Source organism: Sciurus vulgaris (genome assembly GCF_902686455.1).
Source record: "Sciurus vulgaris genome assembly, contig: HiC_scaffold_272_arrow_ctg1, whole genome shotgun sequence".
In the NCBI taxonomy this organism is placed as follows: Eukaryota; Metazoa; Chordata; class Mammalia; order Rodentia; family Sciuridae; genus Sciurus; species Sciurus vulgaris.
This window is the reverse complement of record NW_027632781.1, coordinates 502,413-574,501: the sequence shown is the minus strand read 5'-3', so window position 1 is coordinate 574,501 and position 72,089 is coordinate 502,413. Positions and strand designations below refer to the sequence as shown.

Genomic DNA, 72,089 nt, shown 5'->3' with positions numbered 1-72,089 from the left:
TTGATTATGATAATTGTCCCACAAGTCAATCACCAGCAGCTGGGAGGACCCGGCCCCGAGTCCCTGTCTGCTAGCTCCTGTTCCCGCCACAGCCAGTCCCATGTTTCCAAAAGTCTCTCTCCCCCAGTCTCCCTCCCCAGGTCCCTGATGCTACTGCACACTCACCATTTCCTGGTGCCTAGGACCCAGGTCTGTCCCTAGGGATATTCAGCACTCGCACAGTAGAGCAAAACGTGAGTCCAAAGGATGAGAGTGAGGGCTGGAGCCAAATGGCAAAAATGGCGGACTCAGGCATAAAATACCCACGGCGAGATTATGGAATCCCACCCCTCCTCCCTGGTTGCACACAGGATTGGATAGTTCTCACTAAGTGCTCCTGATTGGACAGGGCTTCAGATCCTACCCCCTAAGTCTGAGTTCAGTGAGTCTTTTTTTTTTTTTTTTTTTTTTGAGTGACAGGGAGTATTATCCAATCCTGGCATTAATAAAGCCAGAATGACAGGTTTGTTGGTTGCAGCTTTTTTTCTTTTTTTCTTTCGAGATCAGGGAATTGCACCTCAGAGCCTCAGGCTGCTGCTGTTTTAAGGCAAGGTTTTCTTCCCGAGGTGGGATCTAGCCCAGCCAGCAGAACATTTGCTTTTAACCTTGCAAATAAGATCATTTCAGTTTATGGTTTATATCCTGTTTATCATTCATGAATGAAAATAATATAATAACAATTACTATAAAATTTCATTTAACTTTTCTGCTTTCTGTTCTTGTTTAGGAGAAAGACTGATCTTTGAACTGGGAAGTAACCCCCTAAAACAACAAGGTCCAAAGGAAACAACAGGGAAGGCACAAGGATAATTAAAATATTTCTAGTATTCACATTAATAACATGTAAAGAAACAGTTGAAATTAATATTAATAACACAACCTAGCATATCCAGAATAAAATACTACTAATGAAGTATATGTGTTTTGAGAACTACACCCTCAAGTTTGACTCTATCATAACCCAGTTAACAGTAGCTATATTCCAGATTTGAGAGCTATGAGTCCCATGATGTCAGGGACTTAAAGGGCCTGGTCTATCTCTTTATATACTAGAGTTGATGGATGGAGTTTTCTACTAATATTTCTCCTCAGACTCCATAAGTAGGAGAAACAATGTCCTGAGTGGGAGCAGGAACCTGCAACCAGGAAGTGTCCAAAAGTAGATCATTCTTTCCCACTTCATTCTGGTCATAAGTTCTTTCCCATTGCAGATATCAGACAGCATAAAACAGAAGATGGGGGAGCCAGGGAGGTTAAAATTACATAGCCTGCAATCTTCCACAGTCTTGACTCTATGGTTTAAATACATTAAATGCAAACTTATTTGGCAATTTGGACTTAGACCTGATGGCCAGACTGTAACATCTGTTTCCTCTGGTGGACAAACTTCCACAACTAATAAGCAGGTGGGCTGGGACTCATGATGAGCTGTGTCTGACTCCAAAGCCAAAATACCTCCACCATATCAGAAGGCTTTTGCAATTTCTTGTTCTCATCAAAAAAGCAGGATTTGTGATATACATATATAAAATTCAGTCCTATATATTATATAACTCAGCAGAACATTCTCATATATCTGTGTCATCTTGGGCCTTCCATTCCAGGAGCCAGGGAATCTTGCTTCCGTTTATATCTAGGGGAAACACCAACTAGAATTTAACTCAACACCCCTTTACATATCAAAATATAGGTTGACATTATTAATCAGGATTTGTTAATTATAGAACAGGTTGATCTAGAGGAATGTAAAGGAACACAAAGCCCTATGATTTCAAAACAAAGAGGGACATGGGCTATAGAGGCATGCAGCAGAATTTTTTTTTTTTTTTATTGAAAGTATACATCAAAAGGAAGGCCAAGACTGGAGAGATATATAATTATTGGCAGTACCATAAAACATTAGAGAATTGAAATCTGGATTTCAGACCAGGAGAAATTGACATATTGTATTTGGGCTTGTGGATGACATGAGTGCCCATGATGAAATTTTAAGATTTAAGTTTCTGAAAGAAAATTAATAAGGTGTCAGATAATGGTTAAGCAGTATCTACACAATAACTTCAAAGTGTTTTGTCAGCCATGGAAACACAGCACCTACTTAAATCAAAAGTTCCCATGAAGACATTATCCAACTGAGTCCTCTGAAAACATACAATAGTAGAAATGAGAAAACACAGGTTTCTAGGTATGAAATGGCTTCTCAGCAGCATGTGTCTTTACTGAGAACTGCACAGGGAAGAACTGTATCAAATTCATTCTAAGCATCTCAAAGTCTGGTTTGGTCCTGATATAGAGGACTTCCATCTACAAAAATATTATTTTTCTCCAATTTAAAGAGAGAACCTAGAGAAGACATCCCAGGAGGTCCCATTGACTTGAGAGAATAATGTTATCCTATTTTCACTTTAAGGGAACTCTTTAGAATCAGAGCTATGTCAACCCAGGTTCCTCATTGGGGCAAATACTTGGAGACTACAGGGAACAAGAAAGTGCAACACAGGGCCCAAAATGTGAGTATGACTTAGGGAAGAAAAGAATCTAAATGGCTGGTAAATCAACTGAAAGGCAACTCAAGCTTTTCAGTTGGGAAACTGCAAAAAAAAAAAAAAAAATGGAACAGAGATTTTGTTTGCCACATGGACAAGAGATTAATGAAGAAAAGTAATTTTTAAATGCCAACACCCAGATAATCCTGGATGCAGAGAAGTAGCTACAACCAGACATTCTGTGGCAATGTAACTTCAGCAACCCTTCTGTGATGTAATCTGACTGTAGCTATTAAAATGTTACATGTGCGTATCCCTTCACTCAGTACTCCCTTTCCCAGGAGTCTGTCTTCACCAGAAGACTAGTTTGTTATTAGCTGAATTGTGCCTCTCCCCAAATCTCATATATTAATGTTCCAAATACCTAGTGTCTCAGACTGTGATTCTACTTAAATATGTTTCCTAAAGATATGATTAATTTAATCCAGTTAATTGGTGTAATGTATAATCCAATTCACTTTATCTCCTTTAAAAAGCAGCAATAAAGACACAATTAGCATAGACAAATGTAATGCAAACAGGGAGACAAAAAATGGCAATATAGATGTCAAAGAGTGGACCTCAAAGGAAATCATTCCAGCAAGCACTTTGATATACAGATTCTGGAATTAGCACGAATAAATTTATGTTTAACCCCATCTGTGGCATTCTTGTAATGGTCCAATGATACTGATGCAGTTTATTAGGACACATATACACTGTTCCTGCATCATGGAAGAATGAAGAAACAATTGAATCACATCATATTCCACAAGCATTGAAAGACTGAACTACTGCAAGAAATGACATTACTTACTGTAATATTTTAAACGCATGTGAGAACACTCTCCTTACCTGATGGGACTATAGAGTTTTTTTTTTTTTTTTTTGTGGTATGGTAGTCATGTAAAATATGTACACTACTTTTACCTCATTTGTTTGTGTAACCCTCACTCATGTTTAGGCCAATACATTCCTGATGAAAGTGTTAGTGTTTAAGTCTTGTAAAAGAACTAGAAGTACAGCAGAGATGACTGGTATATGGGTTACCTCTGTCAGGTAGCACCAGAAAAGAAATATTCAGTACCCAGTAATCATTGAAAACAATGTGAAATTATTTTCTCTGTTAGTTCTACAAGTATGTAATCTGAAGATTTATACCTACTAGGTTGCCGGGGGTGGGTAATACAGTCTAGATTTCTTTAGGGATGGGAATGTAGGTCATTCAAGTGGTAAATACCTGGAACAGGGTTTATGGGAGTCCCCATACTTGGGTATTTGTCCTGTACCTATCTTGACCATCTCCAATTCCTGCCTGTGGAGACTCTTCTCCAGAAATCTCATCTAACTTTAGACCAGAGATATCATTGTTGGTTGTGTGGTGCACTTGTTCTTTCCCCAAGGAGACAGAATTAAGAAGTAGCTCCACAATGATCTGCATGGGGCTCTAAAAAGAGATTGTCATTCATGCTGGAAAATAATTAACTCTGGCCATCCTGGCTGACTCCATAGGGGACACTTCCATTGAAAATATTTATACCCAGGTATAGGTTAATATATGCATAGGCCATATACTGGTGACACTTGTTTACAGAATAAATACTTTGGATACATATTTGAGTAGAAAAATCTAGTATCCAGTACTTAAATATCCACCCTACTCATCATTTTCAGTAGTACAAACATGAAAGTTCTGCCACAGTTTCAACATGGAATAATCTACTCCTATTACTATAGGTTTCATAATTTCCCCCCTCACACACACAGAGACAGGGAAGGTCAAAGAACATCTCAGATATGATCCCAGATGAGAACTTGCCTTGATTGGTCATCTCTAGGTTCCTCTCTTTTACCTTTGGGTGCCTCCTGATAAGTGGCTATAAGGGTCTGGTGTGAGGGCTAAGTCAACATATGAAAATACTCCCATGCTGGATCTTTTTGTGCCTAGAACCTTAGAAGCTTGGATACATCAGGAATAAATCCTGCTCTGTTATACATCTTCCTTCACATGAGCTAAACAAGGGACTGTCCCTAGAATGCGGGTGCCTGGTTACCAGAGTTCTAAGTTCTGTTGGGTTGCAATGCTAAGAAATTGTCACTTCTTCAATGTTTAAATACCTGGACCTCTTTCCATAATAAAACCTCACCAAAGTGTCCTTTGGGGTGCTGCTTCATCTTCTTCTAATTAATCCAAAATCATACAGACAGGAATGGCCTTTCAGTCCCTTGGGAATTTGTCAATGTGTTGCTCTACTTTGGTGGAAGCTCACAGCAGGCCTCGAGAAGACTTGGACTTGAATGATTACATTAGAACCTTAATTTTCCTCAAACTGAGATCAAGCTATATTTTGAGCCTGTATTCTGGCTGGAGATAGAAAACCATGATCATTACTGAAGGGGCCTGTCAAGAGAGCTCAAAACAATGTAAACCAAGCTTTGTGCCTGGGCTTGGTGAGAAATATCTGCAGTGGCCACATGATGGCAGCCTTGCACAAACCTAGGTCAACCTGGGTGCTTTCCCTGGTTCCAGCCCAGTCACTGGATCCCAGGCAGTGGGCGCTCACCTGCCTTCCTGCAAAACTGTCAAAGGCCCTGTCCAGGTGTGTATCCTTAATTGCAGCAAAACACTCTGTTCTTCTCAAGGGGAAAACAACAGCATCACAAACTGCTCACCCCAGTCTACTTGCCTTCATGCAGAACTGATCTGTTTCAAAAGGAATCTATGTGTGCTATCTTGCTCCCCAAGTTTCAATTATGCAAAAAGTCACATAAAACAAAGACATTATTAATAGGGTCTCAAGGGTCTCTAATAAAAAAAAAAATTGGCTTTCATTGTGAGGCCAGGAAAGCTGATTGCAGATTTTCCTAATTTTGTAAATAAATGGATAGACATGCCAATAAATAAATAAATGAAAACTCTACCTAATCCACTAAAATGTGTCCTAGAAAAATGTGGGAAGCCTTGATATTCCCTGCTCCCTGAGATCCCTCCCTTGGATGAATGGAGATGAGGATGGAGTTCTCTCTGTTCCTCTGTTTAGCACCCTGAATATCTATCTACCTTCCTCTCAGTCCCTGACACCTTTGGCAGCCTCTACTGCAGTAGAGATTCAGTTATATCGTCATGTACCTAAACACATTTCATCATCAGGCTGATTATAGCCATTTGGTTCCATGTTTCTTTTCAGTAATTATGAGTTTTGCTTGTCAATAACAGCATCCAAGGTATTTTGGTGAAGAGTTTTGCTCCATTTACAAAATGGGAAAAATATTTCTCTTGAAGAATTGACTGAGAAACTTCAGGCACATTCCCAGGATTCCATGGATGCCAAGTAACAGTTGTTTAAAATGGATGTGGGATGAGAAGGGAGAAGGTAGTCAGGGGCAGGACAGAAAATGCAATATATTGGGATTGGGAGCCCTACCTTCCCCCATGAAGTGTAGCCTAATATGATCCAGGCCTGGTCCTTGGGTTTTGGTGAGGGGGATGGGCCAATTCCCTAGCTAAGGCCAATTCCCTAAAGGCAATTTCCCCCTAGTGAAGTCAAGCTTAGACTGGTAACAAATATGCTGAAGATCATCACAGCCATGGCATACCACATGTGTCTGGTAGTCACAACTTGAGGTCAGTACACACTTGTCTTATGCAGTCATCCCTTTCAGACACATTGGGCCAGGTGCTGTGCTGAAGACTGGCACAGACTCTTAGCCAAGGAAGACATGGCCCAATCTCTCCTAGGATTTTCTGGCCAGTGCAAGTAGAAGCACCAACAAGAAGCAATGAAAGTAAGGAGACCAGAGCTCTAATTTTATCTTAGTGTTAATAAACAGTACATCAATATGTGGCCTTAAACAGTATTTATGAAGGAACTCTCTGGTTGGGTCCTGCTGAGGTGGGCTGGGCAGGCAGTAAGGAGAGAGACAAAGAAAGAGACATAGGGAACTATAGCAGTGACTGGCAGCATGGTCCAATGACCTTGAGTTCCATTGCAATGCTAGAGGAGCAAGAAGCAAAGGGTTCACTTGTGAATATTCATCCTGGATTGTAAACTTGAAGAGGTCAGGGCCAGGGCTCAATGCCCAAGCAGCATTGAAACATTCAGTTCCATTTGAATGTCGATTTCAAGTCTAAATATTTGGGGGAAAAAAAACCTTACAATGACTTGAATTCTGCAAAATTCAGTGCCATTCTTCTTGCATGGCACCTCTCATGAGTCTCTGAGTGGGGACAGGGAATATAATTGGATCATATCTTTCTATATTTCTACACACTGTCCCACAAGTTCACTAGTACCACCACACTTGTATATACTTCAGACATTTTGCTCAAGAAACACAGCATCAGATAGCACAATAGTAATCTCATCATACATGCAATCACTGTTTTACATTTGAACATTACCTGAGTCACTTAAACCATCCATACTTTTAGGCCATTATTCATAAGTCTGCTTGAAAGCTTGTAGAACAGCCATATGCAGCCATATTGTTCCTTTTCAATGTTTGGGTTCCTTCTAATTTTTAGCTATAACAAAAATAAACTGGAAAATATAAAGACTTTACCCAAAAGAGTAAAACAAAAGAGTGATGGTAGAGGAAGTATTTTTCATTGGGGAAGGATTTCTGTTCTCTCACATTGTTATCCCACAAGACCAGCCTTCCTTGGAATCCTGTTTCCTTAGCACAAGCTCTGCCCTTGAATTGTTTGGACCTCTTTCTCCTTAGCCTCCTTGTGTCTCTCATGCCTACTCAGCTCTCCTCATGGTGTAGTTGTGCTGAATCTGGGAAGCTGAGAAGTAGCACCCCCCTGGTCATCTCATTCACTTGAAGAAGTACCAGAGATGGCCAGACTGAAACTCAGTTGAGGAACAGAACTGAGCAGCAGACAGCAGAGCGCCTGTGAGAGAAAAGGGCTCAGGCCACTGCCCTGCCTCCTCTAAGACACAGTGACTCCATATTGCTTTCTGAAAATGATGAAACTTAATCCATCTGCAGAATCTGGTTTGAGGTTCCCAATCAGCAGGATGGGAAGTTTCGAAGCCTTCAGGATGAGATCTGGTGAGGTAGAGCTTTTTAGATGATTTGTATTTCTATAGAATCATTAGTCTATCAGGTCATGTGTTTTATCTCCCAGGTGAGAGAATGTCATTGTGACTACATGGATATATGACAGAAACTAGATTATTCCAGATGAGAAGTCTGTCCTTGGAACTATGAACTTAACGTAATTTGGGTTGGAAACTTGTGCTAGGAGTCAGGGGACACTGATCCAGATGTTGTACAAGATAAGGAGACAAGGGCCTTCAGAACTGGCTTCCTCCTCTGTATAGTAAGCAGCTTCTCCCTTATGCTCTCAAAGGCCCTCCTTCCTTTTGGAGTTGGTGGCTCTTCTGTCTTCACATGGAGACTGGGCTCTGGCAGACATTTTAACAGCAGCTGGACAGAAGGATAGTGGGCCAAGATGTGACTGTGCTCAGTCTAGAACTGCCTGGCTTCCTGGGGACACTGTGAAAACATGGTTTCTTCTTCAGAGAGCACTTAAACAGTAATAAGCACAGAAGCAGTAAATTATGAGTTATGATATGACTGAGTTGTTAGGCAAAAAGGTGCTAGAAGGCACCACAGCCTCTGAATATCATATGTCTGCAAGGGTTTGTGGTCAGAAACTAAGGATGCAGTTGTCACAACAAGGAGCCTGGCAATGAGGCCACTTTTGGGGTAGAAAATCCTGGCCACCTCATTGTGAGGAGCTGTAACTTTCCTCCCCTTGCTCTTAGAGTGCAAGGGACACTGCAAGCATGCTTTGAAAGTTATTTGTGGCAGAGGAGCACAGAGGTCATGTGTTTTCTGGTGTGACCTGCTAGATGTAATTCTCCAAACTGAGCCTGAAGATCCTTCCTCAGATATGGGGTGATTTTAAATGGTGAACAGATGGTGAGTATTTTATTGAGTATTTCTATGGGATTTTGAAATTAATTTTTATTTGAGGCAAGTAGTACTCATTTTATTGACAATTGCTATTGACAGTTGTGATTTTAAATATATTTTTGTAAGTATAACAGGAAAGGTGAATTAAGAACAATAAATAAACAAAAATAATATAAGTTCAAAAATTGCAAAGTTGACATGGAAATAAATATGTATGGAAACCTCTAGAAGACATGAGTAGGCAGGAATCTTCTCAAACTCAGCCACAAACTGACTGGTACAGGGTCTTTGTGAGGTGCTGTCAGGGACACTTCATCCTTCCTGCTTCCCCTTTTCCTTCCCTAGATCTGTAATAATCTTCTTCTACCTGAGGGAGACTAGCAATGATCTGGGAGGTCAAGATTGATTCAAAACATACTTTGGGGTTGGAGGGCTGGTGGTAGCGGCTCGGGGAGGTGCTCGCTCTGTCGGTCTCGCTCTCACTCGCTTCCCCCGGCTCCCTTCGGTGCCCCCCCCCCCCCCCCGTCGCCTGCGTGCCGGAGTGTGTGGAGGGAGGGGGCGGGCGTCGGGGGGGTGGGGGGAGGCGCTCCGGTGCCCGGGAACCCGCGGAGGGAGGCGGAGCCGGCGAGGGACTCCGGGACGCCATGGACGTCGAGAGGCTGCAGGAGGCGCTGAAAGACTTCGAGAAGCGGGGGAAGAAGGAAGCGTGCCCGGTGCTGGACCAGTTCCTTTGTCACGTCGCCAAGACCGGGGAGACAATGATTCAATGGTCTCAATTTAAAGGCTATTTTATTTTCAAACTGGAGAAAGTGATGGATGATTTCAGAACTTCAGCTCCTGAACCAAGAGGGCCTCCCAATCCTAATGTGGAATATATTCCCTTTGATGAAATGAAGGAAAGAATTCTGAAAATTGTCACTGGATTTAATGGTATCCCTTTTACTATTCAGCGACTATGTGAATTGCTAACAGATCCAAGGAGAAACTATACAGGAACAGACAAATTTCTCAGAGGAGTAGAAAAGAACGTAATGGTTGTTAGCTGTGTTTATCCTTCTTCAGAAAAAAACAATTCCAATAGTTTAAATCGAATGAATGGTGTTATGTTCCCTGGAAATTCACCAAGCTACACTGATAGGTCTAATATAAATGGGCCTGGAACACCCAGGCCTCTGAATCGACCAAAGGTGTCTTTATCAGCCCCCTTGACAACCAACGGTTTGCCTGAGAGCACTGACAGCAAAGAGTCAAACTCGCCACATAATGAAGAGAAAAACCACAGTGACTCCCCAGCATCTGAATCAGAGGTTTCTTCAGTGAGTCCTGTAAAAACCAAACATTCAGAGGAAGATGCTGTGGAGGCTGAAGGGCACGAGGCAAAAAGACTCAGGTTTGACAAAGAAGGCGAGGTCAGAGAGACGGCCAGTCAGACCACGTCCAGTGAAACCGCATCAGTCATGGGGGAGGAAGCGGAAGCACCATCGTCATCTCAGGACAAAGACAAGGGAAATAGTTGTGCCCAGCAGCACTGCACAGAAGAGGAGGAGGAAGAGGATGAGGAGGAAGAAGAAGAATCTTTTATGACATCAAGAGAAATGATCCCAGAAAGAAAAAATCAAGAAAAAGAATCTGATGATGCCTTAACTGTGAATGAAGAGACTTCTGAGGAAAGTAATCAGATGGAGGAGTCCGATCTGTCTCGAGCTGAGAAAGAGCTACATTCTGAAGGCAGCGAAAACATGGACCCTGTCAGTCGTGGTTCTGACTGCCAGCAGACGGCAGAGTCGGTGGGGTCCCCTTCCAGTAAGACTGGAGAGATTCTCTCGGAATCATCCATGGAAAATGACGACGACGCCACGGAAGGCCCAGATGAACCAATGGAGCAAGACTGACTTCTTCAAAGCATTTAGACGCAGTATTTTACATGCAGTTCTGGCTTTACACTGTATAAAACTTTTGTGTAATAAAGTGGACCTTTAGTTTTACAAGAGAAAGAGAAGCAGGTTGTTAAAGTGAAGTACTTTAAGAAGTGCTTTAAGTGTGAATCCTGAAAGTTCTACGTGTAAGAACTGTGAATAGCAGCTCCTCTGGGTTCTGCTTACTGCTTTTTTTTTTTTTTTTTTTTTTTGGGCGTCTGGTCAAATCAGTGGTTTATGTATAGATTTTTTGTTTTTTTTAAATTTAGAATTAAAGTTTTAAACTGGAACATAATAATTATAATTTTGAGAACCTTTCAAGATTATCACCTTTAGTTTATACATCTGCAAGAAAGCTTTACGTCTTGTCTCTTTCTGACAGCTGTAGTGGTTTTCACATTTTGGTCATAGTGTCAACATTTTCACATGTGAATAATAGGGTTTCATGCTGGTTTCCAGGTTTTATCGGTTGACTATGTACAATGGAACTTTAAGTCATATATACATACATATATATAAATATATATATATATTATTCTAAGGGGGGAAATGTTATATTTTTCTGTTTCTATAAGAGATGAATACAGTGGATAATTTTCTATTGGTGATGATTGAGTTCACCTCTTTCACGAGACATTTTCTTTCTCTTCCGAGTAATTCACATAAAATCTGGCCCTGTGAAACCCTGGAAATCTTAAGTCTGTTGTAATACCAGGTTAAACACATTCCAAGACATCTGTTCAAACTAAAATTCTTTTGTATACTTCAGAGGTGCCTGATAAAAAGACTTCATTATTTATGAGAAAATGTGCTTTATCTTGGAAATTGTGTTCACACATCAGCTTACTGTTTTCTTGAGCGAATGCTTATGAAGCTGACATGAGACCATCTCAGAAGAACCAGGCAGGTTCCTTAACCTCTTGCTTGCTTTTCTGACATTGTGAATATTGCACATTTCTTTCTAAGTTATTCTAGAGTATGCAATTGTCAATGGTATAAAACACCACTGTACTGGAAGAATTAATATATTACTTTAGTAATGTACCTGAGCTAAAATGACTGAAGCTTTAGGGGGTGCATAGAAACCACCATAATTTGTATGACATTTTGAAGTGAATTAAATATTTTTGAACATGCTTCTTCGACAGCCAGTGTTATATTTTTCAGATCAACACAAAGCACAATGATTACTCTCAACTCAATATTTTCAAATTCACATATTTAAAGTCATGCAAGCTGCAACTTCCCTGTCAAAATTACTGGCTGCCAAATTTATACCTGTTTCTTCAGCTGTACCTTTTGATATTTAGAATTTTTAAATTTCTGTAAAGTAGATTTTGTAGAGTGTAATGTGTTCACTGCCTTTGTGAAGCGGTATATAATTGTATAATTTCTGTGTGTAAACCGAATGCTTGGGCTTTCAATACAGTATTCATATGAAGCAATAAATATTCATGTTATGAAATACTCGAGTACATTTTTATCAAAATACAAAAGAATCCCTTTTTTTAGTTTCAGATACCTGAAGTACACAGATGAACTTATAAAAACATGCAGTTTCTGACACTGTATCATATGCTTTGGGTGATTTGGAGGGAAACCACAAGTTTTGCATTTTGACTACTTAAATTGCTATGACTAAAAAAAATACCCAAATGATTTGACGCCGTGTATGTTTTAAAGGGTATATACTACTGACTGACTTGACAGGTTCACAAGCAGCTCGATGATATATTTATGAATATGTCTAATACTTTAAAAATAAAGACCGAATATTGATTTACTGTAACAAGAGGGGGGGAATCAAACATTGTAAATTTAAAAAATTTTTTGCGACGATGTTAAAATGAAGCAATTTAAATGTGACTTTCATTTGTAGTGACCTGTTTATTTTGTTGAGGGATATTTTGCCAATGAGAACAGATTTTAAACATTTTAAGTTTAGAAATTTAGGAATTTTCTTTAGAATATTTATGAAATTATTGTCAATAAACCTATTCTTTAATCTCCTGAAAAAAAAAAAAAAAAAAAAAAACATACTTTGGAGAATGGATTTGGCTTCATATTCTGGCTCTACCACTTTCAAGGCCAGTGGCCTTGGAAAGATTTAATCCCTCTGAGCCCTGATCTCCTCATCAATGAAGTGGTGATGTCCTGGTCTCTGAGTTCTTGAACAGTGCTATGAGCTGAAAAAGACAGAGACTTCCCAGCTTTATGGAGTACACAGTTGTTCCCCTGCAAATCAGAGGGGAGTCTGCCCAGAGGATGTTATCTCTCTATAGTGTTTGTTTTCTCTTCTTCCAGAAGTAGCTCCTGATTTTATCTGGTATCTCCCCCTGCATTTCACCCCATATGGGGTGAGTAGGGCAGGGGACGAGGCCTAAGAAGTCACAGCATGGAAGCCCCCTGAACAAGGAGGAACTTAGTCTCCCAAATTGGCTTGAGTTGGCCCAGACAGATTAAGAGGCCCACAAATGACTGGTAGAAAGCAAGCATGGAAAGCTTATTGTCATCTTTTGTCTACAGGGGAGACCATAAAATGGAATGGGAACTGAGAGAGAAAAAGACATTGGATCACTGACACCTGCTGTGCCCACATTCAGAACTACCCGCAGGGTTTTTACTGGTAAAGGAACACAATCCCCCCCCACACACACACATACACAATACCTTTGCCTATGTGAGAGTTGGTTTTCTGTCACTTGAAACCAAGAGTATTGACAGACCTATTGTTTTTCTCAATTCCCTTTTGTAGTAATGGAGGGAAAAGAAAATGATAGCAGGGAACAACAGAAGATTAAATCTCCAAAACAATCAAATAACCCAATTAATAAATGTGCGAATAAACTAAACAGACGCTTCTCAAAAGAAGAAATACAAATGACCAAGAAATATATGAAGAAAAATTGTTTAACATCTTTACCAATTAGGGAAAGGAAAATCAAAACTACATGGAGATTTTATCTCACACAATTCAGAATTACAGTCATCAAAAATAAAAACAATAAATGTTGCAAAGGATGTGAAGAAAAAGAAAAACTTTCATACAGTTGGGAGGAATGTAAGTTAATGCAACCACTATGGAAATGAATATGGATGCTCCTCAAAAGACTGGATGTGAAACCACCATATGACCCAGCTGTACCGCTCTTCACTATTTATCCTGAAGAACTGATAATTTTCAGTGCTAAATGCAAAAAATTGGTTTCTATAACAACAGAAATAAAATTCATTTATTAATATTATATTCCATGAAATTTCTGTAAGGTCTAGCAATAAAGTTTGCAAGCCTGGAAGATTCTATCTAGTTTTAATTAGTCTACTAAAATAATTATTTTAAGTATACCTCTGACTTTTGATGAAAACTCTCATTTTCATTTGTTTTTCCAACAAAATTGAAAAATAAGATATCTGAAATGTTGTCAATTTTGCCCTCAGCTCAATTCTTTGTGATTTTCAATATTCCAAGTCTGAGCATGAGAATGCACAGAAATATTGTATACAAAACTCTGGTTTTAGATTACTTAGATCACTTGAAACAGTGTGAAATATACAAAAGTAACATAATTGAAAACTGAAGGATTATAAGAAATGTTTATGATATGCTTTGAACAATATCTGTTTAAATTTATTTCAAAATTCTTAACAAATTGTCATCATTTTGATTGTTGTCCTGATCTCAAGAGCTGTCAAATCAAGTAGTGGTGGCACACAACTATAATCTCAGTACCTCAGGAGGCAGAAGCAGGAGGACTATCAGTTTGAGATCAACCTCAGCATATTAGTAAGGCCCTAAGCAACTTAGAGAGACAATGTCTCAAAATAAAATATAAAAAGGACTAGAGATGTGGCTTGATGGTTAAGCACTTCTGGGTTCAATCCCTGGTACCAGAAAAAAAAAAAAAAACCAAAAAAAAAAACCTTCTAAAGATAGTATCCCATGTTTTAATTGCTTCATATCTGTTAATTACACTGAATCAAATTTATGTATCAAGAAAATTGTTAGCTAAAAAATTGAAATAAGGTGAGTTGCAACCTATTTATCAACTATTTCTTGAAATAAGTGCTATGAAATTTGATCACAGTGAAAAACAAAAAGAAATAGTAAAATTGTTTAGCAATGTAGTATTTTGTGAATTAGTCAGTGAAGATCTTAAGAATCACAATGGGTTAATTTCATTTTATTTATTTATGATTCCTGAGGAAATTCTGTTCACAGGATAGTTATTCCTAATTATTGATCAACTAAGATGTCATGATTGAATTAAAAATCATTTTCTACAGAGCCAACATAGTATTAAGTAGTAAAGAGAACAGGGAATTCAATAACTGAATGTGAAAAACAAATTTATAGGTAAAATTTAATGTCAATTTTTATTTCTTTAAAAAAACAGCTTGGTGAGACAGTTTAGTATCAATTGAAAAAGAAAAGAGAAAAAATGTACTTTCTTCTCCTGACTATGCCATTAGCTACTTAATTTAATATGAGAAAAAAGCAATTCAAAAAGTGAAATCCTCAAGTAGAGCATTTAACTGTATTTTCAGGTGTTATGTTCCATTTCCTTCACTGCCACTATATGGCAGAGAAGGCAGCCAAGTTGGCAATAAACAGACCAGAAACAAACAGACTACCAGCTACCTTGGGAGTGGATGACAGATCCTTACTCAATAAAGAATATGATGCTATAAAAAAATACAATACTAAGATTAAGAAATAGCCCATATACATAAGTCAGCTGAATGAAAGCTAGTCAGATCAAAAAGCCAGAGAAATTACTCTGAAGAATGTAATGTCAACTCTGCCTCCTAAACCAGCTGGGCTAGACACATAAAACAATGTGGATGTATCACCCTGATGCTCTTGCAGGAACTCAGTCCTTCACAGGCCTCATAGTTCTTAAAGGACCATGATTTGGCACACCCACTTCACTTCAAGTAAAACCATTCCTACCCTGGGAAAAAGGGCATGGACTTACCATAGATAGATATTTTGAATTCTTAGGTCAAATGGGAAATAGAAGTAGTCCAAGGAGGCTCTTAGAATTTACACATTTTTCTGTTCCCTCACAGTTGGCCAAGGTCACAGAAATCATATATTATGTACATACACACACCACACCCTGCATGGAAGTCCCTGTGAATCCCCAGTGACAGTCCTCAGGATAATATTAAGTGAACCATGCATTGTATTCACCACCCTTGTCCCCACACTGTGACTAGCCCCCAGGGATCATCCTTCTGGAACCATCCCCAGACAGGTACAGTATTTCTTTGGCATCTTAGCCCACACTTACCATCCTCAACCAAATACCATCTGCATCTAAACCTCAGTCTATCCCCACTGAAACACAATCACAATAAAAATCAACCTGTTAGTGATGTAAATAAATTTTGTTGCCAATATTTAATTTACTCTGGAGTATGAACAACAATAATATTCCTATCACATTTTTATATGTCACAAATCATAACACCTAATTAATCCCATAGCAGGATGGATATGAGAGGTCAGTAAAGTCAACAATAAGCCAAGAAAATTTAAAATAGATAATATAACATTTGTTAGAGAAGAGGTGGGATCAAGGAAGAGAAACATAAACAATGGATTGGACAAAAAGGACAGCAAAGGTAAGGAAAAGGGGTCGCAGAACAAGTAAAAGGTAAAAATACTTTCTACATATTTTATTTTAGTTGAGGAAGGAAAAACACAAGAGGTTCATTTGATCTAATAAGATAAACACAATAAGGACTATGAGTTTTAAAATAAGACACTATGATAACCCCTTTATATACATTATCTCTTATAATTCTTACAAAAACCTTCTGAAAATGATTAACTTTGTTTAACAAGTGGGCACCTGAAACACAGACAAGTTACACAGGTTGGCCAAGGTCACCAAAATCATAATGGCAGCGCCAGGATTTGAATGCAGCTCTAAAGTTCATGATACTTTCATGTTTCAATGCCAACGCATTTTAAAGATGACTTTAAAACTTATCTTTTATGTATACCAGCTTTAAAAAGTTACATTCTCATGTGCTTATATGTGAATTAATCTCTCAGATACATTCAGTGAAAAAGGACAAGTACACCAGGGCCAGCCTGCAAAGTAATAGTATGTTACTGCATGTACAGAGTCAAAGGATTGGGGAGAAAGATATATGTGGCTACATATGCATAAAATATCACAGAATGAAAGTTTTTGAAACAGGAACAGAGAGTGTCCCAAGCAGAAGGAACTATGGGACTGAAGATAAGAAAAGCACACATTTTCAGTACTACTTTGGTTTGATAAGAATTTTACCTACTTGAGTAATTTTCAGGAGTAAGTACTACTTAAAAAATGACATAATTGCAAAAACCCAAATTCTGTCATGAAAGGATACCCCAGCCTCCTTGTTTCCCAAGTTAAATAAAGAGCATTAAGAACAACAGAGTCAAGAGGTTTAAAGATGGCAGACTAGAGGGTGGCTGCATTTCATGTTGCTCCAGGACTCAGGATTCAAAAGAGGAGATATTGAGAGACTTGGGGCCAACTCAAAGCCGCCAGGTGAGTCTCTCCCGTTGGGAAGGCATCCCAGATGTGGCAGTAGTCCCAGAACGCAGGGAACTTTGTGAATTAGGGTTGCCCAAGGAGACACCTCTCCCCCCACTGGAGCAGTGAACTCAGACAACTGGGAGCATCGTAAAGGAGGCCACTCAGTACAGCACTTGGACTCAGAGCAACCACTAGGGCTCTGGGTGGCTGCCCAGAGGAGGAGCTGCACGGCAAGCTGTTTGGACTCAGAGCAACCACTCCTGAACACAGGGGGCTGCCCGGAGGAGGAGGAGGAGTGCAGCAGGTCGCTTGGACTTGGAGTGACTGCACCAGAGCTACAGGCGGTTGCCAGAGGAGGAGCTGCACAGCGAGCAGTTTGGACTCAGAGTGACTGCCCCTGAACACTGGGGCCTGCCTGGAGGAGGAGGAGGAGGAACATGGCAGGTTGTGTGGACTCAGAGTGACTGCATAAGAGCTACAGGTGGTTGCCAGAGGAGGAGGTGAGTGGTGAGTTGTTTGGACTCAAAGTGACCGCTCCTGAACACCGGAGTCTGACCCTTAGACACAGAGTGATGGCTCCTGAACACCTAGGGGGCTGCCCAGAGGAGGAGGTGGGGCGCGGCGGGTCACTTGGACTCGGAGTGACTGCCCAGGGCTACAGGCAGGTGGCGGGAAGAGGACGCGCACAGTGAGTTGCTTGGACTCCTAGTGACCGCACCAGAACACCGGGCGGCTGCCCAGAGGAAGGTGCATGTGGCAGGTCGCTGGGACTTGGAGCGACTGTACAGGGCTCCAGGTGGCTGCTCAGAGGAGGGGTCGCATAGCCAGGCAATTAGGTGCAGAGCAGGGTCCCAGGACCTAGGAGGCTTCTTGGTGGAAGAGCCACACAGAGACACGCTTAGGGGCGGAGTGAAGGTTCCAGGACTGTGGGCAGATTCTCTGAGGAGAGGCAGCCTAAGGAGACTCGTCTGCAAAGGGTGAGGCTCCCAGGCCCAGGAGGTAGGTCCAGGTCCCTGGGAACGTAGCAGAGGAAGGCAGCCCAGCCCAGGTGGTAGTTGTAGATTGAGGGGAACCTCTAGGAGGGGAACTTACCAGCGAGACCTCACCACCAGGTGAGTCTTCCCTGCCAGGTGAGGTTTTCCCACAATGATGGTAAAACCAGAGACACAGGCCCAAACAGGCCTAGCCACAGCCCACAGCCTAGTTCCCCTTTGGATGACCATTGGTCAACAAGTGGAGGCACTTATGCCCACTAGCAGGGAATATACCCCACCTGAAGGCCACCACCCCTAGAGAGGCAGCTTCCCTGTGGAGTACCGCATTATCAACTTCCTCCAAGACTTCAGGCTACTGAAGGCTAAGAGGTGATATACTAGAAATCTTCAGGGACATTATAAGTCAATAGAGGAATTATGCAATATCTTAGCAGTCCACTGATACCTGAACAATATGAGAAAACAAGGGAAGAAAATGCCCCAAACAAATCTAGATGTTACATCAAGAAAACCCAATGACAGCATGGCAGAAGAAATGACAGAAAGGGAGTTCAGAATGTACATAATTAAAATGATCACGGAAGCAAACGATGAGATGAAAGAGCAAATGCAGGCATTGAATGATGAGATGAAAGAGCAAAGGCAGGCCTTGAATGATCGCACCAATCAACAGTTAAAAGAGCAAATACAGGAAGCAAAAGATCATTTCAATAAAGAGTTAGAGATATTGAAAAAAAAACAAACAGAAATCCATGAAATGAAGAAAACAATAAACCAAATTAAGAACTCCATAGAAAGCATAACCAATAGGATAGAACACTTGGAAGACAGAACCTCAGATATTGAAGACAAAATATTTAATCTTGAAAACAAAGTTGACCAAACAGAGAAGATGTTAAGAAATCATGAACAGAATCTCAAAGAACTATGGGATATTATGAAAAGGCCAAATTTAAGAATTATTGGGATTTAGGATTCATTTCATGCAGCGCATTCAATAAAAGAAGTAAAACTCAACAAATAAACGACCTAACACTACAGCTCAAAGCCCTAGAAAAAGAAGAACAGACCAACACCAAAAGTAGTAGAAGACAGGAAATAGTTAAACTCAGAGTTGAAATCAACGAAATTGAAACAAAAGAAACAATACAAAAAATTGACAAAATAAATAGTTGGTTCTTCGAAAAAATAAACAAAACTGATAAACATTTAGCCACATAAACAAAGAAAAGACGAGAGAAAACCCAAATCACTAAAATTCGGAATGAACAAGGAAATACCACAACAGACACGATTGAAATACAAAACATAATTAGAAGCTATTTTGAAAATCTATACTCCAACAAAACAGAAAACCTCGAAGACATCAACAGGTTTCTAGAGACACATGAATTGCCTAAACTGAATGAGGAGGACATACACAATTTAAATAGACCAATTTCAAGTAATGAAATAGAAGAAGTCATCAAAAGCCTACCAACAAAGAAAAGTTCAGGACCAGATGGGTTCTCAGCTGAGTTCTACAAAACCTTGAAAGAAGAGCTCATTCCAATACTTCTCAAAGTATTCCATGAAATAGAAGAGGAGGGAACCCTCCCAAACTCATTCTATGAAGCCAATATCACACTGATACCTAAACCAGACAGAGCACATTAAGGAAAGACAATTTCAGACCAATATCCTTAATGAACATTGACACAAAAATTCTCAACAAAATTTTAGCAAATCGCATACAAAAACATATTAAAAAGATAATGCACCACAATCAAGTGGGTTTCATCCCAGGGATGCAAGGTTGGTTCAACATTCGGAAATCAATAAATGTAATTCAACATATCAACAGACTTAAAGTCAAGAATCATATGATTATTTCAATAGATGCAGAAAAAGCATTTGATAAAATACAGCATCCCTTCATGCTCAAAACGCTAGAAAAAACTGGGATCATGGGAACATTCCTTAACATTGTAAAGGCCATCTATGCTAAGCCCATGGCTCATATTCTAAATGGTGAAAAACTGAAAGCATTCCCCCTAAAAACTGGAACAAGTTAGGGATGCCCTCTTTCACCACTTCTATTCTATATCATCCCTGAAACTCTAGCCAGAGCAATTAGACAAACCAAAAAAATTAAAGGAATACAAATAGGAAAAGAAGAACTCAAACTATCCCTATTTGCTGATGATATGATTATATACTTAGAGAAACCAGGAAATTCCACCAGAAAACTTTTAGAACTCATAAGTGAATTCAGTAAAGTAGTGTGATATAAGATCAATGCACATAAATCTAATGCATTTTTATACATAAGTGATGAATCTTTGGAAAGAATAATTAGGAAAACTACCCCATTCACAATAGCCTCAAGAAAAATAAAATACTTGGGAATCAATCTCACAAAAGAGGTGATAGACCGCTACAATGAGATCTACAGAACACTAAAGAAAGAAATTAAAGAAAACCTTAGAAGATGGAAAGATCTCCCATGTTCTTTGATAGGAAGAATTAATATTGTCAAAATGGCCATACTACTAAAAGTGCTATACAGATTCAATGCAATTCCAATTAAAATCCAATTATTACCTTACAGAAATAGAGCAAGCAATTATAAAATTCATCTGGAAGAATAAGAAACCCAGAATAGCTAAAGCAATCCTTAGCAGGAAGAGAGAATCAGGGGGTATCACAATACCAGACCTTCAACTCTACTACACAAAAATAGTAACAAAAACAGCTTGGTATTGGTACCAAAATAGAAAGGTAGATCAATGGTACAGAATAGAGGACATGGACACAAACACAAATAAATACAATTATCTCATACTAGACAAAGGGGCCAAAAATATGCAATGGAGAAAAGATAGCCTCTTCAACAAATGGTGCTGCGAGAATTGGAAATCCATATGCAACAGAATGAAACTAAACCCATATCTCTCACCATGCACGAAACTAAACTCACAAATGGATTAAGGACCTCAGAATCGGACCGGAGACCCTGCAGATTATAGAAGAAAAAGTAGGTCCGGATCTTCAACATGTCGTCTTAGGACCAGACTTCCTTAACAGGACTCCCATAGCACAAGAAATAAAAGCTAGAATCAACCACTGGGATAGATTCAAACTAAAAAGCTTTCTCTCAGCCAAGGAAACTATCAGCAATGCGAAGAAAGAGCCTACAGAGTAGGAGAAAATCTTTGCCAATCATACTTCAGATAGAACACTAATCTCCAGAATCTGTAAATAACTAAAAAAACTCTACACTAAGAATGCAAATAATCCAATCAACAAATGGGCTAAAGAAATGAATAGACACTTCACAGAAGAAGATCTACAAGCAATTAACAAACATATGGAAAAATGTTCAACATCTCTAGTAATAAGAGAAATGCAAATCAAAACCACCCTAAGATTCCATCTCACCCCAATTAGAATGGCGATTATCAAGAATAGAAGCAACAACAGGTGTTGGTGAGGATGTGGGGAGAAAGGTACACTCATACATTGCTGGTGGGGCTGCAAATTAGTGCAGCCACTCTGAAAAGCAGTGTGGAGTTTCCTTAGAAAACTTGGAATGGAACCACCATTTGACCCAGCTATCCCACTCCTTGGCCTATACCCAAAGGACTTAAAATCAGCATACTACAGAGATACAGCCACATCAATGTTCATAGCTGCTCAATTCACAATGGCCAGATTGTGAAACCAATCTAGATGTCCTTCAATTGATGAATGGATAAAGAAACTGTGGTGTATATATATACAATGGAATATTACTCAGCCATAAAGAATGATAAAATTATGGCATTTGCAGGCAAATGGATGAAATTGGAGAATATCATGCTAAGTGAGATAAGCCAATCTCAAAAAGCCAAAGGACAAATAATATCACTAATAAGTGGAGGATGACACATAATGGGGGGGAGGGACGGGTTAGTGTTAGGGTTAGAGTTAGGGTTAGGGAGGGGGGCAAGTATGGAGGAAGGAAGTACTGTATAGAGGGTAAAGAGGGGTGGGAGGGGTGGGGGGAAGGGAAAAAATAACAGAATGAATCAAACAACATTACTCTATGTAAATTTATGATTACACAAATGGTATGCCTTTACGCCATGTACAAACAGAGAAACAACATGTATCCCATTTGTTTACAATAAAAAAAAAAAAAGAAAGAGACACACACACACACAAAGAAAAAGAATGATAAAATTATGGCATTGGCTGGCAAATGAATGAAATTGGAGAATATCATGCTAAATGAGATAAGCCAATCTCAAAAAACCAAACGACAAATGATATCGCTAATAAGTGGATGATGACAACTAATGGGGGGTGGGAGGGGTTAGTGTTAGGGTTAGAGTTAGGGTTAGGGAGGGGGGCAAGAATGGAGGAAGGAAGGACTGTATAGAGGGAAAAGAGGGGTGGGAGGAGTGGGGGGAAGGGAAGAAATAACAGAATGAATCAAACAACATTACCCTATGTAAATTTATAATTACACAAATGGTATGCCTTACGCTATGTACAGAGAAACAACATGTATCCCATTTGTTTACAATAAAAAAGAACAACAGAGTCATGCCTATTTTAATTGATAATCATTTTTTGATATTTTCACCTGCAAATGTGACTATTATGGCTACACTTATAACCTAAATATGAATCAAATGTACAGTCATGCATGGAATGAAAAAATCCAGCTCCTGTGAACACAAAAGGAGACTGCAAAAACCCTAGTGGAGATAGGGGAAAACAAAACAGCTCCATTATTATAACAAAAAAAAGAAGAAAAGAAAAAAAGAAAAACCACCTATACATAAGTGTTGATAAAAGCTTTATCTGTAATAGTCAAAATGTGGAAACAACTTGCATACTCTTAGTGAATGAACAGTTCAAAAAACTATGGTACATAAACTCCATGGTATACTGCTCAATAAAAAGGAATCAACTATTTATATACAACAACAAACTGAATGAATCACCAAAGAATAACATTTTTTAAATCAGTAAAGCTTCCATGGTATATTTCTATTTGTAAATCATTCTTGAAATGATAAATTCATAAAAATGGAAAATTGTTAATTAGTGGCCAGGAGTAGTGGGGAGGGCAGCAGGAGAAAATAGGTGTGGCTCAGAGGTCAACATGAGAGTTCCTTCTGATGGAAATTGTCTATATCTGAGTTAGATCATCTTTAATGTCACAATGTGACACCCAGGGGGCTCTATATATAGTGGTCAGAGGATGTCTCTCTCTTTTTTAACACAACTACATATAAATCTACAGATGCCCACAAATAAAATTACTTTAATTGAATAAATAAAACTTTAAATGTCTGAATCACACTCAAGTGTTATACAAGTGATTTTCATCCTAAAATTACCCACATTTTCCTTAGAAGGCTGGTAAAACAAGCTTGAAAAGTGAAAATACGTATACAAAAATCACCAAAGGTACTTTCTAGATGGTTCATAAAAATGTCTTTTAGGAAGAAAACTGGTTGTACATCCAAATAATTCTTAGTAAATATTGTTTTCTTCAAATTAATTATACATTTCAATACTACCAGGATGTTCTTTTAAGGAGCAAATGGCAGGAATCCTATTGGGCAGTGCTGCCCATGCTTAGGGAAGTTCTACACTTCAGTTCACAATCCCACATTCCAATCATTCTTAGACAAACTGTTGCTGACACTCCCAGAAGTATCTTAATCATCAGCATCTCTTAATCCAATCAACTTGGCAATTCAAATTAACAATTAAAAGTCCACCCCTTGTCAAATTGATATCCAGACTTGATTGTTTATATCATACTTAATTTCCAAATCCACACAATAACAGTTCATAATTCCACCTAACATAATAATCCTTCATACAACTGAAAACATACTAGTTCTTTCCCCAGAAAAGAAAAAAAAAAAAAATGAAAAGCATTATTGATGTTAATTCAATCAATAGTACATTACATAATGAATAATAGGAGAGTAACGAACATTTTCTCTGAATGCCTGTGTAAGTATACACAAACATATTCTTAAGGGAATGGGGAAGAAATATTCACAGCAACTACAACAATTATTTCTGTAACTGGTCACATGGTCATAGTTGGTATTTATGACAACATTTTTCTACACATTTTGTATTCCCTCAAGCACCTCAGCAGATCTTGGCTCTTTCCATGGAGGTGTGTCCACACCTTCATTCCTGAAGGGTCTTAGGCACTTGTTGCCTTGCCTGCATTGGGTTGTTGTAGTTTCCCACTGACCTTAATAACAGGACAGGGTAATACCAAGAGACACCCCAAGGGATCTCCTGCACTCCAGGACTATGCTTCCTTACCTCCATTGTGGAGTGACAGTTCTATGTCACCCTTGGTAATCTGGGTCAATCACCCCCACCAGCACCATAGCTCCCTTCATAGCCTGTTGACTCAGAGGCATGAGGAACCCAAAGTGACCAAGGGAAAGTTTTTAACTTCCAATTTAATGAAATCATTGTTATGTCTCCTGACTGAAACATTCCTCTTTCTGGAACTAAGACGTCTAGACCTGCAGAGCATAAGGTTATAGGGACAAGAAGGAAAGTCTTTCCTACTGGGTTACTAGGGGTAATGACAAGTAGTGTAACATGCCTGTTTTCACCCCCTGATTCCTGGACCCATGAATTCTAGTGATAGGAGAGATACTGATTCAGAGTATAGACAGCCTTCTGAAGAACCTTGCCCCAGCCCTGCAAGGTATTACCACCTAACTGGTGCTGTAATTGCACCTTCAAAAGTTCATTCCATTGTTCTATCAAACAAGCTGCATCAGGGTGGTGGGGAACATGGTAAGCCAAGTGAATTCCAAGAGCCTGAGTTCATTGTCTCACGTCTTTGGTTGTTTAGTTCCTTGGTCCAAAGCAATGCTGTGTGGAATACCATAATGATAGATAGATAAGGCATTCTCTAAGTTCATGGAAGGTTGTTTTGATTGAAGCACTATGGACAGGGAAGGCAAATTCATAACCAGAATAAGAATCTATTTCAGTAGGGTCAAACCACTGTCATTTCTATCATGAAAGAGGTCCAATATAATCAACCTGCAACCAGGATGCTGGTTGATATCCCTAGGGAATGATGTCATAACGAGAGCTAAGCATTGTCCTCTGCTACTGGCAAAGTGGGCACTCAGAAGTAGCTGTAGCCAAATTAGGCTTGGTGAGTGAAAGTCCATTTCACTGAGCCCATGCGTAACTGCCATCCCTGCAACCATGAAAACTTTGTTCCTGAGTCCATTGGGAAATGACAGGGGTGGCTGGGGACAGAGGTTGATTATTATCCACAGATCAGGTAATCCCATCTACCTGATTATTAAAATCTTCCTCTGCTGACCATTTTGTGGGTATTTACATGATACACAAATATCTTCACATCCTTTGCTCATTCACAGTTTTATCCACATACCTCTTCCCCAAATGTCCTTGTCACCAATTTTCATATTATGTTCTTCCCCAGTTCCCTGACCAGCTAGCCAAATCATTGGCTACAGCCCATGAGTCAGTGTACAGCTGCACATTTAGCCACTTTTATCTTCCAAGCTAAATGCAAAACTAGATGCCCTGCCCAAAATTTTGTCCACTGTGAAGGCCTCCCTTCACTAATGTCCTTCTGGGTTATTTCAGAAATGAGCAACAGTGCTGCAGCTGTCCACTTCCAAGTCATACCTGTGTATCATGCAGAACCACTCATGAACCAGGTCCTAGTCTTCTCCTCTTCTGCACCCTTCAAATCCTTGATGGTGACACTGATCTATGCAATCCCTCCAGGAATACAGTATTGCTTTTGAGTCACTATTTTCTCAGGTTTAGGCAACTCCAGAGGCTTCCATTTGACTTTTCCCACCATAATAGCAATCACTTCACAGGTTAGGAATCCAATGTGGGAGTTTTGCCAAGTGCTAAGTATATCTATTCCAATTATACTTTCAGAGATTGGGGAAATAACTCCAGGATGATTTTGGAGGATAACTGGACCCACTGTGAGTCAGACCTTGACCAAAACTCCATTGATCCCCTGACCTGATTAAGCCCCTACTTTTAGTGGAGGACTACAATAACATTTTTGGTGAATATCCACATAGTGCTATTCTTTCTTGCCATCTTACTGATGTAAAAGCATAGGGCTAATAAACTTCCTGACACTGCTAAAAAATAAAAAAAAAAAAGAAAAAAGAAAAGATCAACCATAGCATGGCCCATGTCTTAAACAACCAGTAACAGATATGGAAAAACAAAACAAAACAAAATAAAAAACAAGTGAAAGAGAATGAGTAAACCAGAGAAACATTGAAACAGATAGACCTTCATATACAAATTTCTTCTACTTACTTTACCTTTGACAGACCAACTCCAACTGCAAGATCGTATAATGATCCAGAAAGATTTTCAAAAGCCAGATCATTATATTAAAACATTATCTTAGACAGGCTTACACCTGTATATGGCCCTTTAACTTACTTTACCTCTGACAGGCCAACTCCATTTGCAAGACTGTTCAAAAAAGAGACAGAGACAACTAGAGAGGAACTTGAAAACAATGGATGACAGGCAAAAACCTTTAAATTTCCCAGGATTTTTCCCAAGAGACTATTTATAGGACCAATGCAATATTGGTCATGTCATAAAAGGAGCAGTAAGGGATCCAAACAAAACAAAACACAGACAACAAGAGAAAATTCCAAAACCCAAGGCCAACAAACAGTCGCGAACCTAGGACAGATCAGATAGGTTAACTATGTTTTCTATGCCATTGGTATCATAGATGTCCCCATAATGTGGTGTGATGAGCTGACAGAACTGGCTCCATGAGAATGTTATAGGCTAGACTATAAGGGAAATAACTAAACAGATTCCATTTTGCTCTGAGACTCCATGTTATGTAGGAAATAATCTTCTCTCATGGGAACACCCCACCTCTGTACCCATCATCAGTTACTTAGTGTGACATGGTTAACAATACAGAATGATAATTTCTACGTAAAGAAAAATTGCTCTCTTTTGATTCCTATTGCTTCTAAACAATGTACCATGTTAACAGTGATTGTGTGGATGTTAGTAGCCATTCTTTAGTTTGTACCTAGGCAAAGGTCATTTTGACCCACTTTCCCCTCTGTTGATGGTCTCATGATGTTCATGTGTAATTTTGAATCATAGCAATAGACACTTATGATTAATGTAATTTTTGGTATAAGAACCCCTACAACCCTGTTGGGGCTGTTCTCCCAGTAGCCATTTTTAGGGGCATTGTGTGAGACAGTCAGTCAGCCGGCTTAATAAAGACTCTCAAATTTGAAGATACCAGGAATATTGGGAACACTGATCGAGATTCTACATCAGCCCACTGTCTGGGGGCCACCCCTGTGCAGCAAATACATGCGCCCCTACAACTTGTAAAAAACTGGTGACCTGGATTATACATCAGAGGGCACAGTGCAGTAGGGGCTAAGTGCCACTGAGAGAACTTCTTTTCTAGCTCTGTCTCAGATAGTTCCTGTTCTTCAGAGTCACATCCCTGTTCTGAGTCTGAACATCTGCTTTCTCTTTCAGAAGCTCGACTTGATTGTTCTCCTTTTACAGTTTCTAATATCTCTTCCCCTTCTCTTAGCTGTTCTTGAAATTTTGGTTCCCTGGAAGTCAGACAGAAATGAACTAATGTCCATATAGGCAAAGTACCAAGAGGGAGAGGCGTTAAGAGAGCCTTCCATGCGAATCCATGAAATTTAAACAGAAACCAAACAAGAAAAAGTAACAAAAATATTAACACAACTAACACCTTACACACATTCATTTACTACAGGATGTCCTTTGCTGTCTCTTGGGACAGACTTTTGTTAAGTTCCCTCACTAGGGGTGCCTTCCATTAGTACCTTAAGGCCACTGTTTCCTCAAATAGGGAAACCTGCTAGTTGACTGCTAGTTGACTGTGCTAGTGAAAAATTTTCTCCTTTATTACTTACCTGAGTGCTCATCATTCCCCGTACGGGCCACCAAATATCACCGTCCAGAGGGACGTAAAGACACGTACACCTCAGATTGTCATGAAGCAGCTTCTTCTTTATTCGGATACCAACAACAACAACCCCCCAAAAAGCAGTCTCACCCTCAATATATAAGCAGTCTCATGCATAAGCGATTTCGATCAGATATGTCCACCCAATCCTGTTAAAGGTCAAGCAATCACGAGTTCAAGCATACATGTAGCCAATTGTAACATCTTCCTGTTTTTCTCCAGGCATACCAAGCATGCCCTTTGGCTCCATGCCAGTCCACAGGAAACAGTATAATGACAATTACTATGAAATTTTACTTTATGTTTATGCTCTTGGCTCTTATGAAGAGTCTGATTGAACTCTGAACTGGGAAGCACTGCCCCAAAAGCAGTAATGTTGAATGATAATACTATGTGAAGCACAAGGGTAATTTAAATTTTTCTAGCATTCATAAGAAAAAATAAATAAATAAAAAATAAATTCCTGAAGATCCAGGAGGTGGGACCCTTGTCTTCAGATCTATCCAAAACTTTGATTCTATTATTTAACTACATTAAAGGAAAATTATTTTGTAATTTGGCCTGAGACCCAATGAACAGACTATGATATTTTTTCTCCTATGATTGAAACCCATAATGAATAATCAGTTGTGCTTAGAATCAAGAAGAATTGTATCTAATTTGAAAGCCCAAATACCTCCACACCACATGACTATTACAACTATTCTTACTCTTTTAGGACTTGTTTATTAGCAATTGTTCAAAAAGCAGGAATTTTATGATATACACACACACATATATTATACATATAATATAGATACATGCAAATAATTTACATATAATACAGATATTATATAATATACAAGTATATATATTATGCTATGTATTTATATTTTAGATATCTAACATATTGCACATGTCTATTACATACATATATTATATACATATATATATATATATTGTGTCTGCAAAATGCTAGGGCAGCCCCAGGGCAGGAACATGACTTTGAGAAAAAGTACAGAAGAAGTGTAATACACAGTTGAGGGGAATGGTACAGCTGGAAAAGATGGAAGTCAACCTCAAGGTCAGCAGGGAAGCCCAGAGTTGATGACAAAAGAGTTACTCTTGGCACTGCATTTTCTCACTCTGTTTTTCTTTGCATTTGGAGATATTATTTTCCTTCAAGAAATTATATGAGTGCTGAATAAATATCTTCTGATGTCACTGAGGAGCCACAGTGAGTATTTAAAAACTGGCTTTCCTGTTTCATTGTAGGTCCAGCCACTGTACTTTTGAAGCATTTTCATAGTGATTTGCTTAAGCTTTTAGTTTATATTTTAATATTAGTTATAATTAATTGTACATGACAGTGGAATTCATTTTGATGTATATTTGATAGCCATGCTGTGTATAATTGGGTGTAGGTGTGGTGTTATCTTTTCCATGGTTCTGTGGAAATTTTTGATTGGGTTTTCAAGGGTATGCATCACCAAGAAAACCTGTTTGAAAAAGATCACATTTAAAACTGGAAATCAGAGATATTAGGTATGTAACATCTTTGTGGTGCATATAACCATTGAAAAGAAATAAAATGTATCTATTTTTCATGGTCAATAATTTCTCTAACAGCTTTTGTATTTCTTTAAAATTTTCTTTAAAATTTTCTGTTTTTTAAGTTCAGGTTTTGCCCATACCGGGTCTTCATTTTTGCAACTTAGCAGAGATTTATTTTTTTCAGTCTCTGAAGATGAGGAGCAGCATGTATTTTGAGAGTTATCATTCAGGACTGACTTTCCAATTCTATACTTGTGTAAATGGAGATGTTGGGTGCTGGTGGTGGAAGGAAAGTCTATCCTCATAGGTTATGTGTCAAACAAGCAAAATCAGTATACATGTAATCTGATGTCCACTGCAAGAAACAATAGAGAGCCATGAATTTGCAAAGGCATTCATTTGCTTTGCAAGTTATCATCAGTGATTATCTTTGCTTACCAAATAATCTCTCAACTTCTTCTTCCTGGTTTGGTATTTAGTTTGATGTTCAGAGGTCTACTGGTATTTTTTTGCAGACCATTAGCAAGGAAAACATTTTGTTAGTGTCTTTTTACTGAACTTCTGTTTTTAATTCCAACAACTTTCTGCAGTGTGCTACAGAAAAGTCCAGAACTCTTCTGTTTTTCAATACTCAGCTTTGATCTTTTGTACAATTCTGATCTTGCAGCCTGATGCATGTGTGTAGATGCTATTATGCACTGGAAAACTGCTTCTCACATCACTCTCAGGCACTTGTTTCATCCGTCACATTCATTTTCTTGGAGCATCTTTGTGCCAGGGTCTGTGAGACTAGCATGTAGTCTGCATCCTCCAGGGTCTTCTGTAAAGACCCTGGGCATTGTCACAGAGGGCCTCATGTCTGAGAGGCACCAGTTTGGTCAAGAGGATTAATCTTTATGTCAAGCAGATTTTCCAGATATTTATGCATCTTAAGGTAAGTCAGAGGGCCCCTTGGAAACTCAGGCCAAGAGAATTGCTGGGGGCAGTCTAATTGCAGGGCAGCAGAAAATGTGTTGGGTCCTGGCAGGTGGACTCTGCACAGAAGAGCTATGCTTGCTGGTGAGCTGCCTCCTGGCCTCCATCACACATGCTCAGTGACTCACTCCATTCCCTCCTCACTAGGGAGCTTATCAGCCACCGACCTCCACCTAGAAGTCCACCATCACAGGTTCCAACTCTCACCTGTTTGGGCATTATAGGAAAGGAGGAGCACCCTGTCAGAATTTGTGTGATGTTTTCAAACTCAATCATCACCTAAGCCACTGAGTTACACTGGAGGCACCCAGCCCTATATCCAAAGCTGTCAACAACCATCATCACTGTGTGGCTGTGAGGGTGCTAGGCCTCTGACTGAGCAATATAGTGTGTGAGCCCAGGCTCTGAGGAGCTGTGTGCAATGTCATTGCCACTGGGTCCAGTGCCATGCTGGGTGATCCTTGAGCAATTGGACACACTTCTGTGGCTTCCCTGGCCATTAGACTTGGTGGGTTTCCACAGACTGAAGCAGAACAGGAGTCACCAGGCAGCCAGCTTTCCTGGTGTGACTGAACAAGGTCATCACCACAAAGCAGGCCTGGAGGGTAGTGCAGGCTGTCAGGCTGCAGTGGGACCCATGCCCAGTAAGGAGCAGGACCTCTCATAGTCCAGATAGGGTGTGCCCCCAGCACACCCTGGCTCCCCTTCCAGTGGGTGAAAAAGTTAGAATTGCATTTCCTAAAAACCACAGGCCCCTGGGTCAGCCTACCTCAGTCTTCCCTCCTCACATCACAGCTAAGCCTGTACTTGCCTTGAATCTTTGTGAGGGCAGGCCAGGAACAGAGGTGTCTCTGGTTGTCATGGAACCGTGATGCCATGCTGTTGTCATACTGCCTTTTTGTGACATCTCCAGGGATCTGCAGACCAGCCATGATGTCAGAGCACACAGTTATCTGGTCCCATGGCTTCCAAGGCCCAGACACAGGCCCTGGGGAGAGGAACCAAGTGCACGCTCCTGATGGAGCCTGGAATCTCCATGCCTTGCAGTCCCAACTTGCTGGATTCAGCCTGTTATACCTGAAATATGTAGTTGTCTTATGATTTGCTGTCATTTCACAGAAGCATTGTTAACAAAGTTAGGCATTTCTTTGAGAAGGAGCAAAACAATTATAACAAGATTTTGGATGGAAATGAATGATGGAATGCTCAATGGAAGTAACTTTGTGGAAGCTAGTCTTAATGCAATGATTGCTGAGAGGAGTGCAGTAAACTGGACCTCAAGAAGTTACTAAATTGGGTGAGGTTTCTCTTTCATCTGCTAGCACAAATTTTGCCTAGGGTCACATATCCTTTGAGCCATCAAAATTTCCCTTTGTGTACTGGAAATTACAGACAGCGTCTGCCTAAGTTTCTTAGGCCCTCCCAAATTTAGGGAGGCTGGCTTGGTACTGGAGAACCTGCTGCTTCAGCCACCCCAGTCCCTGACCTGACAGGTGAGATCCAGCACCTTCTCTTGGCCTTTCATTTTGGCCAGCTATCCACTGGTTATTATTTGGAAAGAGAGGGTCCAAGAGGAGGAGGCACAGTAGGACAAAAATGAATTGACTGTGGTCAGAAAGGCTTGGGGTTCAGGCTATGATTATACCAACAGTCTCTTTCAATAATAACGACCTGAGCATAAAATGTGTTTCAGATGCCCCTGTCAATTCCCTGTCCCAGGTCAACATGGATCAATGAGGAAAATTACCTATTATGAACTGACCTGCTATAAACATAAGTCGCTATATCACTGTAGTATGCTTATTTTAAATCATTTGGGTATAGACCAAGGAGTGGGATAACTGGGTCAAATGGTGTTTCATTTCCACATTTTTAAAGATATCTCCATCCTGCTTTCTAGAGTGGTTGCACCAATTGCGCTCCCACCAGCAATGCATGAATGAAACTTTTTTCCCACTTTCACCAATATTTGTTCTTACTTGTATTCTCGATAATTGCCATTTGACTGGAGTGAGATAGACTCTCAGTGCACTTTTGATTTGCATTTCACTAATTACTGGAGGTGTTGAACACATTTTCATATATTTTGACCATTTTTTTGTGTGTTCGGTTTTTGAGTTCTTATTATATCCTGGAGATTAATGTCCTAGCTGAAGTGTCAGTGGCAAAAATTGACTCCCATTCTGTAGGTTCTCTGTTAATGTTCTTGATTGTTTCCTTTGCTTTTTAGTTTGATACCATCACACTTATTGATTCTTGATTTTATTTGATTTTTATGAGACTTATTGAGGAAGTTGTTTCCTGAGTAAACATGCTGGTGAGTTGAGTCTAATTTTTCTTCTAGTAGAAGTGTAGGGTCTGGGATGTGAGGTCTCTGGTCTAATGTTCATGTTCTTGATTCATTTTGAGTTGCATTTTGTGCAGGGTGAGAAATAGAGTTTCAGTTTCATTCTACTACATATGGATTTCCAGTTTTCCAAGTACCATTTGTTAAATAGATTATCCTTTCTCCAATGTATGTTTATGGTGCTTCTGTCTAGTATGAGATAACTGTATTTATGGAAATATGTCTCTGTGTCTTCTACTCTGCTCCATTGGTCTTCATGTCTATTTTTGTACCAATACTATGCTATTTTTATTACTATAGTTCTTTAGTATAATTTAAGTTCTGCCTCATGCTTCACTTTTCTTGCTAAAGATTGCTTTGGCTATTCTGGACCTCCCATTTTTCCAAATGAATTTTATGAGTGCCTTTTTCTATTTCTATGAAGAATGTCATTGAAGTTTTAATACAAATTTCAATAAATATGTATAACACTTGGTAGAATGGCCAATTGAACCATACTAATTCTGATTATTCAAAAAATGAGAGATCTTTCCATCCTTTAAGGTCTCCTTCAATATCTTCCTTTAGTGTTCTTTAGTTTTTATTATAGATGTTTTCACCTCTTTTGTTAGATTGATTTTGAAGTATTTTAATATTTGAGGCTATTTGTGGGATAGTATGTTAATGTTTGAGGCTATTTTATGGGATAGTTTTCCTGATTTATTTTCAGCTGTTTTATCATTAATGTCTAGGAATCCCACTGATTTATGGGCATTAATTTTGTATTCTGCTACTTTGCTGAATAATAGAAGTTTCCTGGTGGAGATTTTTTGGGTCTTCTAAATGCAGAAAAATGTCTTCCATAAACAGGGATAGTTTGAGCTCTTCTTTTTTTATTCTTATCCTTTTAATTTCTTCCTACTGTCTAATTACTCTGGCTAGAGGTATCAAGGATAATGTTGAATAGTAATGGTGAAAGAGGACATCCCTGTTTTGTTCCAATTTTTAGAAGGAATATTTTCAATTTTTCTCTCTTTTGGATGATGTTGGCCTTGGGTTTAGCATATATAGCTTTTACAACATTGAAGTATGCTTCACTTTCCCTAGTTTTTCTAGTTTTTGAGCATAATTTGATGCTGTATTTTGGCAAAGTCTCTTTATGCATCTGCTGAGAGAATCATGTGATTCTGGTCTTTCAGTCTATTGAAGTGATGAGTTACATTTATTGAATTCTGTGTGTTGAATCAGCCTTGCATCCCTTGAATGAAACCCACTTGATCATAGTGCACTATTTTTAATAGGTGTTTCATCTGTTGTGCCAGGATTTTATTAAGATTATTTGTATTTATGTTCATCAGGGATGTTGGTCTGAAGTTTTCTTGATGTGTCTTTGTCTAGTTTTAGTATCAAAATCATACTAATTTCATAGATGGAGCTCAGTAGGGTTCTCTCCTTTTCTCTTTCAAGAAATAGTTTGAAAAATTGATGTAAGTTCTCTTTGAAGGTCTTGTATACCTAGACTAAGAAGTCATGTGTTTCTGGGCTTTTCTTTGTCGGTAGGCTTTGGAAGTCATCTTCAATTTCATTGCTTGAAATTGATCTGCTTAAATTTCCTTTGATCCCCTGACTTAAGTTGGGTAGGTCATATGTCTCTAGAAATGTGTCAATATCTTTATGATTTTCTATTTTATTGGATTATAGATTTTCAAAGTAATTTCTAATTATCATTTTTATTTCAGTGGTATTCATCAGGCTATTTCATTTTTCATCACCAATTACAGTAATTTGAGATTTCTCTTTCTCTTCATTAGCCTGGTTAAGAGTGTCTCAATTTTATTTATTTTTTTAAAGAACCAAATTCTGTTTCATTAATTTTTTGAAAAATTTTTTTTCAATTTTATTAATTTAGCTCTGACTTTAATTATTTTCTGCCTTCTGCTACTTTTGGTGTTGATTTTTTTTTTCCCCCTATGGCTTTGACATGCAAAGTTAGGGTAACCTGAAAATTAAATTTCTCTTTTTACCTTCTGCTCAGAAAATTCATACCAAGTTCTGTTCCTCTGATTCTCCTCTCTTCCTTCCTATCTGCCTTTTCTCTATCGTTTTATTATTTTGTATCTTATTGAATTGTGCCTAATCACAGTTACCCTCTGTCACTCTGTCATCTCCCCTATGACCACTTCTTAAGAACTGACCCTTGCATTTTCTAAGAGATTACTTTTAAAATGCAAATCTGGTCATGTAACTTGGTCATTCTTAATGAACCTAATTATTTACATGTAATGGTTTGGGAAATTGCAGTGTTCAAGTGAAGGCAGACAGAGGTCATACTTAGACTTGTGGGAAGGATATCTGGGGATGCTTGTAAACATGCTTTTAATCTATATATAATTAAAATAATAGGAGAATGAAATTGTTGGGTTTTGATATTAGGTCAAATGTAAAAGTGTAATTGCTTCATAATCAGTGTCTCCTCTACTTCATTGCTTGCTCCTCAGCTGAGGGTTATTCACTGGCCATGGTGGGTGCTGCAGCTCCACTAATAAGGAACACTGCATGTTTGTTGTTGGACATATGATGCTGCCTCAGTCATGGGAAAATAATATTCATTTCGATGACCTCATTATCTCTGCTTTCCAAAGTGAGGTGCACCCTCATACTACAAACCAGAACTACATTTTCCCTGGTGCCAGAGGGAATTGTGTGAGCTGAGGGCCAGCTGGGAAGACTCCAGAGAGTGGGAGGTGGGCTGGAACAAGGCCACCTGGTTGTTTCTCACCCTTCAGACACAACACACACAACTCACACCACATACAACAGGAACAACATACAACTGACACCACACACAGCATGAATAATGCAAAACTCAGACCATTCATACTACATATAGATGACATGCCACATGCATACCACACAAATAACAGCATATACTGCATACAAGAAAAACAGACATTGCACATACTACCCACATACAATACACCACACACCACTTGCATACCACACACACTACACATGTAATATATCACATACAACATAAATAATACAAACACATCCACCATGCACACAACTATGCAATACATCATACATACTTCATGTGTATACATGCAATGCATCACAAACACACTATGCACATCACATATGACAAATAACACAAAAGTCACACCACTTATACTATACATACACAACATACTGTCCACCAAATATGTAGAACACATTCTACACAAATGACATGCCACACACGCACCGAATATGACACAAAAACACACGATACACCATACACACTACACATATGCAGCACACTACATGCAAACTATGCACTACACATATACCACATGCATACACACAAAGCACACTACAAATATATAGTACACCATGTACATACTACACACACAACACACATAACACCACATTTGCATAATACATACCATATATGACAAAAACATACATGCCATACACACACGAAACACACATCACCACATACGTACCACACATCACACACAACACATAGCACATACTATGTACACATCATACCCATGCACACATAAGCACACAACACACATACGTACCACAAAATGTACACAGCATACACATTTTTCACACGCCACATTCATGCATGTCACACAGAGCACATACCACAGACATGCTCACTGCTCATACTCAGCACACACACACACACACACACACACACACACACACACACATACCTGTGAAGCAACCACAGGCAGCTCTCTCAAGGTGGTGTGCTTTCATTATCACCATGCCTACTAAACTGCAGGAGCAGCTGCCTCTGTTCATTTTCCTGTGTCTTCCTTCATGGGCTAGGAAATGAGATCCATGCTAGAGTCGTGGCTGTGAGCCCTGCAGGCCATCAGGTTGTGACCCTGCACACCAAGCACATAAGGAGTTCTGGTCCAGCAGGAGCGGCCCCACCCTGAGAACTGCACCAGGATACTGTGTGAAGGGTAGGTCAGGGACAGAGACATGGCAGGGAAAGCAGAGGAGACTCAGAAAAGGACAAGGTGAGGAAAAGCCAGGGGGTAGGTGGTGGGGACCACGGTGGACCAAGCAGAGAAGCCTCCCATTAGACACAGATGGACTCACTGGCTTGTCCCTGCCTCACTGCAGTGTCAGGAGGGTCCCCACAGGAGACGGACACAAAGCAGGAAGCTCAGTGTAAAGAATTATGAATGATAGGAGGAATAACTGGCTCACCTCCCAATATCCCACCACCATGGCAGACCTGACAGTAGAGATCTAAATACCTGAGGAAGTAATTAAGGTTCAGTGCAATCATGGGGGCAGGGTTCTGATGCAGCAGGATTACTGTCTGTTGAAGGAGAGACACAGAAGCCACATTGAGTACACCTAGAGCTGGTGGCCACCTGCAGGCCAACCAGGAGGCGTGGGGTCAAACCTGCCTTGCCAGAAGACCCTGGACTTCTCAGCCTCTAGGATGGTGGGAAAGCATTTCTGATGCTCATGCCACCCAGTCTGTGGCATTTAGTTATAACAGCCCAAATAGGCTACTAGACTGCACGCATCAGTTCTCTTACCCTGAGTCAGAGAGCGTGGGAGGCAGGATGGGAGAGGGGAAGTGAGGGAGGCTGAGATCCAACTGGAGACTTGGAGTAGGACTTATGCCCTGAAGTTGGTCCTGCAGTGATGCACAGGAGTTGGGCCCTTCCACCACTGCACCTCCAGGCCTGACCACAGGGGCTAAGGGCATTTCTAGATTCTTCCAGTGCACAAGGACAGCGTGAGGAGGGTGAGTCAAGTCTTTAATAACTCAGTGTACAGACCAGGTGGGCAAGGGCCACGTTGGAGTGGGTGACAGGGTCAGGAGAGCTGTATTTGGTATGTGGTAGATAATTCAAAACTCCTGTAAAACCTGGGTGAGGAGAGGGAGAATGTAAGGAGACACTGAGTCTCGACTGGCCAGGTGTGGCCATGAGATTCCAACCTTTAGAATTTGACCTCTGTCTCTCTTACTGCAGAGAATGGCAGGCCAGGTGAGCCTGGAGCATGTGCCAATGAGTAGAATCAGGAGAGCTCAGGCTCACAGAGAACACCTATGCCTTTCAGAAATCTGTGTCCAGTGGGATGGGGATATTCTGCAGCTGGTGAGAACTGAGAGCCATTGTGTACTTAAAATTTTCCATTCTCATAAGACCCACTTACACTAATTTATGAATATCACCAGCATGTCCTTGCCCATGGTGCTGGGGTGAAAAGTGCCTGCCCCTCTGGTCCAGTGGGGCTTGGGCTCCAGGACCTGGCTATAGAAAGTCCTGCATGACAACAGCCTGCAGGAGAACCATGGTCCCAGGGTCTGGCAGTGTCAAGCAGTCCTCATGAACAACTAGCTCTTTCTCTAACCTCAGGGAGAAGGGAAGACCAACCTGACACATGTCACCTGTGCATGAACAGGATGCCCAGGGATTCTTGAACTCCAGGTGTCTGCATTCATTGTAGACAGGGGCAAAGGGCCCCAGGCTGCACAAGAAGAGGGAAGCCAAAGGAGGCTGCCACCATCAACCCAGAAAGCCTGAGGCCACTCTGTCCACTCCCCAACATCCTTGTTCTGAGCCTCACTTTCTGTCCTCAGAGAAGGACGGTCACTACAGCCTGTGAGTCCCACCCAGTCATTTGCTTCTGTGTGCAATGATGAACAACATCAGTGTTCATAACATCTGGACACCCTCTGAAACCTAAAGCATATTCTTCCAAAGGAGACAGCATCTCAAGAGATAAGGGCTGTGGAGCCATCCTTTGTCCCTGGAGACCATATCTTCATAAACATTCTGGATTTCTCCCAAATAAAGAATAATTTCCTTCTTGTTCTGATTTCCATGACTGTCTCACCAGGCTGCCCATGGTGATCTCTCCATGTCCATTGCCCATCTCCCCATCCAAGAAACTCAAAGGCATTCTCGAAGGCAAAGCCATTGCAGACATTTAAAGACAATCAGAGTGCAAGGATGCAGTGGGCACTCAATAGAGCTTGACTGACCAATGGCTGAGTGGGCAGAGGTGTGGTTGGATGAATAAGTTAATGGAAAAAGTGCCTCTTCTGCCATGAGAGAGAACAGACAAAAAGATGCCTTCTGTGTACTAGGAAGTGAGTTCTCACCAAACACTAAACCTGCCCTTGCCTTGAACTTGGGCTTTCACCTCCAGAACTGTGAGAAATTAGTTTTTTTGTTTATAAGCCACCAGTCTCGGTGTGTTGTTGTGGCATTCTGGAAGGAGCAAGATGTTCATGCTTGGCCTCTTCCTTCCTCCGTGGCTTCCACTTCAAGTCACCTAGGAATCCCCAGAAGGGTCAGACTCCCTATACCAAGCATGTCCTCATGCACCAGTGGCCAAGGGTCTCATTCTGGACACTAGAGATGAGCATGCTAAGGATCCAGTTGTACCCATTGGGAACTGAACTCTATTCATGTTCTGCCAAAGACTCCAGATCAGGCACATCCACAGCTATGGAAACCCACCAGCACCATGCTGAGAGGAGCAAAACTTGTAAGTGGACACCTGGAGATGCCCTGTGTTGCACCAGGTACCCAGCCTTTCGCTGTGGCCTCCTTGGTACAACTATGCTAAAAATGGTATGGGCTCATGGCCAAAGCTGAAAATTTGGAGCAATCAGCCTCTTTCTGAGCATTCTTGTCTTGTTTTTGCCATTCTGGGGATTGAACCCTGGGATGCTCTATCAATAAGCTAAATCCCCACCCCTTTTTATTTTTGATATTGAGACAGTGTCTACCTAAGTTGTCCAAGGTAGACTGGAATCTAGGATCCTCCTGCTTTCACATCCTGAGTATTGGGGACTACAGGCATCCACCACTGCACTTGGGTTACTATACACTGTTAAGTAAGAAGTAGAAAGTAGACATGAAAGTCATGTCCTGTGACCCATGGTCATTAGCACAATTAACCACAGGCTTTTTGACTGCACCAGGGTCTAGAAACCAGCCTGGTCCTAGTGAAATGGATTTGGGATCAGAATAAATAGCCAGGAAAGGCATTCATTGGTCACATAGCTAGGGAACTGGCGATTTTTCACTGACACTTCAGGATCTACATGAAATTCAAATTCTCATCATAGTGTGGCACACAACACAACCAACATTTTGAACCACGACCCACAGAGTGGGATCATGGGGGAGAAGTATTCACGTCATAGGGCCCTGCAAAAGAGAATGAAAAGATGGGCTTCAAAAACTTTTTCTGTGAAAGGTTGACAAGAAGAAAGCCCTGTGTGGCTTACTGAAGCCAGCCCTTTCAATCACACCACTGCCACCTCCGTATATGCCTGCTGCCCACCACACAGTGTGTTGCTGTGCCAACATATATTCTGTCATCCAAGCAGATTTAATGTTATCACCATGAAGACTTTCTCTTTGCCTTTCCTTGTGAAATTGTTAAAAGGAAGATTCTGACCTACGTAGGAAAATATTTTAATGAGTTCATTCCAGAAGTAACTATGGGAATTCAGATGTTCCCATTCTGCTGCTTCTGGAGGTGGTGACTAACGTCTAATGAAGACTTCTCTTTGCCCCAGAAACGCTGTGACTGGCACCCATTCCAAATCTCACATGGAAGGGCCCAAGTGCATAAGCATATGAAAAGCTCACAGAAACATAGTTGTGAAAGTAAGAAAACCCACAAAATTGGGCCTCATTCCTCATACTCCATACACATAACTATATCCTCCTTCAATCAGCATCCCACTCTGTGACCACAACTCTGGGAGTTGGAGAAGCATGCCCCTGGGAAATGCAGGCCAGTGTCCTGTGCATGGTGATACAGCAATAACAAAGTGGAAAAGACCTGCTAAGAGACAAGGACCAGCTGGGGCATGAGCACATAGAGGAATAAGACACCTCAGCACTGACAACCTAGTCAGAGAGCTTGTGAGTGAAGCATTGGAAGAACAAAGGAATGTCCAATTAAAGCTAGGCCAAGTTTTAAGTACACCTGTGTGATCCTATGCCAGTTTCCATGCACATACCTTTATCTATTCATTTGACTATGTTGCTTGGTAAGCATGCTGTCTTGATCTCTACAATAGCCTCCTATGAGGTGAAGAAGCGATATTAAGGGCAAGTAGGCTGAGATTCATGGGGGAAGTGTTGCCAACATCACTGAGCTAAGAAGCAGCAAATTAAATCTTCCTCCCTGACTGGGCGCCATCCTGTCAGCCACTCTGTCCATTATCCCTGTTCTTTCTGGGGCCTCTTGAACTAAATATTTTCAATATTAAAATGAAATTTGAAACCTCCCAAATGCACTTTAAAGGTTGAGTAAGCACGTGTATATGCTTTCCATGTGCACATCTTTTATATACATTTTAATGCACAGAATTCGTGTCATCAAAGTCCACTTGGGCACAATGAAAACACTGGCCTGAAACCCAGACACCTGTGTCTGCCTTACCTGTTAGCTGGAGTCCTACAGCATGAGGGATAGGATGGAAGAAGCTGAGGCTCCAAGGACCCTCCTGAATACATTCCTGGGGTGCCCAGGGTCTGTCAAAGTCCCTCCCAGACAATGACCTTATGGACTAATGGTAGTTTTGTCCTGGGCCAGGGTCTCTCCCCAGCTCTACTGATGTATGGGTCTGATACTCTGTGTCATGGGGTGCTCCTGAGCAACATGGGGTGTGAAACAGCACTTTTGGCCTCAAACCCTGATGTCAGTCCATGCTCTGCCGAAGTTATAACAACCAAATTGTCTGTAGACATTGCCACCTGTCTCCTGGGAGACAAAGCAGCAGTTTGAGGTGGATAAGCCTCACATTTTTAGTCACTGCCCACAGGTGGACACTTCTCCCTGTGGCTCTGGAATGCACTGCTGTGAAGAAAAATGCAGACAATGCCCAGAGAATACAGACAGAGCATGATGCCTGAATATGGATGGTGCATGCCCCAGACATACTGAAAAACACTTTGCAGGGACTGAGCCACAGCCCGATGAAGCAAGACCATCTTCATCTGACTCCACAGCAAGGAAATTAAGGTTTAGCAAAGTGAAGCCTTCCCCTTCCCCCAGGGAAGTAGGCAATGGTGACTTTGGGCTATACCTCTGACTGCCCTGACTGTGGCAGTCCCAAGCCTTACAGAAGGTGAACCTCTACCAGACAGCTGGGCTGCTGCCTTCTGGAGACCAAAGAAGCCTCCAGGTGCAGTGACAATAACTCACTGCTCTGACAGAGATGAACAACATGTCCAAGGGGTCTCATCCCTGGTTCCTGGGATGAGCACTCATGGGAGACCTCACGGGACCTAGAGCTCTGGAACAGACAAGAACAGGTTCCTTGGTACCCAAGGAGTTTCACATCCAGCATTCTCAGTGCCTCAATTTCCTTCTTCACTTGAGAAAGCCCAGGGTGGGATCATAGCAAGTAACTTACACATGGATCTAGATGGAAAGCATTTGACACTGACTCCCAAGAACAAGCCACAATGAGGACCTCTGATGCTTCATCCAACAAGGAGGAAATGGTGAGTGTGGAGACTTTTCCTCTTTCGAGGCAGGTGGTGGCTCCAGCAAGCAATACCCAGGTAACCAAGACAACCAAGACAGCTTTCCTCCCAGCTCTGAGGTCCACCCATACCTTTGATTCCAGAGGTAATCAGTGGCTGAGGTGGTAATAGCTTTCTTGCCACCTCCCAAAACTGGTGTTTTTAAAGACCTGGCCACCAAAAAGGATGAACCTATGACAGAATTCCTGACCCTCTGGTCTCTGGATCCTCAGGAGGCCAGAGTTTTTCTGCCTAGGCTCCTCCAACTAGATCTGCACCTGGCACAACTCCTTCCACTGCCTCCAAGTCCACATCTGGGGTATAATGTAAGTCTTGTTCCATCTTGGAGGATGAACTTTCTCCCTGCTGTATCTTCTGCATCCCCTCACCTGCATCTCCAGTCTCTGAAATTCAAAGAAATGCTTTGGAGTACAAATAACCTGGGATCCATCAGCAAGTCTTGGAGTCCCAGACAGGATGGAAAAGGGAATTTCTAGAAGGATCAGGGATTACCTAGTCACTGGGGCATCCCAGGATGGAGCCTGCACCCTGGAGATGATAGACCACAGAGAAGTTTCAAGGGCCTGAGGCAACAGAGACTGTGTTCTTTGGCCCCGTGGGGAGATGGAAGCTTCCCCGAAAGCAAAAGTGACAGGCTGCTGAAGCCAGGTGCTTTCCAGGCTTTACCCTCTGTTGTGAGTGATCTGTGCCATTAATACAGAGGCACATGCTTGTGTCTTTCTGGGATGTCATAACTTGGTGTGTAACAATAAATTCACAAGCTACACCAATTTCCTTCACTTTAATCACTGAGTACTAAGGGTTCACAAGGGGTCGTGATGCAACAATCACATGTTCTTTTATTCTTTTCAATCTTAATTACTAATAACACTCAAGGCACACACCACACATTACACAAAGATAGAGAAGTCACAAAATGACTGAGGAAGTGTTAATAGTGACCACAGAGTTTAAAGAGTTTACAATGAGATCAAAGTGGGAGCAGCTACAAATGCAGGTTGCTCAGGGGCACAGAGCAAAGGAGCCCATGGCACGGGGTCAAGGTCAGAGTCCTGATGGCAGGCAGCTTCACAAGGATGGGTTAAGCTGGAAGTGTGAACTAGGTGAAGTCCCACAGCCCCTCAATAGTTTACCTGTTGACCTCCTGATTTCCTGGTCCGTTGACCCCTGATGCATTCATTGGGGAGTCTGATAAGATGGTGGGTCAGTGTGCAACTCTCTGCCACTGTCTCAGGAGCCTCTCCTGGTGTTCAGGTGAGGGGGCTGCATGGTTAGGTGGTGCAGTGTCTGGTAAGCTCACCGTCCTGGTTTCCTAGATGTGGGTCTGATAAACCCATGTGTCCATGTGCATCTGATAAGAAATTCACAGGTAGTGATTTTTATGAACATGATTAATTTATCCATTGATTTGTGCCTTATGCTTGTGCTGCACAGCAGGGGTTATTCTTTTCTTTCTTATTTCTCAGTGTGTGGTACTCAGGGTTGAATCCAGTAGATCTTTATCTTCTATTTTGAGACAGGAGCTCACTAAGTTGCCCAGTCACAGAACCCGTGATCCTTCCACCTCAGGCTCCCATGTGGCTGGGGTACAGACATGCACCACTGTGCCATTGGGGTCACTCCTCCTGGTCAGTTTTGCATGCCCACCATCTGATCATCCATGTGCAGACAAGGCATTGAGTTGTTCTGCTCAGCACTTGCACTCAGAAACAGGTAGCTCAAGGCACTCTGCCCCCGCTTTACAAAATGGGGTAGTTCAGGGCTGGGCATGCTGTTGTGCACAGTCTGGAGGGGCTTGGCTGGCAGTCTGCTCTCCACACCCTCCCATCACTCTCTGCACCTCAGTCTGGGAGTAAGCAACTGAGTGGTCACCCTGGGCTACAGAGTTGTAAGATAGGAGTCTATAATCCCTTTTGTCAGGGGACAGCAGGAGTCACCAAAGTAGGGTGACACAGGTGACCTCTGGACGAGGACCCCCCACCTACCCCCAGCACTGTGCATCTGCCTACTGCATACCTGAACTCCTAGGCAAAGGAGGGTTTGGCCCAGAGTGGGAGGGGTCTGTATATTGAACTTAATAAGTTTAGCATGTTTGTTCCATCTCTGGCACAACTAAGCATGTGGACTGTGATTTATACCTGCCTCCTCCCTTCCTCACCTACATTCACTGCTTGGGGAGTTTTCTGTTTGCACTTGAACTCTAGAAGCCTCAGAGCAATCAGAGATCCATTTTCAAGGTCAGAACATGTACTGGGTCATGATTTCCTCAACTTCACCATTCCCTTCCCTTATTTTTCCCTTGTCTTGTGTTTTAGCATAGCGTTCTATTATCTCAGCATTCATGTGATGTTGTCCCACTATTATGCTGTTTGGACCAAGGCAGGAGTGCACACACCTGTGGGCTCGGGTGTGTCAGCCAAATTGGAGCCAGGGAGCCACTGCCCTGGCCTCAGAACTCAGGCTGTGCAGCCTGGGCAGGAATTAGGTTTCTTCCTTCAGGTGGTGCTATCTGCAGCCCCAGGGACCCCTTGGCTGAGTGTGGGTGAGAACAAGTGCACAGCCACTAGCCCTGGCTCTCAAGAGGACCCTCCTTGGTGCTGGCCCACAGACAACTTCACCCATGCTGGGGTGGGAAGGGCCCTTCTCTGACCCCCACCTGGAAGCCAGGTCAGAAGAAGCCTGAAGTTCCTGTGGCTCTATATGGAGTTCAGCCATTCTGAGAGTTCTCTTCTGAACAACAGTGACCAGCTCCATGCTGATCAGCCACTCCTTGATGCTGTGCTCAGGGTAGAAAGACCGGCAGTAGGTTTCATTGTTGGAAGTAGATGTGACGGTCTTCAGGTAGTAGGTGTTGGGTACAGAAACACAGAAGGCTAGCAGCCACACCAGGACACACAGGATGTGGTGCACCATCTTCTTCTGTGGCTGGAGGTGCTGGTGAAGTAGGTGATGGAGAGGTAGCGGTCCACGCTCATGCAGGTGAGGAAGAAGATGCTGCCAAAGAGGTTGATGGAGAAGATGAGGTGTGTGACCTTGCAGGTGAGCTCACCCATGGGCCACTGGTTGTGCTGCACCAGGCTGACCACCCAGACTGGGATGGTGAGGACCACCCACAGGTCCGCAATGGCAAGGTTCAAGATGTAGCAGTGGGCGGCGAAGCCTGTGGTCTTGGCCTGGATGTTCACCCAGACCACCACAGAGTTGGCGATCATGCTGATAATGAAGATGAAAATGTAGATGAAGGACAGCACATAGAGCAGGATGCTCTTGTGGGGCATGACGGGGCACTGCACTGTGTCCACCAGGATGCAGTCACTGCTGTTACATGGCCAGCTGAAGTCAGAGAGGTTCCCTGGCTCCATGTAGTCGAAGAGATTCAGATCCATGGTGGGCAGGAGCAAGAATGACCTACAGTGATCCAGAGACATGTCAGAAACACTCAGTAGGGAAACTCAACTTCCAGTCAGAACACTTTTCCAGGATCCTGATAAGGCCCAGTTGTTTTGCCTAAGTTTCTGAGGTGTCCTCACAAAGAAAGTAGAAAAGAAAGCAAACCCATGAGAATGGTGTCACACAAAATAAACACCCAGAGACTCATCCACACAGTGCCCAAAGACAGAAATTGCATTTGTTTTCTATCTTTTCATGACTATGTTCTCAAGATACCCTCAGCCTGAGTGTGCCCAGGGTATGAAATCAACATGGTACAGGGCCAAAGAAAAATCAGGCTGCTGAGCCTGGTCACAGCAGTGTTGATGGCCTGCCCCTTCTCAGCAGGGGACAGGAGCTATTTTATCTAGGTCCCCCAAGAATGGCAGGGTTGGTCTGCCACTGGCATGCTGAATTACAAGTATCCTGCTCTGGAGTCTAGATGAAAGCATTTCAAACCCTCAACCCAATTTGCATCTATAGCATGACTTAGCACTTATTACCTTTCTCCAAAACTCACGTGCAAACCTACATCTTTGGTCCCTTAGTGTCAGCCATGAGGACACTTAGAGGTTGGTCAGCATGTGTACAATGTCCTGCAGCCCAAACACACCACAAAACCACAGACTCAGGTGGCTGAGAAATTTCACCTGAGAGCACCATCCAGTCACCTCAGGACCTGACCTGCACCTAGTTTTCCATTCTTTAATTTGTTCAAATGCTGCATGAGTGTGTGCCAAGACCTGAAGCACAGAGGTCACCTCCTGCAGTCTTTCTGAAGAGCTGATATCTACCAGCTTCTCCCTGCTAACCCAGCTCCATGGTCAGCACTTCAAAGCCAGTGAGGGCTTGGTCACAGGTAGCCCCACATCTGGAATGACTCTTCACAGATATGGTGAGAGCTTCCAGGAGTTGTCCTCTAGTGTCTGTCTCTTGACAGCACTGAAGTTCCACCAAGCTGTGGTTCTGGGTTGGTGTCACCCCACAAAAACCTCACTGCATGCTGAGAAAAGTGAAAGACAGGGACACCAGCCCTGACTCCTCCCCTCCAGGTAGGCAAAAGTTCTGTCACCTGCGTCAGGTGCTGGCTGGTCAAGAGTCAGGCTAACCTGCCAGGCTATTCAGAGTGAGTCCAGGTTATACACAGGAACTCCCACAGGAGCCAGGACAAGAGTCAGTGGGTGCCAGGTGGACTTGCCAACTGACTGAGAAACCAAGGTAGGGACATTCCCAGGTTGGAATTCTGACTCCTCCACCCAATAGTGTCCAACTTAAGACTCACTGGTTACCCTGCCTGCATCTGCTACCCTAAGACAGCAGCACCCACCTCAGCATTACCTTAGGGACAAGGCCTAGCCCAGAGTCTGTCAGTAGCAGATGATCAATGAGCCATCACCCACCATTGGCTATGGGGAAGCAATTGGCTTCTTTCTCCCCTTTAAAAGAAAGACAAAACCTCACCTGGTTCTTCTCATTTTACAAACTAGCTCTTACTGACTGCATAATAAAATCCCCACAGAGGGTCCAAGAGTCCAGAGAGAACATGCAGCTGGACAGGGCATCTATAGGAAGGCATGAACAGAGTCCCTGAGGACAGATGACTCTTGCTGCCTGCCAGAAGCACCTCCACAGTCTCAAAATGCTCAAAAGGCCACCCCCTCTTGAATTCCAAACCACATGAGACTGTCACAGGCCTGGGTGCCTCCTGTATGGGATGTGGGTGGTCACACACTCCTCTCCAGGTGGCCTAACTTGGCCTCAGTGTTCTCCATGCCAATGAAAGGTCTGGGCATCCAGGGCAGCCACATGCCCTCTGCTCCTCCATGGTGTGGGTCACCGGCCCTGTAACCAGGAAGGAACCCACAGCCCAGTGACCCCCAGTATGTGGAAGCTGACAGGAAGGCACAGGGGGGCACCCAGAGGGCAAGATGGAGTTAGCACAAACAAACTCAAATCAGGAGGCATTGACCTGTCCTAAGACACAGCTTCAAGGACCCCAAAAGGATGTGGGCCTAACAGGGCTGTAGAGGGTGCTTTTCACAAGACAGGCTCCTGGTCTTTCAGAGTGGACTCAGGGCATCCAACCAGCTCCACACTACCTTGAAGCCACTCCTGCCACATCCCTTGGCCACTGAGTGCCCCATGCTGACCCTCACTCTGCACATGTGCCTCCAGATGGACTTGCTTCTGCTCTTCTGCATGGCTCCAATGCACAACCCCTAAAGCAGTTGTCCTGTGTCTTTCTTCCCACTTCCTTAAAATGGAACACCTTTGCAGTATAGCTTAGTTAAAGGCATTTTAACCCCCAAATTTCATCTGTCCTCATAGTCACTGGAAGCAGAGGAGTCTGATGGAAGACAGTCCAGAGCCCCACAACCATGGGGACCCAAGAGTGCTCTGCTGGCAGTGATTTCAGCCCATTCTCTGCCCCTACAGGCACAGCCTGGGGCCTTGGCAGGGACATCCTTAAGTTCTAGAGCAAAAAAGAAAGGAAGGACCCTGAGCCTTTCTCAGCCTGAACTTGGGTCTGAACCCAGCCTGTCACTCTCTCACACCTGGGAAATACTTCTCTGGCCTGGGCCTCCCCTGCCCTCCAGGACACCACACAAGGTAGCCCTGGTGCAATTCAGTGAGAACAGCCCCAGACAGGGGCAGGGACACAGAGGAGAGGAGGCTCCTCCTGGGGCTGACGGGGTGTCCTTTCAGGCCCCTCCAGTCTCCTCCAAATTAACTCTGAGTCTCATCTCCTGCACCTGGCAGCTGCCAACCCCCATTTTCCTCCAGGTCAGAGCAGTGATAGGCAATGGGAAGAATTCAGGGACCCTGATCTAGCCCTTTGGCTCCTGCCTCTACCTTCTGGGCCTGGAGTTTCACTGAATTTCTGGGAAAAGCATGCCACCCCCAGGCACACCCTTCTCTCCCCTCAGAGGGTTGGGGTGGCACGGGTGGGAGATCTGGTATAGGGACACAGCTGTCACTGCTCAAGGCTGAAGCAAGGAGCAGGCGGAGAGGCTCCTGCTGGTCCCTGAGCACAGATCACCCATCACCAACCACCAAAAACTGGCCACCAATCACTGGTCTGAGGAGCAGCAACACAAATCTAGACTGTCACTGAAGCCAGAGACCCACACCCTGGCCACCCACCCTCTCCTGGGGTCTGAGTGGGCCTCTCTGCCCCACTGCAGTTGACTTCAGCTCAGAGAGAAAGGCCACCAAGTGGCATGGAGTAATCAGATTCTCCACAGATTTAAGTGCGGAATTAAAGGAAATAAAAAGCCAAAAAGCACCACACAATAGCTCAGCCTAGAAGCAAAGGAGGGTTGTTTCCAAAAAAGATCCTGGCAGACAGAAGGTCCCCTTGTCCTTGACCTGCCCAGTCACAGGGACCAGCATCTGCAACGACCACCTGTGGTTGCCTAGAGTGGACGGGATGCTCACATCCAGTGCCAACCCCTGCTGGTCTGTTCTCCATGGGAGCAGCGAGCTTGCAGTTACCTGCTTAGATCTCAGCAGGAGCCACATCTGCTAGGAACAGAAGCTTGGGAGGCAAAAGTCACCTTCACTCAGGGTCCCTCATTTCCCACAGCCTGGGACAAAGCTCCCAGTGAAACCTGAGCATGGAGGCAGGAGGAAGAGGGGACCCTAGTTAAATCCTGGAGTGCCCTGCACAGGAGCCTCCACTCCCTCCCACAAACCCAAGGAATTGCTTGGTCCTACACAGGAAGAGCCATTGCAGCCCACACAGATACACAGACCACCTCGCTCCTCGACAAAGACTTTATGCGGGGTTTTCAAGATGGTGGCCTAGAGGGTGGCTGCATTTCATGTTGCTCCAGGACTCAGGATTCAAAAGAGGAGGTATTGAGACACTTGGGACCAACTCAAAGCAACCGGGTGACTCTCACCCATTGGGAAGGCATCCCGGATGGGACGGTGGTCCCGGAACGCAGGCAACTTTGTGAAGTAGAGCTGCCGGCGAGACACCCCTCCCCCCGCTGGAGCAGTGAACGCGGACAACTGGGAGCGCCATAAAGGAGGCCGCTTGGCACAGCGCTGGGACTCGGAGCAACCACTGGGGCTCCGGCGGCTGCCCAGGGGAGGAGTGGCGAGGAGAGCCCAGGGGAGGTGTGGACTCAGAACACCGGGGCCTGCCCTGAGGAGGAGGAGGAGGAACGTGGCCACTTGGATTTGGAGTGACTGCACCAGAGCTACAGGCGGTTGCCAGAGGAGAAGCTGCGCGGCGAGCTATTTGGACTCTAAGCGACCGCTTCTGAACACCGGGGCCTGCCCTGAGGACGAGGAGGAGGAAGAGGAGCGCGGCCGCTTGGATTCGGGGTGACTACACCAGAGCTACAGGCGGTTGCCAGAGGAGGGGATGCGTGGCGAGCTGTTTGAACTCAGACCACTTCTGAACCCCGGGGCCTGCCCGGAGGAGTAGTAGGAGGAGGAGGAGGAGCGCAGCGGGTCGTTTGGACTTGCAGTGACTGCATTAGCGCTCCAGGCGGCTGCTCAGAGGAGAAGGCGAGTGGTGAGTTGTTTGGACTTAAAGTGACAGCGCCTGAACACAGGGGGGCTGCCTGGAGGATAAGCGTGATGGGTCACTTGGTCTTGAGTGGCCGCACCAGAGCTCCGGGCGGTTGCCCAGAGGACCCGTGCAGCGGGTCACGTGGATTCAGAGCCACTCAGAGCGACCGCTCCTGAACACCCGGGGGGTTATCTGGAGAAGGAGGAGGAACGGGGAGGGTCACTTTGACTTGGAGTGAGTGATTGCCCAGGGCTACGGGTGGTTGGTGGGAGGAGGAGGCACGAAGTGAGTTTCTTGGACTCCTAGTGACCACACCAGAATACTGGGCAGCTGTCTGGAGGAAGAGGCCTGTGGCAGGTCTCTGGGACTCAGAGCGATTGTTCGGGGCCCCAGGTGGCTGCTCAGAGGAGGGGCCACATAGCCAGGCGATTAGGTGCAGAGCAGGGTCCCAGGATCTAGGAGGCTTCTGGGTGGAAGAGCCGCACAGAGACAGGCTTAGGGCAGAGCGAAGGTTCCAGGCCTGCGGGCAGATTCTCTGAGGAGGGGCAGCCTAAGGAGATTCATCTGCGAAGGGTGAGGCTCCCAGGCCCAGGAGGCAGGGCCGGGCCCCTGGGAACTTTGCAGAGGAAGGCAGCCCAGCCCAGGCGGTAGCTGTAAATTGAGGGGAACCTCTAGGAGGGAACTGACCAGCGAGACCTCCCCACCGGGTGAGTCTTCCCTGCCGGGTGAGGTTTCCCCACAAGGACGGTAAAACCAGAGACTCAGGCCCAAACAGACCTTGCCTCAGCCCACAGCCTAGGTCCCTTTGGATGACCATTGGTCAACAAGTGGAGGCACCTCTGCCCACTAGCAGGGATTATACCGCACCTGAAGGACACCACTCGTAGAGAGGCAGCTTCTTTGTGGAACACTGCATTATCAACTTCCTCCAAGACTTCAGCCTACTGAAGGCTAAGGGGGGATATATATAGAAATCTTCAGGGACATTGTAAGTCAATAGAGGAAATCTGCAATATCTCAGGGGTCCACTGATACCGGAACAATATGAGAAAACAAGGAAAGAAAATGCTGCAAACAAATCTAGATGTTACATCAATAAAACCCAATGACAGCATGGCAGAAGAAATGACAGAAAAGGAGTTCAGAATGTACATAATTAAAATGATCAGAGAAGCAAACGATGAGATGGAAGAGCAAATGCACGCACTGAATGATTGCACCAATTGACAGTTAAAAGAACAAATACAGGAAGCAAAAGATCATTTCAATAAAGAGTTAGAGATATTGAAAAAAAATCAAGCAGAAATTCTTGACATGAAGGAAACAATAAACCAAATTAAGAACTCCATAGAAAGCATATCCAATAGGATAGAACACCTGGAAGACAGAACCTCAGACATTGAAGACAAAATATTTAACCTTGAAAACAAAGTTGAACAAACAGAGAAGATGGTAAGAAATCATGAACAGAATCTACAAGAACTATGGGATATCATGAAAAGGCCAAATTTAAGAATTATTGGGATTGAGGAAGGCCTAGAGAAACAAGCCAAAGGAATGAACAATTTATTCAATGAAATAATATCAGAAAATTCCCAAATCTGAAGAATGAAATGGAAAATCAAGTTCAAGAGGCTTATAGGACTCCAAATACACAAAATTACAACAGACCCACACCAAGGCACATTATAATGAAAATACCGAACATACAAAATAAAGACAGAATTTTAAAGGCTGTGAGAGAAAAGAACCAAATTACATTCAGGGGGAAACCAATACGGATATCAGCAGATTTTTCAATCCAGACCCTAAAAGCTAGAAGGGCCTGGAACAACATTTTTCAAGCCCTGAAAGAAAATGGATGCCAACCAAGAATCTTATACCCAGCAAAACTTACCTTCAAATTTGACGATGAAATAAAATCCTTCCATGATAAACAAAAGCTAAAAGAATTTACAAAAAGAAAGCCAGCATTACAGAACATTCTCAGCAAAATATTCCATGAGGAAGAGATGAAAAACAAAGAAGCAAATCAGCAAAGGGAGGAATTATCCTAAAGGAATTGTCAAATAAAGGAGGAAACAAGTTGTGTCAAACAAATAAATAAACAAAATTTAAAAAATGAACCAAATGACCGGGAAACCAAATCATTTCTCTATAATAACCCTGAATGTTAATGGCCTGAATTCATCAATCAAAAGACATAGACTGGCAGACTGGATTAAAAAGAAAGATCCAACAATATGTTGCCTGCAAGAGACTCACCTCATAGAAAAAGATACCCATAGACTAAAGGTGAAAGGATGGGGAAAAACATACCATGCGCATGGACTCAGCAAAAAAGCTGGAGTATCCATCCTCATTTCCGATAATGTGGACTTCAAGCCAAAGTTAGTCAGAAGGGATAAAGCAGGACATTTCATACATCTTAAGGGAAGCATAAATCAGCAAGATATAACAATCATAAACATCTATGCCCCAAACAGTGGCTCATCCATGTATGTCAAACAAATCCTTCTCAATTTCAGAAACCAAATAGACTATAACACAATAATACTAGGTGATTTTAACACGCCTCTCTCACCACTGGACAGATCTTCCAGTCAAAAATTGAACAAAGAAACCATGGATCTCAATAACACAATCAATAATTTAGACTTAACGGACATTTATAGAATATACCATCCAACCAAGAGCGAATACACTTTCTTCTCAGCAGCACATGGATCCTTCTCTAAAATAGACCATATATTATGCCACAAAGCTAATGTTAGCAAATACAAGAAGATAGAGACACTAGCATGTATTCTATCAGATCATAATGGATTGAAGTTAGAAATAAATGAAAGAGTAAAACACAGAAACTATTCCAACACCTGGAGATTAAACAATATGCTTTTATATGATGAATGGATAACAGAAGATATTAGGAAGGAAATTTAAAAATTCTTAGAGGTAAATGAGAACAAAGAAACATCATATCAAAATCTCTGGGACACTATGAAAGCAGTACTTAGAGCGAAATTTATTTCATGGAGCGCATTTAATAAAAGAAGTAAAACTCAACAAATAAACGACCTAACACTACAGCTCAAAGCCCTAGAAAAAGAAGAACAGAACAGCACCAAAAGTAGTAGAAGACAGGAAATAGTTAAACTCAGAGCTGAAATCAATGAAATTGAAACAAAAGAAACAATACAAAAAATTGACAAAATAAATAGTTGGTTCTTCGAAAAAATAAACAAAATTGATAAACCTTTAGCCACACTAACAAAGAGAAGACGAGAGAAAACCCAAATCACTAAAATTCGGAATGAACAAGGAAATATCACAACAGACAGGATTGAAATACAAAACATAATTAGAAGCTATTTTGAAAATCTATACTCCAACAAAATAGAAAATTTCGAAGACATCAACAGGTTTCTAGAGACATATGAATTGCCTAAACTGAACGAGGAGGACATACACAATTTAAATAGACCAATTTCAAGTACTGAAATAGAAGAAGTCATCAAAAACCTACCAACAAAGAAAAGTCTGGGACCAGATGGGTTCTCAGCTGAGTTCTACAAAACCTTTAAAGAAGAGCTCATTCCAATACTTCTCAAAGTATTCCATAAAATAGAAGAGGAGGGAACCCTCCCAAACTCATTCTATGAAGCCAATATCACCCTGATACCTAAACCAGAGATTCATCAAGGAAAGAAAATTTCAGACCAATATCCTTAATGAACATCGACGCAAAAATTCTCAGCAAAATTTTAGGAAATCGCATACAAAAACATTAAAAAGATAGTGCACCATGATCAAGTGGGTTTCATCCCAGAAATGCAAGGTTGGTTCAACATCAGGAAATCAATAAACGTAATTCACCATATTAATAGACTTAAAGTCAAGAATCACATGATTATTTCAATAGATGCAGAAAAAGCATTTGATAAAATACAGCACCCCTTCATGCTCAAAACACTAGAAAAAATAGGGATAGTGGGAACATTCCTTAACATTGTAAAGGCCATTTATGCTAAGCCCATGGCTAATATCATTCTAAATTGTGAAAAACTGATATCATTCCCCCTAAAAATGGGAACAAGGCAGGGATGCCCTCTTTCACCACTTCTATTCAACATCGTTCTTGAGACTCTGGCCAGAGCAATTAGACAAACCAAAGAAATTAAAGGAATACGAATTGGAAAAGAAGAACTCAAACTATCCCTGTTCGCTGATGACATGATTATATATTTAGAGGAACCTGGAAATTCCACCAGAAAACTCTTAGAACTCATAAGTGAATTCAGTAAAGTAGCAGGTTACAAGATCAATGCCCATAAATCCAACGCATTTTTATACATAAGTGATGAATCTTCAGAAAGAGAAATTAGGAAAACTACCCCATTCAAAATAGCCTCGAAATAAATTAAATACTTGGGAATCAATCTCACAAAAGAGGTGAAAGACCTCTACAATGAGAACTATACAACACTAAAGAAAGAAATTAAAGAACACCTTAGAAGATGGAAAGATCTTCCATGTTCTTGGATAGGAAGAATTAGTATTGTCAAAATGGCCATACTACCTAAAGTGCTATACAAATTCAATGCAATTCCAATTAAAATCCCAATGACGTACCTTACAGAAATAGAGCAAGCAATTATGAAATTCATCTGGAAGAATAAGAAACCCAGAATAGCTAAAGCAATCCTTAGCAGGAAGAGTGAAACAGGGGGTATTGCAATACCAGATCTTCAACTCTACTACAAAGCAATAGTAACAAAAACGGCATGATATTGGTATCAAAATAGAAAGGTAGATCAATGATACAGAATAGAGGACACGGACACAAACCCAAATAAATACAATTTTCTCATACTAGACAAAGGGGCCAAAAATATGCAATGGAGAAAAGATAGCCTCTTCAACAAATGGTGCTGGGAGAATTGGAAATCCATATGCAACAGAATGAAACTAAACCCATATCTCTCACCATGCACGAAACTGAACTCAAAATGGATTAAGGACCTTGGAATCAGACCAGAGACCCTGCAGATTATAGAAGAAAAAGTAGGTCCAAATCTTCACCTTGTTGGTCTAGGATCAGACTTCCTTAACAGGACTCCCATAGCACAAGAAATAAAAGCTAGAATCAACCACTGGGATAGATTCAAAATAAAAAGCTTTCTCTCAGCAAAGGAAACTATCAGCAATGCGAAGAAAGAGCCTACAGAGTGGGAGAATATCTTTGCCAATCATACTTCAGATAGAGCACTAATCTCCAGAATCTATAAAAAACTCAAAAAACTCTACTCCAAGAATTCAAATAATCCAGTCGATAAATGGGCTAAGGAAATGAATAGACACTTCACAGAAGAAGATCTACAAGCAATCAACAAACATATGGAAAAATGCTCAACATCTCTAGTAATAAGAGAAATGCAAATCAAAACCACCCTAAGATTCCATCTCACCCCAATTAGAATGGCGATTATCAAGAATACGAGCAACAACAGGTGTTGGTGAGGATGTGGGGAGAAAGGTACACTCATACATTGCTGGTGGGGCTGCAATTTAGTGCAGCCACTCTGGAAAGCAGTGTGGAGATTCCTTAGAAAACTTGGAATAGACCCTCCATTTGACCCAGCTATCCCACTGCTTGGCCTATACCCAAAGGACTTAAAATCAGCATACTACAGAGATACAGCCACATCAATGTTCATAGCTGCTCAATTCACAATAGCCAGACTGTGGAACCAACCTAGATGCCCTTCAATTGATGAGTGGATAAAGAAACTGTGGTATATATATACAATGGAATATTACTCAGCCATAAAGAATGATAAAATTATGGCATTTGCAGGCAAATGGATGAAATTGGAGAATATCATGCTAAGTGAGATAAGCCAATCTCAAAAAGCCAAAGGACGAATGATATCGTTAATAAGTGGAGGATGACACATAATGGGGGGGAGGGAAGGGTTAGTGTTAGGGTTAGAATTAGGGTTAGGGAGGGGGGCAAGTATGGAGGAAGGAAGTACTGTATAGAGGGTAAAGAGGGGTGGGAGGGGTTTGGGGAAGGGAAAAAATAACAGAATGAATCAAACAACCTTACTCTATGTAAATTAAAAAAAAAAAAAAACTTTATGCACCTTAGCCAGTGCCATGGGTCTGTTTATGCTGACAGCAGGGAACACGGACAACCCATAGGTCACTGGTCTGCTGTTGGACCAACCACAGCTCACTTCTGCCAACTTGAGGACAAAGAGCAAGAGGAATTTTGGATCTAAATCTCTGTGTTGTCTCAGTCTGGACTCAGTGCCCATGCCTGGACAGGAAGGGGTGAGACCCATCTCACACACTTCAGGTGTATGGCATCTGTGCAGAGGTTCCAGAATAGATGAAGGGTCTCAGAATAAAAGATGTTTCCTGTTCTAGGATGTTTCCTGTTCTAGTTCACATATTTCTCATCTTGAAATATTTGCCTGTACCCAAGTGTACATACAAGATGCTTATTGAATCAGTTATTGATTACTAGCAAACATTACAGACCACATAAATGTCCATCAACAGAGGAATGGTTCAATAAACTATAGTGCAGTCTCTGTCTGGAATATAGTACAGCTATAAAAAGGGAGGGGGAGTAATTTACATGAGCAAAGAAAGTTATGACATGCTAAGTGAAAGGCAAAGTGTGAATATCATCCCTTTGATGTAGGAGAGAAAGCAAAACCCAAGTATATCTTCATACACAGATGTACCTGCATTGAGGCACAGAGATCTTCAGTGAGTGCAAACCTGGCTGGAAGAGGAGCAAAGGGGACAAAGGAGGATAGTATTTCTTACTCCATAATTATCTGCATTATTTGAAATTTGACATAGAAATTATGTAAATTTAATTTAATTTTTTTTGATGGTGCTGGGGATTGAACCCAGGGACTTATGTATGCTAGGCAAGTACTCTACCAGCTGAGCTATATCCCCAGTCCCTATAAATTTAAATAGAGGGGGAATGATCCACAGAAAAAGTAAGGCCCATGTTCTGTTTCTGCAGATCCCAGAGAACACACCAAGAATTAAAAGTTACAAGCACCAGTTTGCATCCTTTCTTCTTGAATCTTGCACTTCTGTCTCATCCAGTCCTGTCCATAGGGTCACTGCTTTGAAGACCCTGCCCACCACCTGCACTCACCCAGCATCCATGTCCACCATGACAGGAGGGGGCCAGCACTGGACATGGTGTCCGTCCAGCTCTCCTCCCTGGCCTGTGTCTGGAAAGGGACTCATCCATCCACCTTCACAGTCCCAAATGGTGCAGAGACCTTTCCTGGGAGATGCCCCTCTGGTTTCTGAGGTTTGTTATCATCCCTAGTGACCCTCTAGCTGCAGCCAGCAGCCTGGTTCTTAGCTGCATCCAAATGGTTTGCCTGAGCTCACTCCAGCTCTCAGGGAAAGGTCAGAATTAAAAGTCTCCAAGTTTAGCATCTCCACAGAGTGGTGCTTTGCTCTGCGATACACATGCCCTCACCCTGGTTAGTTCCTTCAAGAGCCTGTCAAGTGTTCAGGTGTCTGGCTCAGGTTCAACAGCTCCCCATGTCCCCTCACAGCCTGGGGAGATTCCCAGGGCCATTTCCTTGCCCCCTGCTTCTCCCAACTTCTCCCCACTCAACCCCAGGAAGGTGTTAACACTCCCTGTGTTCCTACCCAAGCCTGTTGCCTCCCACCATGTCTCCTCCTTTATCCTATGGCCACACAAGCAAAGTGACCTGACTTGGTGAATCAGTAGTCCTCATGCCTGCCTGAGGAAAGTGACCTTGGCTGGCACTGGGACTGGGTTTCCAAAGGTCTCTTCTAAGTCCTTGCCTAGCTGATGTCTGTAGGGCTTCTGCAGGATGCTGCTCTGGGGCAGGTGGAGATGGGGAACCAGGACCATCTCCAGCTTCCAAGAACTGAGGTAAGGAAGATGCAAAGCCAAGCACCATCTTCCAGGCATGAGCAAGGCAGCAGGTATCTCCTACAGCAGGGGAGAGTCTCTCACTCTAGTGACTTATGGGAAGCTTTTGGAAGAGTAGTGATCCAGGGGCTCCAGGAGGGTACTGCACTGCAGAGTCACCCAGCCTGGGGGTGGGGAGGTGAGAGTGGACCTGGGGAGGAGGGTGGGAAGGAGTTCTGGCAGGTCAGGCCAGTCTGTTGAGGAGCCACTAGAAGATTTTGAGCAAGGCCATAGTGTGGGGCAGAAGAAGTTTAGAGGACAGAGGTGACATGTGGACCCTGAGGCCTGGAGGGGTGCCCTCATAGTTGGGTGTGGAGCAACTGCAGCAGGGAGCCTGGAAGAGGCCCTGCAGCTCTGCGGGAGGCAGATCTAGCCTTTTTGCATATGTGTGGACTTTAAAAATACTAGACATAACAAAGTTTTTGGTTTCATTCTAAATTACACCTGCATGCATGTAATCCAACTGCACAGCATTTTAATATCATTTCTGTTGGTAAGAGTAAAACTAAGCCCCCTGGTTGCTTTGTTTAAAAGTGCAAATGCCTTCAGACCCCAAAGTCCATTCATGTTCTACAAAATCACCAAGAAAAATAATCTAAAGATCTGGAATCTCTGAGGCCCTTTGTTTTCTCCTCTAACAGTTTATAAAGTGACTTCTCTCCAGCCTCAAGTTGGAGTTAGTGTTAACCAGCTTCCCTCCTGTTGACTTGAAAACAGGAGTTCTCTGTCCAAAACCATCTCCCCGCATCCAAAAAAAGCCACTGTTCTGATTAAGTAGGGTGTTATGTGTGGGTTTTTTCTTTCTTTCATCCAGAAAGCCTATGCTGGACTTGTTCTGTGCCTGATTAGAAATCATAATACCTTCTCCACTCTCTAAGGATTTGATGTTAAATGGGATAAACTCGCTTCCAAAGTCACGGAGTTAAGCATAAGCGGCTGCCTTGAAACTTTCTGGGACATTTTAAAAATTACAAGTGCAATGCATTCTCCTTGGGTGGGGGAAAGAAGAGCAGCAACGTGTAGCCATTCCTCAATTTACATGGCTTTGGCATCCCCTCCCCCACTCAGGCTCCTGGAGGTTGTGGCTGAAGCTCAGCAGTAGTGCACACATTTAAGTGTTTATGGCAGAGAAGGGGGAAAAAGAGCAAATTGTTTCCAAGGCGCAGCTCCACCTTAGAGAAAACCTTTGTATCTGGGTTGAGCTCCTGATGCCAAGGGAATACCAGCAGTTCATCCCTTCAAGTCCACAGAAAGTGCAAGAACAGAAATGAGAAATTGAAGCCTCCACTGCCTGTGTTAGGCATGTCTTTTTGATTTCCACATTGTCCTGGAATAAATAAAGGGACACAAAAGCAGCATCTTTCTTTTAGAAGAAAAGAAGAGAGCTGCCACACTGAGACTTCAGGCTGAAGTTTCAGGGGATATTACTGCCCCAAATACCTTGAAGGGGCTGTAAACCATTTACAGAGCCCACTCCCACTTTTGAGAAACAAATAATCCTGTTGTGAGCAAATGAATGGCAAGAGAGGAGAGAGAGAGAGAGAGAGAGAGAGAGAGAGAGAGAGAGAGAGAGAGAGAGAGAGAGAAAGAGAAAGGGGAGAGAGATGGAGAGACAGCCAGTCTGACATTTACAACTTCTCAATCTCCCTGGAAGTTACAAGTCTTGGCTAACCATTCATTCCTGACTTCATTTCACAGTAATTACCCTCAGCCACCCCAGGAATCCACATGCATGTTGTCAAAACAGAACAAAATTTACTTTTGCCCAAATAACATATGTAAATTATCAAATACTAGACTTTTCTGTGGTACTTTCTTTTTTCCAATTACAGTTAGACTTAACACTAAGAGAATAATAAATACTTAAATTAGATTAGCAAAGATATAATCAAGAGATAAGAAGACCAGAGTTGTACTTAACATTAACATTTATAGCTCCCATACTACAGGATCTGGTAATCTCCCAAAGCATTGAGTTCAAACACATTCCGGATTCATGAAGATTCTCAACCCAGCTTTCTGGTTCACTTAAGGTTGCTTCTTAAAGTGTTCCTCTTTCTGGAATTATGGATTTGCAGCCAATACTAGTTTCCACTTGATATAACAGAGGCAAAACAGTTAACTGTGGTGCCAAGCTAATCCCTATGCCAACTCTGAGAAAGCAGAATGAATAGTGTGCCTTCACACAAAAGTCCTTGTGTACCAGAGCTTAAGTACCCACAGCAGCAAATAAACACCAGATTCCTCAGTTCAACAAATACACATCCAAATTGCCTTGAACCAATGCCCTGTACTTTCTGTAGTGAGAGGTGAAGCCCTGAATCAGCAGAGGAACTTTGCAACACAGAGTTAACAATGTGCAGCCTGCACTTTGAGAAACCAGACTCTCAGGCAATCAGAAAGGATCCTCCTGATAAGCCCTCTTAGTTAAGAGCAAGAGATCTGCCTGCCCTCTGCCTTTCTCAGCTGGCTGCTGCCTGAGCACCTACCACTTCCTTACCTTGGGGCTGGCTGGGCTCTGGTTTGCCTTCCTGGCTGTGAGCTTGCTCTTCAGTGCTGAGCAGTTTGGAGTAACTGGGAGCTCTGGAGCTGCAGGTGTCTGTTATATAAGCTGCAGAAAGGTGCCTTTAAGTGGCAACTTTGTAACCCTCATCCCCTTCTCCTGACCTTCCCTGTCCCCTCACACAGGCATGAATGCAGACACCCAGAGTACACACATTCTGTGGTAAACATCTACTAGTGTCCTTTCTGGCACATGCACAGTCTTAGGAAACCCAAGCCTTCCTTCATTTGCAAGCTAAAATGAATCACAAGGTCTACACCCCTTGGGGGAAAGTGTCAGCAGAAGAAAAATTGAAAGAAATCCTAGTACTTTGCAAAACCATCAAATATTTATCTGATCTCAGGTAGATTTTTAATAATCCCATTAACACCAGGAGTTCTTTTAAATGCCTCTAGCTATAGGAAAGGCTTTGTTCTGAAGACATACTACCCTGAAAAATCTGAACTTTGGAGTTGATTTATTAAGCCTGTGTTCTCTGGATAATTCCTCCAAAACAGAAGTCCCAGTTTTGGAATAAGCAACTAATCCATACTGTACCATATAACTCAAAGTGTGCAAAAGCCCTTTTGTAATAGATCTTAAAATATTTTATTTTATACATTTATTTGTAAAGCTCTTTAGATGCAAAATCCTTAAGTCTCTCTAAGGGTGTTCTGCAGAGACTACTCCATGCCAGCCACATATTAAGTACTGATCTATGTGTTTGATAATGTCTTCTCTCTGGTGAGTTTAGCAAACACGTTATTATCATCATAATCATCATCATTAAAATCTACATTGTTATCTAGAAACAGATTGTAAAGTACTGTACATGGAGGAACTCAACCTAAAAATGTGTTTCAATGTCATGTCTCTAATGCTCCACTTAGTGAAATCAACCCTGTAAGCCCAAATTTTTCTTTTGCATCTTAAGAACTGAACCCAGGGTACTTCACCACCGAAGTGCATCTCCAGTCAGCTTTTTTTTTTTTTTTTTTCCCCAAACAAGGGATTGAATTCTGGGGCAAGTAACAATGGAGCCACATCCCCATCCATTTTTTATATTTTATCAGAGACAGGGTCTCACCGAATTGCTTAGAGCCTCACTAAATTGCTTAGGCTGACTTTGACCTCTCTCAGCCTCCCAAGTTGCTGGGATTATAGGCATGTGCCACCACTCTGACTTTTCTTTGAATTTTTGAGACTGAGTCTCACTGAGTTGCCAATGCTGGCTTCTGCTGGTGATCTTCCTGCCTCAAACTCACAAATCTCTGGAATTACAGGCATAGGTCACTACCCTCCCTGCCCCCACTGCTGGAATTTTAAGACCATGCTATTTGTCAACCTTGCCCAGGCCAGTTCTGTGCAGCACTGGCCTTCATTCTGCTTTCTGATTCTCCCAAAGTCCTTTAAGAACAGTTGAGTTCCAATGTGTGGAGGCATCAGCTGTAAACACACTTTCATCTCAGCTACAAGTTTTTGTGATTCTTTTATGCAGCTACTAAAATAACAATAGATCCCTAAGTGTTGAACCTGTGGGAGTGGAAGGTCAGTGTCACATGGCTGGAAAATTTCAGTGTGCAGAAAGCTCTTAAGAGAAGTAATATTTTGCTTATATAAGAGCTTAGTATTTTTTTTCTGACCTGGGCAGACCCTCTAAGCAGCAGGCAGTGGACAGCACACACACCTGCTCTCAGGTGGCTGGTGCCAGGCATTAACCAGTCCTGAAGTCCCTACCCTGAGAAGAAGCTTCAATGTCCAGACATGCAGCATGGCAGTTCTTCCAGCCAGATCGGATATTCTACCAGTATAGCCACGACACCAAGCCCCTTCTGCAGTGGAAAGACTTAGAAGGTAAGGATCCTATCCTCCAGGGACCCAGGATTCCAGCAGGGGCTCTGATCGACAGACCTGGCTCCCAGCTGACCTGTATATCCCCTCAGGCTGCTCAGCCCCTTAGAGGGTTAGTTTCCTGCTTTAACAGTTAAATAATGATGAATTCTGTTCTTGCAGAAGCTCATTAGGATTCAATGAGGGTCCAAATTAACTGAACCTTGAAGGTACAAGATGGGCTAGTTTTCCCATCCTCCCATATCTGTCAACACTGAGTTTAGTGGCACCAAGCACTTTTTAAGGAATGCAATAGGACATAACCCAGGACACCCAGCATTTTATGGTCTCTGGTGACTTCAGGAGATTTCAAAGCACAGCTAAGCACAACACTGCTACCCATGCCTCTGTCAAGGATGTAACCCACATTCTTTCAGTTACTCCTCACAAAAATAGTATTTTATCCCACTTTTGTGACAAGGAAACTAAGGCCCAAAGAGAGCAAGTGAGCTGCCTAAGGGTGACTGCCAGTGTACAGAGTGGCCATGCAGATCCGAGTTGGCCAGTCATAGCACATACTGTACGTAACACAGAAAAACAAAATAAGTGTTAAGCATATATCAGGGACTGAGGATGTAGCTCAGTGGAAGACCTGCTCTGGGCATGCACAGGCTGGGTTCAGTTTGATTTAATGAAATCCCTTAGAAATTAGCAAGAAAGGGAGAGAAAGATACATAGGGCTTATGCTCTGGCTAAGTGTTTCCACAGCCTGCTGTGTCATGGCTCTCTGCAGCCCAGGCCAGGGAGATGAGGCTTCCTGCTCCTAAGTCCTTCATCCAATGCATGAGAGCTGCTGGTGGAAATTGGGCGAATTGGGCTCTCAGATATTTTCTGATCTGCACTCACCTGGCCCAAGAGCTCCCTTAACCTGAGGTCAGCCCTTCCACAGTGAGCTACCTACCCACCCAAGCATGGGCTGCACATGCACATGGAAAGTGCAGGAGGGAGCCCTGCATCGCCAGTGTCCCCTGCCCAAGCCTCTGACCAACTAACACATCAGTTATGGCCAGAGTGAGGGTATGCTCTCTAGTACTCAGGCCCACCAACTACCGCCTCAGGCCTTTGCCTCACTCTTGGAGGCTTTTCCCAAGGACTGCTGCAGGGCAGAGTTCTTCTCATTTTTATGATTCAGGCTTAAATATGATTGCTTTAGGAAAACCGTCTTTGACCCTAGTTGAAGAGCCTGCCATTCCAGTTCCTGTCTCATTAGCCTGTTTTCTTCTTAGTACTTATCACCATCCCACGTTACCAGTTTATTACTTGTCTGTGTCCCTAGAGCACAGATCCTTCGCAGGAACGTTGCTATCTTACTCAATGTAGTGTCCCTGCCATGATGTTCTTGGCATATTCTGGGTGCCTGTGAATGCCATGTAAATGAACAACTCAGAATCTCACTGTAGAGTCAGGGTTTTGTTCTCCCTTCTGTATTTCATCCACTGTCTTCCTTGTAGAAATAAGATGGCAGCAGGGCACTGGGGGCAGTTTAGAAAGGGCCCAAGTGAAATCTCTCAGGACAACTCAACACATACTTTGAAATTGGGCAAATATTTGATAAGTACTTCACACAAAGGAATATTCAGACTGACAGCTCATGGGGGAAAAGACATAAAACTTCCTTAGTCCCTGGGGCATCAGTACTATCCAATAGCACACCCATCAGAAAAGCTGAAGTAAAAACTGCCAACCCTGAGCAAGGACATGGAAAAAACAGAATTTCCACACACTGGTGCTTCTTAAACTCCATGTGTTGGGGGGCCAGATTTGTCCTTTTCTTTTTAAATGTCCAATTCATTGCTCGGTTTCACTGAGATTGCCCAGGATGATGCATGTTCCACATGTGTCTCCTTACACAAGTGTCACAGCATCTGAGCCAGCCTGAACATGTGCAATTTCTGGACCTGCCTTATTGCATATGAACAAACAGCTCATGGTCCACACTTGGGGCAACACCACTGAACAAGGTGTTGTGTGCACATGGCAGGACCACGTTGTCAGCATGTACTCAAGTCCAACACACACACACACACACACACACACACACACACACACACACACCCCAGAACATCACTGCAGCACACACAACCAACTGGAAAGTGTACACGCTGCACTGAAAGAAGCACTCAAGCTCACAGCAGGAATAAAAAAGCCCTGAACTGAAAATAACCCAACATTACTAGAAAATAAAATTAGACAATATTCTTCATGAACATAGATATGATTCCTTTTATAAAAGAGAAGTAAAACAAATGCAACAATATACACAATACACTAAAGGAAATGCGAAGTTGCTTCATCATCTGAAAATCAGTGTCGCTAAAATTAAAGCACTTGACAAAATGCAAATTTAGCTAATGACATCTTCCTGTGCACTAAGAAAAGAATCATTTCTATTTTATTCATTTCCTTGATTTGATATAGGATGTGTGGATTTGATGCAAGCCAGATAGGGACTCCTAACTAACTGCATGCTTCATGATGGAAAACGGAACACTGGGCCTCTACCTTGGAGAGCATTCTCACCACTCCCTCTCATGTAATGCAATGAGGGAGAAAGAAAGAAAATGCACATGTGTGACCTGGAAGGAAAGAGGCAAAGCCACTGCTATTAAGGCTGACAGGTTATTTATGCAGAAATACTGATGGATATGCAAAAATTCTTCAAGAACTAATGAGTGGATTTGGAAAGCCTAAATACAAAGTCAGTACATGAAAAGGCAATGGTGTTTCTATATGTCAGCAGCAAACAACAGAAAATGAAAGTAAAAAATTCCTTTACAATAGCTTGCAAAACAGAAAAGACATGAGACCTTTACCCTGAAAACAGAGATACAAGAACAGACCAAGCTGAATGCAGAGGTGTCACACTTGTGGCTCAGAGGACTCAATGTTGTTATTGATTTTGTTGAATGCATTTTTCTGTCTACAACCTCTAAATTTCACTTTATTTTATGTGGAATATTAAAAGCTGGTCACGCAGAAGTTGAGAGCAGAAGGGTGGTCAGAGAAGCAGGGTCTGTAGGAGGAGGGTTGGGCAAGTTTGATGGACAAGCAACAAGTCAAGCTATTTTCTATGTTTGAAAAAACTTGAAGATTTTTGCATGTTTTTACTACAAAGAAGTGACAACTGTTTGAGGAGATAGATGGGTTTACCCTGATTTAAACACTACACAATGTATATATGTACTGAACTCATCACATAGATCCTCATTAATGTGTGTAGTTTATTTTTATGTACCAGTTAAAATTAATTTAACTTTTTTTTTTAAAGAGAGAAATCAGTCCTCTGTAGTGTGTGTGCATTTGCACTGTTCTGTTTTTCAAGACCCAGTTTGGTCATGATTCTAATTGTGTTTAGGAATTTATTTTGTTCATTATCTTTCAAATAAAAAAGCAAATGACAATTGGAAATCATTCATCTGGTCTAAACTATGATGGGAAAAACAGCCTAATAGTTTAAATTCCATCTTGCTTGTTTTCAGGAAAGTGAAGACATAAAAAAACTATGCAAAATAAATTTAGATTTAAACATCTGAGAAAAATATAGAACTCTACTTCATCAGCAAAATGTGTTCTCATACAAACCTGAACAAATTTGGATATTGTAACAATTTGAAAATATATTGTCTCCTGGTTAACCTGAGTAATGCAATGATACCCTGTCTCAAAAAAAAAAAATCTATCTATATACCCATATATATTGTCTATCAAACAACATGGCACAGGGCTTCAGAACTCCTCTGCAGAGTGTGAACTGAGGTTTCCTCAGTTGTAAAACAGGAAAACAAGAGCTTCTATTACATAGGGTTGTAATGAGAATTTAGTTGATATAAAAGCAAAAAAATGAGCATGTTGACTCATATAGGTAAGTGCTCAACAAATTCTGCAATTGTGTGTGTGTGTTTCAAATTTCACATGCTCACATTAATGATTGACTGACTGCTGAACTGACTTCTGATTGTATTTTACAAAAGTAATTAAATAGGCATGGTAGAATGCTTTAGGATTTTTAAATGCTTATTTTCCTAACTACTTTTATTTTTTGTTTATTTACTTTCTTTAAAAACAAGGGAAAAAATCAATAATAATAAAACAGCCCGATTAAAAAGCAAACAAAACTTCTGAACAGACACTACCTCAAAGAGATATACGGATGGCAAATAAGCATATGAAAAAATATTCTTCATCACTTCTCATTAGGGAATTGAAATTGCAACAACAAAGAGATACCTTTACTCATCTTTTAGAAAAGCTGAGCTCCTGTCCCACCCCAAGAAAAACATTCCTTAATACCAGTTGCTGGCAAGGGCTACTGATGAGAATACAAAATGGTACAGCCACTATGAAATACAGTTTGACAGTTTCTTACAAAGCTAAATAGTCATACTCAAGCAATCTAGCAGCCATACTCCTAGGTATTTACCCAACTGATTTGAAAACTTTATGTTCACTCAAAAATCTAAATGCAAATGTTTAGAATATCTTATTCCTAATTGCCAACATGGTATGTAAACAAGATACACTTCAATCAGTGAATGAATAAACACACTGCTACATCTATGTGACTGAATACTAACTTAGCAATAAAACAGAATGGGCTGTCAAGCCATGAAAAGGCAGGATGAATCCCAAAGACGTATTGCCAACAAATAAAACCAGGGTGAAAAGTCTACATACTGTATGACTTGATTATTTGTATTCTAGAAAAGGTCTAACTTCATAGAAAAGGTAAAATGATCAGCGGTTGCAGGAAATCAGAATGGGGAGGAGAAGGGTTAAATAAGTAATGCATACCTTGTTGGTGAGACTGCAAATTAGTGCAACCATCTAGTACGGAGACTTTTCACACCATATGATCCAGAAATTCCATGCCTTGCAATGTATCCAAAAGAGCTAAAATCGGCATACTATAGTGATACAGCCACATTGATGTTTATAGCAGCACAATTCATAATAGACAAGCTATGGATCCAACCTACATGCATTTAAACAGAAGAATGGATAAAGAAAATGTGGTCTATATACACAATGGAGTATTACTTAGCCATAAAAAGAATGAAATGATGACATTTGCTAGTAAATGGATAGAAATGGAGACTGTCATGCTAAGTGAAGTCAGACCCAGAAAGCTGAAGATCAGATGTTTTCTTGATATGTGGAAGATAGTTCAAAATAAAGAGGGGAAAAAAAAGAAAGGGAAAAGGGAGTGAAGGGATTCCATAAAATAGAAGAAAGATTTGTCCAGTAGATGAAAAGGATGAGGGGATGTACATATATGTACAATTTCCTATGTACATATATGAGCATACCACAATGAATCTCAACATCACCTATATTCAAAAGATGCTAACAAAAAAAAAAAATCTAAAAGTAAATAGCAGTGAAGTAGAGGAAAGGGAATGGGAAATAGTAGGGACTGAATTTGAGCAAATTGTATTCCATGCTTTTTAAGTTATATCAAAACGAATCCTAATGTTATGTATGACTAAAAAGGAACAATAATCCTCCAGGTTAATGGACTAAACTAGCCAGGTGTGGCAGCTCATGCCTCTTTATCTCAGTGATGTGGGAGCCTGAGGCAGCAAGAGAGAAAGTCTGAGGCCAGCCTAGGGAACTTACTGAGACCTTGCCTCAAAATCGGATTTGAAATGGATAAGGGTGTAGCTCCATGGTAAAGCAACCAGGGTTCAATCCCCAGTAACCTTGCAAAATGGACTAAAAAAAGTATATGTCTTTATAATAATAACTAATACTTGTGAGACACTATGTACTGACAGTGTTCTTATTACCATAAGTACCCTTTCTTGGCCTTAAAAATAAAACAAAGGATTCCTAAAGAGGAGGTTCTCAGTAACAAGAGGAAAGAAGGAATTTCTAGTACTTGGAGAAAATAGTAGGGTGATCAATCTTTATAGTCATGGATACTATTCTGTTTCTCCCTTCTCTATTTCTACAACAATGTCATTATTCAAGAAGAAAAGTCAAGATCCAAGTTGCTGCTCTACTTTTGAATTATATGGATTATATGCAAAGTGACCTGAACTGTTGAATTTCAGAGTTTATCATACTATACTATCTAGTGTTTTGAAAGGACAATTTATTATTGATTAAACAAATTTTAACTTTTAAGAGAAAACATGTTAATATACACAGTAATCTGTATCTAAACATCTCTGTGGAATACATTATTGCAAATTAGAAAAAAATCTATTGCATATAATTTGAGTCTCCTTCAGTTGTTTAAAAGACACATTACATGATTAATAAAACCTCGAACATGCTTAATAACTTTTCATGATAAGATAGATGAGCATATGGCTATATTAAAATATATATATGGGCTGGACATGGGTGGCATGCCTGTAAACCCAGCAGCTCAGGAGGCTGTAGCATAAAGATCACAAGTTCAAAGTGAGCCTCAGCAATTTAATGAGGCACTCAACAACTTAGTGAGAACCTGTTTCAAAATAAAAAAAAAATAAACACAAAGAACAAGTATGTGAATCAGTGGACAAGAGCCTCTGGGTTCAATCCCTTGCATAAAAAAAAAGTATATAGAAAATATTCACATAAACCTAACCATAATTGACCTAGAAAATATAAAAGAAAGGTGTATAGTAAATGGCCATTACCTCAAATAAAATGTGATATTTTAGACATCACTTCAAAATATAAAAATAGTCTGATTTCTCAAAATGTAATCAATTATTTATAAATTTAAAAAGTACAAGGTGTGGCTATATAATTAAGTGGTAAAGTGATAACATAGTATATACAAAGCCCTGGGTTTAATCCCCAGGAAGGCAAAATGAAAAAGGAAAGAAAAAGGTCAAAGTGCTAATTTTTTTGGAAGATTCAGTAATTAAGCAAAATGTATAAGTAAGAAATTAAAATTTATACTTAGGTCATTTTTTTCAAAATCATTAAAGATAAAACAAAATAACTACTTTGTAAATGTTTCAGAGAAGTTTTTAAATCAAAATCAGAAAAGAAGCCTTTTATTTGATGTCTCTTCATTTTCTGCCCTCTGCTGCCAAAAGTGAAAAGTAAAGAAGCTTTAGATGCAGCATATTGTGAAAGCACAGTTCTGAAAAAGATGTATTTAGTGTCATAAAATTTTTTCCTTAGACCACATTAACTTACCATCACATCATAACACCATTCAGATTAGACATAACATTCATACATAAAGCATACTGGTTGTGAGTTAGTATTGGATTTTTAAAAATGGGATTTGGAAATATTTTGCTATTCACACAAATGACCAAGTTAAAATAAGGATACAGCATCTAAAAATATCATAATAAGAGATATTTTATGTCATTTTTATTTTCACATCCTTAGTGACAAAATAAACATGGCCCAAATGTGGGTCCCATTAGTAGTATTCATAATTGAATTACCAACTAGAAGGATATAACTAGTAGATAACTGTGAGTCAAAAAAGAAGTTAGTAAAGATGGTCTATAAGGTTCTAGTTTGTGTCCTCCCTGAACATTTTCATGAATGATTAAAATGAAAATCAATCACAATCCATAAAGTTCCTGTTAGATATGGATCAAATTCTACCACAATAAAATAAAGCAGGAATTACTACACAGTTTCAAAATTTGTACAAGCATGAGATTCAGTTTTGAAAGAGACTTGGTGTTTAAGTCATTAACAAACTCAAAATAAATCTATAGTGCAATGCAAGTTCAAAAATAATTTAAAAAGTAACTGTCTTGAGTGCTCCACATGTGTCAAATCTACATTGAGCACTTTGCATATATCATAAAACCCCAGAATAATGTAAATTAGGATCACTAATTGGCTCATTTATTTCCGAACTCTCATTCTGCCCTTGAGCATAAATTGCACCACAGAATCATCCCCACCTAAGTCAAGTGGTCACCCCTTTGTAACTCCCTATCATTCAGTCATTGGTAAAACCATTGGGAGGAACAGGAGGAATCATAGTCTCAGAATAGAGCAATTCTCTGAGTTATCACCCCATAGTCATGTCAGCTGGAGGATGAAACTGCCAGCAGAATAAAATGGAGCTAGTTGCACATCAAAATCTACTACAGGGTCCCATTGTTCTGGCTTTGAATCCCACCCTGTAGCTATTAGTTACGAGACACTTTGCAAATATTTAAGCTGTTCGCTCTTGGGTGACTTATCTATAAAACTGAGAATTACCCTCATTCCTTAAAGTTCTTCCAAGTGTATAAAAGGCAATAATGCATATATAGCACTTGAGTTGATGATGATAAAGAGTTCAATCAGTAGCTGCTTTAAATTATCCTAAGTGGACTAGAAGGCAGGAATGATAAAAAGAATGGTATATTTTCTTTCAATAAGACAATGCTTGGCAAAGTTTCACAAGTAAAGAAATATATTCGGGACCCTGGCCAGCAAACTATTACACAATAAACACATTCTTGCCCACTTTAGATATCTATGCAATTGATAAGTCTCCAGAAACACAGGGATGAACTTCAGTGACTAAGCCCAAGTGGTTGGATAAGTACCATAATTCCCATGGGAGCAGCAGCCTGGTCTTGAAAGTGGAGAATTATTGGCAGAAGTCCCATCACTTAACATAAGTAACAGATTGGGAAGAAAAAAAAAATGGTGCAGTCCATAGGTACCTGATGGAACTTATTTGAGAGGGTATGAGATATGTGGTGATTGAGCCAGGGTGTGAGCAAGGCAGCTGATTCAGAAGACCCAAGTCCAGTAATAGTAAGGAGGAGCAATGGTGAGAGTGAGCTAAAAGAGAACAGTACTAGTTCCTTAGGAACTACTGCTTCCTCATTCATATTAATGCTACATGTTTGACTAGCTTACAAAAATAGGTACAGGCTCAGAAGAGACATTTATGAATAAAATCAACTTTAGTCAAATTCCTGAAGCACTACTAAAGGGTATTAAGGTCTATCAGGGAATGAAACACAAATGGATCACAAGTTCAAAGCCAGCCTCAGCAACTGAGCAAGCCCTAAGCAACTCAAGAGATTCCCTGTCTCTAAATAAGATACAAAATAGGGCTGCAGATGTAGCTCAGTGGTTAAGGGCCCCTAGATTCAATTGCCAGTAGCTCACAACTCCAAAAAAAACTGTCTTATGAACATTCCCTCGCAGTAATAACAGTTTAAATCCATTTGCCAGAGTTAAATTAATATCTTCCATATTCTTGGAACATTGAAAAATGAGAGTTCCAGAGTTATTTGATATTATGCTATACACAAGAATTCAATGAGACAGAAAAAAATTATCTCAATTTTGTGTATTTACAAAACATTGTAGAAACAAAAAAATCAATGTCGCCTATTATAATGTGAAAATATAAAATTAATTTTATTAGAAGAAACAAAAGA

At 41.6% G+C, this 72,089-nt stretch overlaps 3 protein-coding genes across 4 annotated transcripts in view; 1 reads left to right on the top strand and 2 right to left on the bottom strand.

The window, feature by feature from the left end:
• Positions 1–873, bottom strand: part of LOC306652547 (uncharacterized protein) — a 69,142-nt gene extending 68,269 nt beyond the window's left edge. For both annotated transcript variants that reach the window (XM_079125379.1, XM_079125381.1), the window contains exon 1: positions 166–873. In XM_079125379.1, the coding sequence (XP_078981505.1) occupies positions 166–168 (3 nt within the window). In that variant the 5' untranslated portion in view covers positions 169–873. The remainder of the gene's footprint in view (positions 1–165) is intronic.
• Positions 874–8,922: 8,049 nt separating this feature from the next.
• On the top strand, positions 8,923–11,873 carry LOC306652549 (serine/threonine-protein phosphatase 4 regulatory subunit 2-like). The gene has a single exon (XM_079125383.1). The coding sequence runs from the start codon at positions 9,137–9,139 to the stop codon at positions 10,382–10,384; it is 1,248 nt and encodes a 415-aa protein (XP_078981509.1). The 5' UTR covers positions 8,923–9,136; the 3' UTR covers positions 10,385–11,873.
• A 32,149-nt stretch (positions 11,874–44,022) lies between these two features.
• On the bottom strand, positions 44,023–61,291 carry LOC306652548 (atypical chemokine receptor 3-like). The gene is given in 3 exon segments (XM_079125382.1): positions 44,023–45,263; positions 45,266–45,765; positions 60,799–61,291. Coding segments are annotated over 2 exon segments (879 nt in total). The 5' UTR covers positions 45,744–45,765; positions 60,799–61,291; the 3' UTR covers positions 44,023–44,862.
• Between the last annotated feature and the right edge of the window lie 10,798 nt (positions 61,292–72,089).

Bases quoted from the DNA above. Each gene is read 5' to 3' on its own strand.
- LOC306652549 (XM_079125383.1), top strand. From the start codon at position 9,137: ATGGACGTCGAGAGGCTGCAGGAGGCGCTGAAAGACTTCGAGAAGCGG.